General features: G+C 40.1%; 1 protein-coding gene across 1 annotated transcript; it reads right to left on the reverse strand.

Moving 5' to 3' along the window:
• Window positions 1-11,631: 11,631 nt before the first annotated feature.
• On the reverse strand, window positions 11,632-54,198 carry MMP2 (matrix metallopeptidase 2). The gene is made up of 13 exons (XM_032773508.2): window positions 53,868-54,198; window positions 49,301-49,527; window positions 47,212-47,360; window positions 44,973-45,101; window positions 42,683-42,856; window positions 35,593-35,766; window positions 32,264-32,437; window positions 30,684-30,839; window positions 27,316-27,445; window positions 21,372-21,508; window positions 18,770-18,929; window positions 14,871-14,980; window positions 11,632-12,703 (listed from the first exon to the last, which is right to left on the reverse strand). Exons 1-13 carry the CDS (start codon window positions 54,018-54,020, stop codon window positions 12,600-12,602), a joined length of 1,977 nt encoding a protein of 658 aa, XP_032629399.1. The 5' UTR covers window positions 54,021-54,198; the 3' UTR covers window positions 11,632-12,599.
• Between the last annotated feature and the right edge of the window lie 17,891 nt (window positions 54,199-72,089).

A 72,089-nucleotide genomic window follows, 5' to 3' on the forward strand; every position in this document is an offset into this window, starting at 1 on the left:
CTGTAGTAAGAGCACACCTGAAGGCTGATCAAGAACAGGTATTAGATAGGGTGTCTGCACCTTGGGAGTGAGCCTGAGAGCCAGAACCAGTGCTTGGACACTGCTCAGATCCAGAGGGTAGAAACATATAGGATCCAGTGTTTGGATCTGAACTCATCAGCCTGGTGAGTCCAGCAGAGGGAGCTTTATCTGGTCAATGACGGTTACCCGTCTAGAAGTAAGTTAGGAAGGGAAGATGACTTCTGGCTTCTCAATCAATCAAACGCTTCAATGGGACAGAAGGGAGAAAAAATAATATTTAACTGAGAACAGAATAAATACCATACAAGTATGCTGAGGGTGAGGACTTGATGCTTTTGCCTGCTCTATGGTGGGGTGCTGTTGAGGGAACAGAAGGCTGCCTCCTTCTAATGTTGTCACCTTGATGTGAAACAGGCACCAGTAACATCATCATGTTCTCTGGCTGATCCTCTTCTCAGCATATTGTTTAGGCTGTTGAATAGAAGTAACACAAACCCCTTGCATTTGGCACATGGACTTCCCAAGTTGCTGAAAGGCAAGTCACATGGCAGGGTGTGTGTGTGTGAAACACCCATATTCCTACCAAGTAGCAAGATGTCCTCCCTTTTCATTTCTGGCACTGCCAAACAAGAGTGTTGACAGAGGCCTCAGAAAAGGGTACATGTATTATTGGGGAAAGAATGGACCAAAATCCTAGGAGGGGAATATGTAATGAACCTTCTTTCCAACTCTGTAGAGAAGATGGACTGAGGCGCAGCAGCTGGTGCACTGACTATTGAAAGAAAAATTCTCTGACTTTTTCCTGTCACATGCAAGACTTGCATTTAAATAAACTGCCTCTACTTGGTTTACTTATTACAACAGTCATTCACCCTGTTTAGGCATTATACTCCAGTGCACCAATGTTCAGCATGAATGGGAGTAAAGGAGTTGAAAAGGAGGACAATGAAGAGAAAGGCAATAGTCAGCATGATCTTTCATGGGGGCAACCACAGAGTATTTAATAATGTCTCCAACGCTTAATTGGCTGGCTGATGTAGCACTGGGTGGGAGGCCTGTGCTTAGATTTAACCTTGAGTGTCTTCATTCTTAGGCTGGTGGAGATTTGAAGTCTTGCACAAGGGATGGTGTAGGATTTTCATCTTTGTATAGCACCTGACTGTAGATAGCTTAACTGCTTTACAGATTCAGAAAACGCCAGCCCTCTTGGCATCAGGACTACAGCTGTGATGGCATATGGAAGGCAGGATATGTCTGTGAAGCTCCACAGCAGTCCAAGATCAAAGGAGTGGATGAAAACCTAAAGACAAACTCACTCCCATAATATTCTGAATTTCTGTAATGTAGAGAAGGAAACCATCTCTGAATAACCCTTGGGATCAGTTTGACAAACTTCAGGCTAATTCAAATTTAAACTATCATCCTTTTAATACTGAATTTATTTTGGCAACACTGACAAACTCTTCATCGCAAAGCGAGTTCGAGTCACTTGGGAGTGGCTCTGTTCCTTTCCTTCAGAAGTGCCAAATGGTAGCACTGGGCAGTTACAGGTAGTTTTAGGTTCCAAAGGTTTCTGTTCTGCCACCCTCCATTTCCATGGAATCTTTAGGAAAATACAAGCTGTGGTGTCTTCAGTACTGTATGTGGAAGACACACAGCTTTATATTCCAATCTTTATTGACCTTGCAAGTGCAAGTGAGCAGCTTGTCCATCATCTAATAGAGACTGGGTCTGGGTGCAGCCTACCTGAAGTAGAAGGTAATGCTTTAAGAGTTGAGGAAGCAACCAGAAAAACTGGTCATAGATTAAATCAGCACCCTCAGTAGATGCAGAAGGCTCACCCTTTGGTAGGCAGCCAAGCAAGTTGCAAAGGTGGTGTCTATTGATGAGTGCTTTTCATATCTAGGCACTGCAAGAATGTGGAAGCCTGTATTCTGGGGGAGGACCTCTCCATGGGCATCATGAGTGATTCCCAAAAGCTGCCTCTGCACTGAGGTTGTTCTGAAATTCTCCCACCATTGCTGCGCTACTGCTAACAACCATTGGGAAAACGTGAGTGTAGACTTGTTGCTGGTTTTTGTCACTGTGCTGTTTATCCCTACTGAGAACATGGCCCATCTGTTTTTGAGGCAGAGGGTGTTGTGAGGTTTTGGAGCTGATGTCTGGATGTTAATATTAAACTTGGTTAGTTAGCAATGAGCTATTTGTATGTGTTATTGACATAATCACTGGTTTAAAATGTTGTATGTGTACTTAATAAACACCTACACTATTTAAAAAAATAAATTTGTTTAATTTCTGAACAATTATTTTTAGAATATATTGTTATGCAAAACTGTCTTATACATTAAAATATAAAGGTTTTTTTCAGAATTTTTATACAAAAAAGCTTAGATTTGCATACACTCAATATATGTGCAAAATGTGTGCATAGCCATTACAGATGCACATTTAACTGCACTGATTATGTATGTAAAAGGCCAAGTATATATTACCTGGCTGGTTGTGCATGAAATCATAGTAATTGTGTGTGCAATTGTAAATATCAGAGCCACACAGTTTAATCTTCCTAGGATGTCATTTTTGCTGTTCTTTTTGCTTTCCCTTCCTTTTTGGATTGCAATTCCAGAAGGTAATATGTTTCAAATAGCAGCATGCAGCTCTTTGACAGACTCTGGTATGTAGGAAGCTAAGCTGACAGCTTTGGAGATACCTCCAGGTCTGTCTTTCTGACTGCATTATTCTTCTCTTGCGGGTTTCTGGGTCCATCCCTCGCTCCCCTCTCCCCCTCCAGTTCTCAATAGATATCCCTACCTTTAAATTTATAAGAGTTTCACTGCTATTTCTTATGAGCTTGCTGTGTAGCCAATAATGAGCAGAATGTTTCCGCTTTGTATATGTAGGCAGTTAGATGTAAATGTACATATTTGGCTTCAGAGATCCCATAGAGCCTAATGCATGATCATTTCATAGAGTGAATCTCTTCCTAAAGCAGAGGAAAGCTTAGGCTCCATTTTTTACCGTTAAAAGCAAGAGCATGTGGAGAAGTCATTTGCCTAAGACGGGCTCAGAGGACTTATTTGCTATTGATGTAAAGAACAGTCTAGTTAATGATAATTGCTTAAATTCACAGGAAACTGTTACTTTGTCAAATCACAACAAAATGGCAAGAAGAAAATTAATAACAAATGTTCATTAACCAGTTACTAGTCAGTATAGTTTCTATTTTAGCCTGCTGTGTTTACTGCTTATGTAAACCGTATGCGTTGCTGTAGTAGCAGTGTCCGTTCCAGGAGGTTAGAGAGACAAGGTGGATGAGATAATATCTTTTACTGGACCTTCTGTTGGTGAGAGAGACCACCTTTCAAAGAACACAGAGCTCTTCAGGCCTGGGAAATGTGTTCAGAATCTCGCAGCTAAATACAAGGTGGAACAGATCGTTTAGCATAAGATGATTAATGCATATTTCAAGCGGCCATTGAGGGTGAAGTGGACTGTTAACACCTCTCCAGTCATATGGGGGAAAGAAAGGGGAGGAGAAGGCCGCTGGGGGTGGGGTGGGGGTTTAGTGGGTTTGACATTGTTGTAATGAGCCATAAATCCAGTATCTCCGTTCAGTCCATGATTTTCAGTGTGTAGCAAAATTATGAATTTAAGCACTTGGGCTCATCTTTTGAAGGTGTTGTACATATTTCCTTTGAGGATGAGGATTGATAGGTCAGATATAGAGTTCATGTTTTATGAAAAGTATTCACCCAGAGGTGATAGGATATTTTTGTCTTTTATCATTTTCCTGTGGGAGTTCATTCGAGAGTGTAGTGAGTGTCTGGTTTCATCCACTTAGTAGTTGTTGGGGCATTTAGTGCACTGGATGAGGTACAGCACGTGTAGTGATAGGTATGTGTAGGAGCCACGGATCTTGAAAGGTACTTTTCTCTTCCACCTTGTATTTAACTGTGATGCTTTGAATACATTTCCCAAACCTGAAGAAGAACATTGTGTGAGCTCGAAAGCTTATCTAGCTTGTCAACAGAAGTTGGTCCAGTAAAATATGTTTCCTCATTCACCTTGTCTATGTGAACTGTCGCATTGTACGATAACCGCTGCTATGTTCTATGTTTATGTATTGTAATAGACTGGCTAGTGAATGTACACCGCTGCCCTTGGCTGGATAGAAGTGGAACTGCCCCACTGTGTGTCAAAGACCCTGTACTGCTAACAACTAGTGGAAATTCTCCTTCAGATCAAGGGTTAAGCTTTGGAAAAGGAGTACCTAGTTCGACCTCCACGGTTGCGGAGATCCCTGTAGTTTGGTTTATAGCACAATGACCTAAGTGGACTTGAATTTATCCCAACGTTATAAAAGAAGGGAGAGAATGTGGTGAAGCAGTTAAGACACCTGCCTGGGAGAGCTGGAGGTCTCCTCCTGGCTCTGCCATTTCCTCACTCTGTGGTCTTGAAGATGTCACTTAAATTCACGGGCTTTATGTTCCTTGTGTGAAAGGGTGACAATAATGGTTACTTATTTTTGTAGAGGGTCTTAAGACCTGTGCAGGAAAAGCACTATATGGTCTTGTCTATATTCACCATTTCCCCCTAATATTTCCCACCATTGATACTGCTGGTGCTGCTCCAGCAGTGGTAGCTAAGAAGAATGTTAATGGAGATAAGGCACTGGCATTGAACCTAGACTTGCTCTGAGCAGTGTTAGACAACAGGGATTGAGACTCCAGTGGCTGCCTAGTGCTCTCTCTATGCTAGGCCAGTCATTGTTGCTGCAACATGTAGATTGCCACTGGCTGGAGTAACAGCGGGAAAGGGGTAGTTCAGACTCAGCTTCTCAGGGGAGGAGTGCTTTTGAGTGACAGCCCAGTCCCAAACTCTTAACAAAAGGTTTAGGGTTTGTCTTTACTGTGGAGTTAACTCGAGTGTTGCTCCTCACTTGAGTCCTGTCAACATAGAGAAATTCTTAACTCAAGCATGGCGATGCTTTTGACTTGAGTTGCCTGACCCAAGAGGGGGTACATGCTAACGCTCGAGTGAGCACAACTCACTGGCTGCTAATTCAACTATTCTGGGAGTGGGGACACAGACTAGTTCCACTTGAGTGCCATTGGTCCTCCACTGCCTTCCTTGAGCCCAGAAAAGGCAGACAAGTTTAGGCAGACAAGTTTTCTCACACTTCACTGGGAAAGAATTTATAGAGAAGCTCATCTTACTGCAGCACAAAGAACCATGGGATGCACTCTCAACCCCAAGTCTTAAGTGTCTCACATGAGTGAGAACAGTGCACCAGTGTGGACACAGGAGATCTAGTGTTATTTCACAGTAGGACTGCACTAACCTTAGTTAGCGTAATGAGAGGGTAATAACCTGGGTGTAGATGTTGCACAGTTAACACGTACTGAAGACATACCCTTAATGTGCTTGTGGAGTTATTTAAACCCACAGGACCTTATCTAGCTTTTACACTGCTGTAAATCAGGAGTAACTCCATTTAAGTCAATGGAGTTGCATTGGTGTGAAACCCCAGTGAGAGGAGAATAAATCTCACTGGGTCTGAGAGCACAACACTGTAGGTGAGAGTTTGAAAATAGAAGTTCTGGGGAGTTCTGGAAAAGGCCTGCTATATGTGTGACTGATAGAAGATGCCCTTTGCTTTTCACGTGTAACAATTCTGTTAAAATATATATATCTACTGTTGGTAAATTAGACTAGGATCCTTTGTCTGAGTCAACAAATTTCTGTCCCATAAGAAAACAAGATACTATGGAGTTCAGACCTTGATTGCGTCGGTGCTGTGACAGTATGACTGATTCCACTTCCAAATTGGTCACAGTTAGAGTCCGTTAGAGATCTGTTAGCTATTTCAGAAATACAAGATCAAAAATGCTTTGCATGAAATGTCAATACCAGGTATCCGTATAATTAAATATAAATCATTCAACAAAAATGTGAAGAGTGGCTTTTTCTGGTCTAAAAAGAGGTTTTATTGGAAACCCACAAAATCAAGTAACGTCATGTAGGATGCCACAAAGTGAACCTCAGGAGTCCACAACTTTTTTAGCTGACATCACTCTAAATACCACTTTCACCATAATTTTAAGGTTAATAACCATCACCTTGATCATCAGTATAGCCGAAAGTTTATTTGCCTGTTTGCATATTCAGAACATTTAAAAACTTCTTTCTAGTCCTTATGCAAGAACATAGACCATCAAGATACTGTGCTCCTAGCCATACTAGATGAATTTTAAGTTGGTATTTATGGTGTGCTGGACAATCAACAGTGAAGTGATTAACAATGATGGTATTTAAGTGACCACAGTTGGACTTTATGGTTAATTGAGATATTCTATTTTGAAGAGGTTTATACCATGCTCATCACTGTGGTATCTGAAAGAAATAATTTCTTTTACTACAATTGTTTTATTCTGTCTCTTAAGGAGACACAACTAGTCAACATTGTCTTTGAAATCAGAAAGTGTTTTTTTTTAATTTTATAATGAAAGCTTAGCTTTTGGAGAACTCACAGGAAGACCCGAATTCCTCCTCAGGATTTATAAGATTTTCTGTATGTGGAGATTTCTTCTAGATACTCTGGTTAAGTAGGTAATAGGGATGAAAATAATAATGGTGCATCCTCAAGTTACAGCTTGTCACTGAAGTTGATATCCTGGAAAGTTATAATAAGAGAGAATCAATGGAGCATGGAAACTTTTAACTTTATTTCATTTTTCACTGTGGACCCAGTATTGAAATGGGCACCTGTACACGCTGGTCAAATTCTGTAGCTGAGCATTTAAAATGGGCATTCACAAGACATGTGATTTGACTGGCCAAAGTCAGGGTAGTTTAGGCATCCATGCTTGAAAACCTTCTCCCTCATTTGCTCACTATTCAGCTTCCTGTCCCTTTCAGTTACTTAGGTACAGGAAATGTCAGCAGAGTTTAAAAGCTGGAGGATAGAGATTTGCAATATAAACTTTCTTTTGAGTTGTGTTTCAGAAATCTCTCAACCATTGCATTTTACAGCTTTGTGCATATGGAGTGCGTGCTAGCAAAGAGTTTAGCAATGTAACAAAGTATTCCATATCCTACTGCTGCACTAATTCAATTTTAATGCTCTATTTAACTTTGGATTATACAAATCAGATGTTTAGTTTGGACTAAATTTAGATCCAGTTGAATGCCTAGATCTATTCACGGGTGATTATCTGAACCAAACCACACCAATCTTCCATGTCTTTTGTGGCTTGCCCACCAGCGCTTGTAACCAAGTCGGTACTGTGCTGTATATATGTGAATTTCAGTCTGCATCTCCATTTTAATTCTTCAAAATGTTTTAGCAGGTTTTTCAGTAGAACAGGCTTTATTCTGATGGCTCAAACTAACATTCATTTATGGCAGCCTGTCATTGAGTATCTCTTTGAATATATTCTTTGCCACTCCATCTGCAATATAGCCTGATATATTCTTTGCCACTCCATCTGCTCTAATTTCATCTGCAACATAACCTTGCTTTCACTTTGTTTTATTCGCTGTAAGCCATTCTCAATAAAATCTCTCATATATTCATTGTGCATATGGCTTATTTAGAAAATATGGAGTCCTCAGACATGGAACAATGTATGCAAAATTAGTCTAGATTGCTCCTTGAACTGTGTTAATTATCCAACATGTTGACTTTATCAGCCCATATTAACAGGTCACAAAGATTCAAAATGGTATTTGAGAGAATTGCAGGGCAAGAAATGGTGATCCAAGGTGGACCTGTTTTGTTTTGATTTGTTTTGTTTTAATAGGAAGAGCCTAATTAATAGATGACTTCTACACAGGAAGTGAGAGGCTAATCTGGGAAGCTGCATGCACTCATGACACTGAAATAAACAAACAAGACATCTGATTTTCAAACCATTCTCACATGAATAGATCAGTATTTCTAAAAGCAGAAAATTATACAGGCAGATATCAATTCCCTGGAGATTTGTTCTTATAATTAGAAATTGTTTTTTAATTGTGATTTTTTTTAAAAGTCGAGATACAGGTATACTAATAGGAACAATACTACAATTGGTCTAAAGCATCTCTATTAAGAAAGACTTTTTGTTCATCCCTCTTAAACAAAAACACTGTACAATGCCATTCGTTTCTTTGGCTATTCTCGTCAACAAATGCCCTTTAATCACAACCCTAATTTTATTGCAACAAGTACCAGAGTCTATGAGAGCAGAGGTTCTCAACCTTTTCCTTTCTGACCCCCCCTCCCCACAACTTGCTATAAAAATTCCATGGTCCGTCTGTGTGACAACTGTTTTTCTGCATATAAAAGCCAGGGCTAGTGTTAGGGGGTAGGAAACAGGGCAACTGTCCGGGGCCCCATGCCAGAGTCAACCCTGCGAAGCTAAGTTGCTCAGACTTTGGCTTCAGCCCCATGCGGTGGGGTTTCAGCTCTCTGTCCTGGGACCCAGCAAGTGTAATGCTAGCCCAACTTGGCGGACCCCCTGAAACCTGCTCGTGGCACTCCCAGTGGGCCCTGGACCCCTGGTTGAGAACCATTGTATTAGAGCAGACTGGTATTGTCAAATACTAGCTGTCAACAATTTGACGATTGTCCAGATTTATATGCTTATTTCTTATATTTCTTACTCTATTTCTAAGTCAGATCCTTCTGTTTTTCAGTTTAAACATACTTAAATGGATTGACTGTGACCAAATTAGACATTCTTTAGGCTAAGCAACATTTCGGTTTCATATGGTTTTTAAAAATCCCAGCTCTTGGAGTTCTACCTATACTAAGAGTTAATTAGATAAATGATTGCTCCCATCTTAACTGAAGAAAGAAAATATTGTAGTCCATAGTGTGCTACCAGATTTCTTATTCTTGTTAAATAATCATACCATTTATATTTTTTCCTCTATGGGTGCAGAAAAAAAGCATTGACACCAACTTTCATAGATTTTAAGGCCAGAAGGTACCATTATGATAATTTCTTCTGACCACCTGCATCACACAAGCCATAAACTCTAATTGAGCTAGATCATTTCTTAATTAAAGTCATTCCATTTTGTTTAAAGACTTCAAGAGATGGACAATCCACTACATTCCTAGGTTTGTTTTTTCCAGTGGTTCATTACCCTTCAGTTAAAAATTTGCACCTTATTTCTAATCTTAATTTGTCTAGTTTCATCTGCAAGCCATTAGATCTTGTTATGTCTTTGCTAGATTACAGGTCCCTCTGCTATCCAAAATCTTCCCATGTAAATACTTACAGACTGTGATCAAGTCATTTCTTTGCTTTTTGACTGTAAGACTTGTGTCCCAGATTTCAGGTCATTTTTGTAGTCGTTTTCTGAACGCTTGTTAATTTTTCAACATTCTTTTTCAAGTGTGGACACAAGAACAGGACACAGTATTCCAGTAAAGGTTCCACTAATGCTCTATGCAATTACTATACAATTCAATATTCTCTTGTTTATAATCCAAAAATCACAATCTCTTAGTCGCTACATTGTGTTGGGGATTTATGTTCAGCTGGTTATCCGCCATGACCCCCTAAAGTTCCTTTTGGAATCATTACTTTGCAATACAAAATGGTTGCACCCAATTTTTTAAAAACCTGCAAAACACTACAAGAAAACCTCCTGGAACCTCAAATCTATCAGATTAAAATCTTCTGCCTAACTCTGTGTATAATCACTTCCTTCTGGATACAATGTCAGACCTCAAGTGACTGGCCTACAGAGGATATACTGCAGCTAGCAGAGATTTTACCTTTACTCAAATTGTAGAGGCCTGTGGCTTTGGATGAATGCCTGTTTTTGAGCCCCAATGCCAAAGGGGCGAGAGTTAGCTTGGTAGTTTGTGTCCTGTTTGTGACCATGGATTTATACACTAGATGCGTGCACATACCATAAGAGCTCTGTTCTGGGCCCTCCAAAAAGTCTGAGAAGTTGCTAAACCACTTTCTGCACATTAGCCAGTATTTGTTCCCCAACAGGCAGTGCTAATTCTATTTTCAGTTCAATTTTACATCCCCAAATTATTGGGAAAAGATGTGTTTTTGCATGTTGTTTCCTGTTGTGAGATTTTTTAAAATCACATTATATCAATCAACAGTAGATAATTAGATGTGTGTGATAAATTTGGGATAAAGACGACCGCATGTTAACAACTGGTCTCTGTGCTTTTTTGTATATTCTCAGTGTTCTCTTTTAACAGTACGTGGGGTTTGTCCATTTGAATTAAAATCACCTTAAATCACTAAACACTACTCATTCTTGGTGGCCAACTAGCATTGCTTTTCAGATTTGGGACTTTGCATCGCTATTCAATTGTGTCTTTCTATATCTGTGAAGAAGGCCTGGAATCGAGACTCAGGAGTGAATGGAGAACTCTTTGGGATCAGCCAGGCCATCTATTGTAGTAGCGATGTGTTTTGTCTCTTGTTCAGGTGCCATACCCAATCTTATTCAATCGTTTCCTGACAGACACCAGAATTACATCATCAGCCATTGGCTGCTTACATTTTTAACCAGAGAAGTAGGTTGTAGACCAATGGCAATAAGAGACAAGGTGATAGGAGGCTATTGAAGGAAGAAAGACATGGCTGATGGACAAATGACACTGTCTGGAAAGGCTAGTTCAGTGGAAAAAACATGGAAGCTAAATGTAGAAGTACAGTGCTCTCTTCTGCAGTTGTGGGCCAAATGTAAGGTGCTACACTTAGGGAAGAAAAACCAAATGCACAAATACAGAATGGGGAAAACTGACATGGCAACCTCAACATGAGTCAGCAATGAGATGCTGTTGCAAAAAAAAGCAAATGCAATTTTAGGTTGCATCACCAGAGGCATAGCATACAAGTCATAGGAGATGATAGAACCGCTCTGCTGGGTGCTGGTTAGGCCTCAGCTGGAGTACTGTGTCCAGTTCTGCTCACCAATGTATAGAAAGGATGTAGAGAAATTGAAAAGGATCCAGAGACAAGAGACAAAGATGATTAAGGGGATGGAATTCAAACATATGAGCAACGGCTTAAAGAACTGGATATATTTAGTTTGGAAAAGAGAAGATTAAGGGGGATATGAGAGAGGTCTTCAGATACCTGAAAGGCTGCCATAAAAAAGGATGGAAATAAATTGTTCTCTTTTGCCACAGAGGGCAGGACAAGAGGCAATGGGTTCAAACCACAGCATAGCAGATTTAGATCAAATCTCAGGAAAAACTTCCTAACTGTAAAAACAGTAGGAAAATGGAACAGACTGCCTAGGGAGGTTGTAGAAGCTTCTTCACTGGAGGTTATTAAAAAGAGGCTGAATAGCCATCTATCTTGGATAGTTTAGACACGACAAATCCTGCTTCTCGGCAGCGGGTTAGACTAGATGACTTGCAGTCCTTTCTGACCCTATGATTCTATGAAATATTCCGATTGGTGTAAATTGGTGCAGCTCTACTGAAGTCAACAACTGAGAATTTGAACCTGAGTTCCTAAACACTTCCAATATGCATTTCTGTTGTGGGTTAATATGGTCTTTCCTTTGACAAACACTCAATTTAACATGCTACCAAAATGCTTTGTAAATTCAAACAATTCAATGAAGCATGTCTATGAGAATCACTGACAGCATCATTTGGTTTTATTTGCATCATTGGCATTTCGTGTGTGAGATTTTCTTTTTTCTTTTTTTTTTTTAATGAATAAAAACATTCCATCAGGTAGTAAATTGAAAATTTTCCATCTCCCAATGTATAAGTAAGCAGGTAAACAAATAAACAAACATGCCCCCCAATGTTATAGAGAACAAAAAAACCCAAAACAAAATAAAACAAGTTAAACATTAGTACTTGGCTTTTTATGTATAATGCATTGACCTCAAAAATCTGAGTCATTCTGTCCATATAAACAAGTGATAGTAGTAACAAAGTGCATGAAACAAATTGCTAAATTTTAACTAAGATATTAAAATAAAAAGTACTTTAAAACAATACTTTTAATACAGTTTCTTGCCATGATTCCATCATGCATCAACACAAATCAAATCCTGAGGCAACCTGTGCCTTTGACAATCTTTCTGTATGACTATGTAAATAAATGGAAACGATGACCAAAACCTGCAAGAAGGTGACAAGCGTTGAGGCAAGTCCATCTATATTCAGAGTTGTATTAAAAAAAATAATCAAAGTGCACTGCTGGTACATCTCATTTGGGCCTTTTTGGGACTGGTACCCCACAGGGGACATAACCAAAGTCCAAAGAAGTCAGTTTCTATTGACTTCACTGGATTTTGATTCAGGCACCAGGGGAATAAAAGGTGTTGGATATTCTGCTACTAGCATCACTATGACTATCATGAAAACTGGAAAGTTGTACCAAATTTTTGGGATAAACATTTTTTGTATATTTAGGAAGTGCACACTCTTAAATTATCTGATGAAAGAAAGTGTACAGTACTGGTACTTAGTGTTTTGGTACCAGTACCAGACTGGTCCATTAATTAGCATTCAGATCTATCTCTAATTACAGAAAAGGCATATAACAAAGAGTAAGTATTTGGTTATTAATATTTTATACAGTTCAGCAACCCAGCCAATCGGATTTTACATTGCCAACTTTAACGATCTTCAAGCTAGTGGCTTCCAGTTTTAGATAATACCAGTCCTTGAAAAAATAGCTGTACCCTGTGAAGAATAAAAAAAAAGATAAATATTATGGAAAACATAATTCTTGATTATAGTTTTTGTTTGTTTCTTTATTATTTTAGCTAAACCTATAGGAATAGAAGAATTTTTTCTAATGATATTTAGAAGAAACTGTGTTTTATTTTTAACAGGGTTTTTAAAATGACATTTGTATTAATAACTTTATACATATATATATGAAATCCAAGGGATATCAAGGGAGGACTGATTTTGAATGAAGCCCATTTTGTGAGCCTAAGTTTTATGCGCACAAATATTTGCTGGCACAATTAATGTCATTTAAAAATTTAGCTCCGTGGTATGAAGGTGCAATCAGGTAGGCACCTCCATGACATCCCACAAACACTTGTGCCTGGAAAGTTGTCAGTGCAAAAATGGCAGGCCACTTCTGAAAACCATGGACTAGGTCCTTAGCTGCAGCTGAGCTACATTCAGAGATGAAAGAAGCAAAGATGACTCCAAGCTACCAGTATATATCCCCCCAGTCCTGAAGCTTACCATGGTCTGATTCAGATCCTGGGAGAATTAGAACAGTGCTGGAACATGCTCTAACTGGCCACCCATGATTCCAAAAAGCCATGTGGGGAAATCTCCTGGTCACGCCCTTTCCTCTTGGACCAGTTCTTATGTCAGAGGCCATGAGGCAGGATCTTATGCTAACCCTATCCAGTACTAGAAGATGCCACCACAGGAAGGCAGCCATCTGGTTTTCAGGCTTCACACCACCAGAATGGTGCAAATCAGAGGGATTTGACCCAGACATCCACTCCAAACCTTAAGGACTGTGTCATACACATTTATATTCCATGTGTGACTGATCCTTCTCTTATATTCCTCCACATATAGAACAGGTTTGTAACCTCCTAAAGCAGTGTTTCCCAAACTTGGGACGCTGCTTGTGTAAAGAGAGCCGCAGCGGGCCAGGTCAGTTTGTTTATGTGCCACGTCCGCAGGTCCAGCCAATCGCAGCTGCCACTGGCCTCGGTTCACTGCTCCAAGCCAATGGGAGCCGCTGGAAGTGATGGCCAGTACATCCCTCGGCCCGTGCCACTTCCAGCAGCTCCCATTGGCCTGGAGCAGTGAACCACAGCCAGTGGGAGCCATAATTGGCTGGACCTGTGGACGAGGCAGGTAAACAAACCAGCTCTGCCCTCCAGGGGCTTTCCCTACACAAGCAGCATCCCAAATTTGGGAAACACTGTCCTAGAGGATAGTGACAGAAAAAACTATGGCCTTCAAGCTACCCATGCACAAGACCTGGCATATAAAACATAAAGACAGAATGATGACCCAGTATACAAATTATATCGACAATGAGGTAAGTGTTGGGTAAGTGTTCAACAATTCAGAATTGTTATTCAATTCAAAATTTCAGGTGTTTAGACAAAATCTAACATTGCCTCGACTTTCTCATGAGAAGTCTCTTTCCCCATGAGCATTTTGGCATTCTGATTCTGGTCAAGTATTCTGGAAGAAGACCCTTTCCTGAGGTATATTATTACTTCCACTTCTGATCCATGATGGAAACAAAGTGGAGAAAACTCCTCCAAAGTAGAGATGTTCCAGTTGGCAAAACTTGGCTTCTGACTCCCTTCAGGATTCCATATTTCACAATATGGCTCAAACCCATCTCTACTCCAACCAGTTCTCTAATGGGCTGTTTTAAACAGGGTTTTGGAATGGGGAGGAACTGTGTTATCTAATTTGGTTTGCTCATTTCTAAAAAGGGAAAATGAGAACTAAATCAAAGGATTCCTTTGCTACTAAATCTGTTTCTGAGACTTCCTTTCCAAAGGACTGGTGTCAGGAGAGCTTAAATACTTTCAATATCAATGGTAGCAGATTTTTTAAATACAAGTACTGCATGAAAGTGGTACTGATTTGAAAGGATGGTTGTTTTTTACAGGAACCAGAAACGTTCAGGAACCGTAATAATTCCTAAATATTTTTCTTTAAGAGTAAATTGAGGGCAATGGGATATTTAACTGAAAAATTTATTTCAGCTGGCAGCATTCCAAGCAGAATGATTGATTGGCTGCATGTTCATTAACCACTAGAAATGAATGTCTCCAGGAGGTCCAGAAGTAGACAAGGGCAATACACACTTGAAAGGAAGTGCTATAATAACTTATGCCAGACTGCTCACCACTTCCGCTGAGATCCAGCACAGCATCTAGGTTATCTGGAACTCCATTCCAAGCATCAGCAATTAATTTAGGGAACCCAGGGTCCATTTTCTTCTTTACTTCATTGTACCTGCAGAAGATAACACCCCATAATCACGTCTTTATTTAATTGTAACATTTGCTGCTACCTTTCAGGAAGTCACCAGTAACTTTGGCTGTACAAAACATTTACATGTGAAATTCAATAATCGTGTTTTCACACTGTTTCATTTTCATTAAACTGATCCAATTTTGTGAAAATCCTGTGAATTTTTGCAGCTTTTCCGTTTGAAAATGCAATCAGTTCTGAACTGAAAATGGACCTCACTTTCACCCAGATAGTCTTTTCTGAGTAATGCCATCAATTTCCCAAAATTCATATTTAAAACTTCAAAACATAATTCCAGTGAAGATCAACTTTTGCTCTGCAACCAACTTTTCAAAATGGCACATTTTGCTGTATAACAGCCGGTTTGTGAAGATTCCATTCAAAGCTATAGAAATTACCCAGAATGAAATTACAAATAGTTTTGCATGAAATTTAACCACAAATCTCCACCATTTTCACACAGCCCTACCAGTAATGATAAAAATAATGGTTACAAGAGCTAATCTGGTGTTACTACCAGTAATACCTTAGCTTGGAAAACCCAAGAATTTAAACCAATCCAATTACTTTCATTTGTTATACTTTTCGGGCCAAATCCTCAACTAGTATAAATCAGTTTAGCTCCACTGAATTTATATCTACTTTCCAACATCCTTTTGAGGTGACTGGAGCTTTGCCGATTTCTACCAGTTGAGGATCTGATGCTTTGTTCACTTTGGGCACTTCACTCTAGATTAGCCTGTGCACAGGGAGAGGAAAGATATAAGAAGCCTTTCCCCTGTTTTCATAGTCCACATACAGTTAATTCACAAGTGATGTCCCTATGCACATAGGAGCATAGGGACTAATCCCATTCTGTGACGCTCGGGATGCAGGATATTCCCAAGGGGGCAGGGGGTCTATGGCCTGGCTCTCTACCTCACGTGGACCTAGGGACTGCGACTGATTCCCGGAAGGAGGGGAGAGGAGAGTCTGCAGAATTTACCAAGGGATGGTAGCAATTGATGTGCCTATGCCCCTAGTACAGGACTGCGTCAGTGAGCCTCAGTTTAACCTGTGGTAGTGGACTGATCTCTTTATGATCATCTTCACTTCCTACACACAAATACCGTACAGAAGTGTTTATATTCTTGCTCTATACAGAGCCTGATTCTCCTCTCCCTTACTAGTTTTACACACATAAAACTCTCTTGATTTCGACTGAATTACTCCTGATTTATACTGACATAATTTAGATCAAAATTAAGCCCATACATTCAAAAAGAGATTTAAAATCATGACTTTTTTTCCTATTACTAGTTAAGCAAAACCTACTTTGGGGGCTAAACCATCCTGCAGTGAAGTTTTAAAAGTTTAGCTGTGGAATTTATAAACCAACTGCCTTCACCACCAGCCCAATAAATCTCCCTGGCTCTCCAATCCTGTTACGAAGATACTGAAAGGGAGGCAGTAGGCTTCATTCTTATACCTCTGTTTAAAGCTTGTGATAATGACATGAAAACAACTTTGCAAAGTAGTTATTTTGATTCTGTCTGGCAGAGTACTTGTATAAAATAAAACAGCTGCATATTAAATAGTTATAATGTCTATGTTAAACACAGTTGCCTTTTCCCAAATGTTTTTTGATTGCTTGCTATCTTCTTTATGCAGATATAAATCAGTTAAGCTGTTAAGTTGCTTAACAATAAATTATACATTCTACAGTGAATGCAACTGATAAGGGGCTTTGATAGAAATAGTGTCTGAGATCAGAGTGATAAATTTCTTGGAGACCCAAAGGTACAGTTAATCAAAACAGTGAGTGTTAAGGAGGAAACTAGCAGCTTTGCTAACTTCTGGACTGTAATTTCCAGTATTACAAATGGCTATATTATAAATACTTGAAAACGTTAAACATGATCAGCTGCATAGTTAATATTTTCAAAGTGAGTGATAAGCAATCTTGCTTTTTAAGATCAATGCCTGTATTTTCAGATAATGGGGAAAAGAAGAGTGCTGTTCTCAAAGGTAATTAATCATACTTGTCTTTCAAATGGTAACCTTTGTGAAAGGATATTTTATGTACTTATAGGAATTCATAGCCACTAGGATATAAAAAAGACACTCCATCTACTCTGTTCACAACATGAAATTATTGTTCATATAAAACGGATTCATGCATTCTAGATGTATCTTTGATATGCGACATAGCTTACATTTCACTGAAAGAATACTTGAAACCTTGGGAACATATTACATCTGTAGTAGGAGCTTCTTGGTTTTTCCTTGTTTCTATATTGTCAATTAATGAATGGCTCTTATTTCTACCTGGAATTTAAAGTGTATGTTCTTAAAACCAAACCCTGCCCTAATTCTATGTGCGAAGAAGGTCTGTCTGGTGATTAAAGCAGGAGCAAGGATGTCAGGATTCCGCTCCCAGTTCTACTACTTTCTTCATGTGTATTCCTTAGGTAAGTCACCGCAGTTCAGCGAAGCACTCAGACAGGTGACTAATTTTAAGAACCTATTTTTGTGCCAAAACCTGCTGACAGTTATACTCATGCAACTCCATGAAATAAAATAAAATGAGTACATTTTTCTTCAGATACAACTTAAGATATTTGATACTAACCTTTCAATCACACTCATAGACCTGTGGTTAAAGACATTTCCTTCTAGCACAGGACTCAGTTAGACTTTCTAGACAAGGATGGATGTGAAGGAGCTGTCCTTTCCTTCTAGCACAAAGTTAGCCAAAACTTCCTGCTGTCCAACTCTTCGAGTATTACTTTGATTATTTGGGAAGGAAGAATAATTTTCAGGAAACTGGTTTCAGTCCCCAGATCTGCCACAGACTTCCTATATGACTTTAGTCAAGTCTTTCAATCTCTGTGCTTCAATTCCCTTTCTGTAAAATGGGGATAATCCTTATTTTCGCCCAGTCTTTGTCTGTCTTGTCTATTTAAAGTATAAGCTCTTTGGTGCAGGAACTGTCATTTACTATATGTAACTACTATGCCTGGCACAACAGGATCCCATCTTCGTTAGAACCTCTGAGCCCTATCATAATACGTGACAAATAATAAAAATAAGAATATGACATTTGAATTCTGCCTTTGGTTACTTATGTTGCATAATATTATTTTAACTCTCTGACAGACATTTCCAGCATGACTCTTAGGGCACATTAATATACACGCTAGTATTTCTGGGTTATCTGTGGACATCCTTACAAAGACGGCTTGCCTTGCTGCACATGGAAAACATATGAAAAGGATTGCAGATGCGGTCAAAATAAATTTCAAATTAAGGTTTGGCAAAAGATTAACAGATATATTTCAGCAGGAATTGCCCAGCTCCCCTCAACACCAACTAGATAAGTAGAGCAAATATGTTAGCCCTTTGTTATTTCTGTTGCTACAAGAAGAGCAGTTATCCCAAAGTTTGCTAGCCCTATATTGTCGTCCCCCCACCCCCACATATTTCTGGCCAATGGCCTTCAGGAATAGCGGTTTAAGGGGAGATTTTTCAAAGGCACAGATGGCAGTTAGATGCTTACTGCCAGTGACTTTCATCTAGCTGCGATTTGTGCCTTTGAAAATCTCAGAGATTTATTCCAGGCCTTGTCACCTGACCACCTTGTTTCTGTGCTGCCAAGGGATATGATTTGTTTAGGCTCTTGTCTGGCAAAACATTTTGCAGCAAACACCTGAGCCTAAATGAGAACAAGGATCCACCACAAGAGCTGTGAGTTTAGTTAATTCTCACCACCTTAACTGTAATGTGTCTCACCTCCAAAACTTGTCTCCTGCAAAAATGTATGTCTTCTTGTTTTTACTCCAGTTAAAAGCTGCATTGACGTGTTGTACCTCAGGAGGTAACCCCAGACTGGTGAGTTTCTTTGGATATCCTCTCTCCAAAGTACTGGCTGAATAAACCCAGTACTCATTTCCTAAGTGGGAAAAACACTTAGTTACATGGTAGTTAACTCTGTTACAAAGTGGATTAACCAAAAAAGCTATTTCTGTTTTGTGACACTTTATAGGATCTTTTATCATCCTGCTTATATTACTAGTAAGCAGTGTGTTCCAGTAGGCAGAGCACTGGACTGAGGCTCAGGAATTATGGTTCTGTTGCTGGTTCTGGCATTGACCTGATGCTTGGCTTTGGACATATAGCATCCCCTCTCTTTGCCTGTTTCCCTTCCCACTTGTCATCTGGCTTGTCTATTGAGATTGTAAGCTTTCTGGGACAGCGGGTGCCTCTGACTATGAGCATACATAGGCCTTGCTGTCAGTTGGGTTTATTGTAGTACAAATAATTAACAATGATAATCTGGCTGGATGATGAAGTCTTAAAGCAGGGTAGTCTGAAGGCCAAACACAGCCTATATCCTACCCACACCCACCCTCTCCATGTATCTGTGGTTTGTTTATTTCAGAAATTTCTGTTCATCCATCAAGTTAGATACAAGAATATCACATATTAAGTAGTCCTCTATATCTCTATTTTAAAAGGCCCTGATTCTGTGGTCCTTGATTTCTAATATGATCCAAAATACATACAAATCAAAGGGTCAAATTCTGCAATCTTTACATTGTTTGGTATCTTATTCAGTGAATATTTCCATTGACTCCAGTGAAATTACCCACCGGTGACCATGGAAACTTTCGCCATGAGAGAATATTTCTATTGGCCCTAATTATATTACAATAATTATGAATGTCAGAAAGCTTTCCAATGACTTCACTGGGAGTTGGTGCCAGAACTAAGTTATCTAACACAAGAAAGGTGTAAGGTGCAACATTGAACTTCCTGGCAAACTCATAGATTCGCAGATTCCAGGGCCACAAGGGATCACTGTGACATCTAGTCTATAACACAGGCCACAGAACTAACTCAGAATAATTCATAGAGCAGAGCTTTTAGAACAACATCCAATCTTGATTTAAAAATGGTCAGTGATGGAGAATCCACCATGCCCAGATTAGATTGTTCCAATACTTAATTACTCTCACCATGGAAAATTTACTCCTTATTTTCAGTCTGAATGTGTCTTGCTTGAACTTGGATCGGGTTATACGTTTCTTTTCTAGACTAGAGCCTATTATTAAATATTTGTTCCTCATGTAGATACTCATAGACTCTGCTCTACTTCAGATTCCCCTGTTTATGCATCTCAGAATTGCAGTAGCTATCTTGTCCACTGAGTATACTAGGAGCTCATGTTCAGTTGATTATCCACCACAACCCCCAAATCTTTTCATAGTCACTGCTTCCCAGGATAATCTTCTCCATCCTGTAAGTTACCAGCATGGCCTTTCAGAAGCAAAATGTGGATGCTCCTGTACAAAGCATTTTAGGGTATTTGGGCTAGAGGCAGTTTCCTACTGATCTTTTAGCGTTTGCTAGTCTTTCCTGTTTAGAATTTTTCTATAGCAATTGTATTTCCCTGCAAAAAACAAAACAAAAAACTACACCAAACCAAACAAAATAAAATCTCCAAAGTCCACCACAACTAACAATAATATTTACTGGAGATGGCATATCAAAGCATTTTGACTGTGCTGAGTTTTTTTTTTACCATGTTTCTTAATTCCAATAGCCAATCAAACATGGGGAATAAATTAACAATACTTTTTCCCCCTGAGCAGAAAATGTACAACAGCATTAGCCATGTGTTTTTTATATGGCTGTAGATGTTTAGTCATGTTGCAATGGATTCTGAAGGATAGTTTTTGCTGGCTCAGTTTTCCAAACATTGAAAATAACCTCCCAGCTATATTAGTTTGGCTAGGCTCGCTGGAGCATATATATGACTGACTTAAAATGGACAGTATACTGATTTGTATCTATTATTATCCTCGCCCGTCAAGCTAGCCAGCATGCCCACATGCGTCCTCTCTTCCTGATGAGTAATCCGAGTTAGACTCCTGGAATGCAGAGCAGGAATTTGTCTTTGACAGACAGTAGAGGTGCAGCAGCAGAACATGGAAAGGAATGGAATTAAGTCTAAGATTCTCAAAGAGAAGTGATCTGTACTGATACTGTAGCTGACAATGAGGGTGACCTGGACAAAGGGAAGGGTGACATTCAGTGTGAGTGAAATGTCAGCATTCTCATACAATGAATCAGCTTTGCATATTGCCAAGTTTTTCTTTCAAGTTGCTAACAGCCTTTCAGCTCCCAGTGGGTTAATGGCAGTGGAAGGTGCTCAGTACCTTGCAGATTCTGGACCTTTAGTCCCAGGAAAGGAATAGCTGAAATCCGACATTCATAATAGATCTGATATGGCTGCCCTCAGAGGTACATTTCCCTCATCCTCATCTCATTTAGAAGACTGAATCTGAATGCAGCGCTTATGCAAGCTATGTTTACAACTTCAAACCAATACCTGAAAAAAACACGGTCTTCTCTTCCTGAGGGGCCTCATAGACAGCATCGATTTTTTCTGGCACCTCTGGCCAGAATGTAGCAACAAGCAAGGGACCTGTGGGTTTATTTCGGGGGTTTACAGTCCTCCACATGAATCTGAGCAGAACAGAAAATGGCACAGGCTTTACAATGAACTGATTCATCAGCACATCTGTTTCTCATCATATCTGGCAAAGGCGTATGTGCCTGAACACGCACATGCTCTCACGTGGTCTAGCAACAGCAGCACAAACTTATAACTGCTTGGCTATACATTCAAAACTGTGCCTGGGAGGTTAAATGAATCCTCCTGCAGCAGGCTAATGAAATGGTTGCATAATCTACTGCCCGCGGGAACCCCAATGAAGTGAAGTAGATTGATGGCTGAAGGGTTCATGTTGCTTCTTGTGCCAGAGCAAAATGTATTCTGTGGTTCAATTATACAAATAAAACCATTTACAAGGCAGTTACATGATTACAGTTGTCCTGCTGTTGTGTATGGAGCAGATGGACAAGCATTTGACAAATGCAGACATTTGCATCCCATGAATTGCTCTTGCAATTATTATTGTAGGGACTAAAAATTCAATTGAATAACTATATATCAAGCAGCTGGAAAGTGAGCTTGGCTGTAAGAGAAACCTTAAACATTAAACATGTTCATTAGAGAAATGCTTATTTTATGTACAAGCAGTATCCTGATTTGATTTAAGATTTTAAAAACTGTAATTATCTTTCAGTGGCAGTGCATTGTGTAGAAGGCACTTGATATTAACAAAGGCACTACTGTTTTTCTCCCCTGTTGAAGGAACAGCTTCTCCCCACCCCCAGCCCCAACAGAACAAAGCTTATAGTAATTTGCCAATTTTTTAAGATGAAAAATCAACAAGCTAGCTGAAGCCCTGTTTCAACATACTTTAGCTGGTAGCTAGTAAACTAATTATCAGGTCAAATCCAGCTTTAATCATTCTGAAAAGTAGAAGCTGAAAAAAATGTGCCAGTTTTTCTCACCCCTATGTGGAATCCTTTTCTCATGAAACTCCCAAAGACTGAAATTGGATTTCAGTGTTGCCTAAAAATTGCAGGATCAGGCCGTAAATTGCCTTTATAGATTGCTGTACCACTCGTCAGTTGAAATCTGACTATGAATAAAAGGAGCTTGCAAGGACACAAATTTAGAGCATTTTAATATGTATTTGTAAGTACGATAGTTTTTTGTCTCATTTCTAAAATTAAACAATTATGATAATAGGGTCTAGTAGCTGATATGAGGAAGACAGCAAATGACTAAACGTATGTTACTTTTCCTCTTTTTTTACAAAAGTTTTGTTAGATATAATTTGATCTTAATAACTGGGATAATGATGTCTTAATGTGTTCTATTTTTTACTGATATAAACATCAATTTCATATTTATTTTTAATGAAGAATAATCAGAGTAGCTATAGCAGGCCACACACACACACACAGAATCAAATTTACTGATACACTACATGAAAAGGGTCCTTTTCCTATTGCCTATTATATGTTTCTTTTCTTTCACAGAAAAGCTGATCACGTGATATAAGGAACTCCATGTAACACATATCTGCTACTACATATATAGCTTTTGATAAATGATTATCCTTAGAGAAGGGCCTAAGCTGCAGAATTCTGATCCATATTAGTGGCTCTGCTCCCCTTTGCAAAGTTTGGTTTAAATTTAGGCTCTAATCAGAGAAAAGGACCCGTGATCCAAATCCACATTAGGATTCTAAACCTCCCAGAGCCCAGAAGGGTTCGAAAGCAGAGATGTGGTTCAAGCCCATATCTACTGAATGGAGCCCATCAAAATATTTTTGACACAACAGTTTTCTGTTGGAAAATGCAGTTTAGTCAAAAGTGATATGTTTTGTGGTTATGTGTTGATTCCAGCAAAAAATTCAATGGCAAAAGAGGAGAAATGAACTTTCTTGTTTCATTTCAATAATGCTGAAACATTTTGTTTAGACTTTTACATTAAATATTAATTTAACATTGTATATTACATATATATAAAATGCACACAATATATTCTGTTTTTACATTCGTGAAACAAAATGATTCAGTGGATTTGAATTTACATTTTCTGGACATTTCATTTTGCAGGAAATTTCTAATTTTGTTTTTGTTCCAACTGAATGAAAACAAATTTCTAAATGCTGGAATTTCCCACTGAACATAAATTCCAATTTCCTCCCAGCTCAACTAATTAATAAGATTGCTTCCTACATCCTCATTGGAAAGGCTAGCAGGCCTTTTAATACAGGACCTCTTGCTTATGTAGAGTAGCACATATGCTCAGTATTTCCCTTCCCTCATTTCTTGATTCTACATACATCTGAATGGAGAGGAAAAAGAAAAACAAAACCCTTTGCTTTGAAGAGTTCATTTAGTCTTTCTCCTTAGTCCTCTCTCAGTCTTACATCTATGTGATATAAAAATTGGATTCTTTGGACATTTTTATTATTAAGATGGGTGAGTCATAAAAGTCACAGGCCCCATGACTCAGGGTTATTTCTAAATTCCAGAAATGGACCACAAGGTTGTTTTCTGCCTTCTTCCCTAATATTGGGAAATACAGGATACAAATATAGGCGAATGAATTCCAAAGTAAACCAAATAAATAGTCACACTCTCTCTTTGCTGAATGTTAGATAAAGTATGAGTCAGTTCGAACAATTTGTTTTAATCTTTATATTGTTCTTGGAACAATTAAATTATTCCAACTGCGTGTTGAATTTCATATTTCCCTATGATTTTGTATATTATAAAATGTTGACCTGACATGGCTGATGCCTTGTATATACACATTCATAATACTTGCATGTGAGTTTCAAGAGTAAGAGATCTATGTGAATAATATAGTTGATTAAAACAAGGCAATTGCTGATTACACTAATGCTATGACTTGCACTACCACTAGCAGCTGCCAAACAAAGAAAGGAGGGGAGACAGGTGGAGAGGAACTGCAAGAGGCTGTTGCTGGGCTCAGCAGAGGTGCCCTACATAAGGAAACTGAAGTATGGTGTATTTATACCTGACAACCTTCTCTCTCTTTCCCAGGACATTGAATGGAAATTTCTTCAGGAATCTTGGACTTTAAAGGCTGGGAAACTGTTTTTAGTAGGATCTGTTTTCAGCGATGATCTCTATTTGTGCCAGAAAATAATTATGGCAAAAATGGAAGCTGGCTTGGGGCCTGGCTGAAAATTAGGCCCTAAAAATGATATATATGGCATTGGAGTATCAATTTTTATACCACAATTCAGAAGTGGTATGAGCTAGCCCCCAGTCAGGCAGGTTTTGCAAACATATCAAGTTACTTTTGTGCAATGCTACAAATTTGACTCCACAGATTTTTTCCCCTGCATTTAAACTTTGTTGTTGTTGTTTTGTTTAAAGGTGATTGACATTATTGAAATGCCATGTGTTTAGCTAAAAGGAAGCTTGAGCTAGGGGTTGCCCTCAAACATCGAGGGTAGCAGAAGTGTGTGCCCTGTGTGTGGTAAACAGAAAGTGGTTCAGGTCCTGGGGTCCACCCCTTTGTAGCTCAGGCATGAAACGGTCCAAAGGTGGCTTTCTGCAATATTTGCCCTCCATGCACTGCTTGTGGAACTGCTTACAGCCCACAAGGGACCTTTCTGGCAGCTGCACATCACCAGATTGTAGGGAAGCCCTGGTCACACCTACTTTTTGGGGGATTGAAAGGAATAGCACAGGAGCTTCTAAGTGCCCCAATGCCAGCAGAGATTCCTTCCCAAGGGAAATCTCCTGAGGCCCCTTATACCCATAACACCACAAAGCAGCTTCAGCGGGAGTTTTCTTCATAGTCTCTCTACTGTGTTCCTCTCTCCTTCATCTGTTACCAACTCTCTGTTACTTGACCAGAAAACCAGTAACAGAGCAAAAGTTAACCTCCCAAACCTTGGCTCTTGATTCTGATCTCACATGCATGTAAATTGGGAGTAAATCCACTGTGGAGTTACATAGTGGTGAAGCAGGCCCCAAGAGCTTGCCTCTCCCTTCTGTTCTTTTTCTCTGAAAGGATGATCAAAGAACATGGCTTAGGCAATATTATTTCGCAGAAAATCATAAGTGTTCCAGCTGAAAATTAAACGTGGAGGAGATTTCTGGGCATACAACACCAGCTGGCACAAATGATTATTAAATGGCCTGAGACTGGAAGCTCCACACCAGATACTTTGTGAGCATGCCCAATTTGGTTATTTAGTTCTGTTCAGTGCATCCAAGTCTCTTTTGTTTCAGCAGAGCACATAGCTGTTGTGGTTTCCAGTACTGCTGGAAAAATGGCCTTTGTGCCTGTTCATCTAGGACAATAATATAACCATCAACATTCGGATTCATGCCAATTTCATATTTTACAGCACTGCATGAGCAGTTTCAAACAAGGAAGTCTGCTTCTTTTAAACAAGTGAGATTCGTTTTTACGTTTTTAGCTATTATTAAAAAGCATAATTTCTAAAATGAATTTGCTCACGCACAAATGAGTGTGAATGTGCACACATATATATTCCCTCACACATACTGTATCATGTAAATAAACACATAGGCTGAGTTCATAGATTTTATGGCCAGAAAGAGCCATTATGATTATTTAGTCTACTCTTCTGTATAATACAGTTCTCTGTTTTTGTGGCAATAATAAAACATTGGATTATTGGAGCAATGAGTGTACTTTTCTTTTATTCTGTGTTACTTTTTGCAACTCACAGACACTGAAATTGGATGGGTCAGCTCCATTTGATAGTTTGGCCAGGTTCACTTTCTGGTCCTAAATTTGAGCTGTTGTGTTTGAGTCTCTCTCTCACACACACACACACACACACGCGCGCGCGCACGCACACACACACACACACACATACACCTTAGCTATAGCCAGAGAATGCTTGGTGTAACCGAGCAATGGAGAGGCAGGGGGGAGCACAAGAGTGTTGTTTATGCTCCCCCAACTGAAGCTGGTTGGGAGTTTTCTGGCTAAATGTTTTTTCATTACTGAGTCATCAAAACGGAACTATTTCCCAGAAATATATTTGTTTCAATGATCTTCTGGCAAAACATAAGTGGGTTCCAATGGAGCCCTGCCTGGTTTCCTGTCACCTTGCCTAGCGTGCTGCTGAGAAGTCCAGGCTCTCAATGCCAGTGGCTCTAGGAGCATCCCTGCTATGCAGACTGTCTTTTGAGTTGGGGACCCCAGAGCTTCCAGGCTCCCTGTGGCAGAGCCCAAGCTACTGCAGAGATGGGAGTCTGGAAGCCCTTGGTAGCTTCAGCTCTAGACAAACCTCCCAAACCTGCAGAAGAGAGCCTGGGAAAATCTGAGGATCCTGAGACTTGTAGATTCCTGGCTTCCTGTCATTTAAACAAACAAACAAGATTATTTCTAAATCCTGCCCCTCCCTCCTGCTCCCGCCCCCTGCGATTTCCCTTCCATGAGAAATTTCATCATTTCCACTTTGTTCTGAAACAGAACATTTGGTTTGTTCAGAATTTTGGATTTTCCCTTGGATGGAAATTCCAGTTTTCAACCAGAATTTTACAGAATTGCTTTGACAGTATACCACAAACTCTCTTTCTGCTTCAAGTAATCACAGAATCATAGGGTAAGACGGGACCACAAGGGTCATCTAGTCTAACCCTCTGCCAAGATCCACAGATGGCTCCAGCCTCCTTTTGAAAACCTCCAGTGAAGGAGCTTCCACAATCTCTCTAGGCATCTGTTCCGTTGTCCTCCTGTTCTCACATTGTTTCCTGAGATTTAATCTAAATCTGCTATATTGTAGTTTGAACCCATTGTCTCTTGTCCTGCTCTCTGTGGCAAGAGAAAACAACTTTTCTCCGTTTTTTTTATGGCAGCCTCTTATCACTAACCAATGTGTCTCACTTACCTGTCTTTGAAGAAAAACGTTTCTCCTCTAATTTGGGAGATACCATCAAATATGACGTCTTGTTTGCATAACGTTGGGGTGACTGGTCCAAGTGTTGGAACTGGATCTGGCCCAAAATCAGTGGATCCTCCTACAACGAAGAACAGATTTATACTCTAATGTTTGCGTGTATTGTTGTTCTAATAATGTGAAGACCCCAAACTGCTATAAATCATTTCAGGGAAACAATCACTTCAGTTGTTTTGGAGGTTATATTTGATGGAAATTAGAAAATGTTTCAGAGGCTGTGTAGTTCAGTGGACAGGGCCCTAGGTTAGGACTCAGAAAGTCTTGGGGTGAGAGTAGTCTATTCCCAGCATTGCCACTAGACTGCTGTGTGAGCTTTGTCAAGATATGTCATTTCTACGTGCCTGTATTTTCTCTCCTACCCATAGTTGATCTAGTCTATTTAGTCAGGAAGATTTTCAGGACAGATAATTTTTGTTAGCAATTTGCAGCTATTAACTTTGAGAATTTTTTTGCCCAGTGATGGGATAGTTTAAGATATAACAAACTAAAGTTTCTTAAAACAGCATATGCCATGGTATCTGAACTGATGTGCAGATAATTCTGAATACTATACATGCCAGCTTTTTGTACTGCAGTTTTTCCAGTCTGCTAATAGTGTGCAAGTCATAAATACTCATTTTGAGCCATTTGTTGCCTTTCTTCCCTCATTAAGAATCAAAATGTTCTCTTCAAAACATGCACTTTGCCATCTGTTGGATTTTATTTTGTTTTGTTATTTGGCCGTGGCTGCGTTGCCTAGTGTAGCATCTGGCTGCTCCTTAGCAATCAGGTGATTTTACATCATTAAACAAAATGTGACTCCAGCTGATTTGATGTAGCTCTGACTAATGCTAGAAAATGTGTAATGAACAATAATTCCAAAAGCAAAAGACAAGTTTGTTTACAAAAATGAAAAGTTCTTTGAGTTAAAGTATTACTTCAATTAGTTAAAGAGGCAGGAAGGATGGTCTTCTGGTTAAGCCTTAGGGCTGTGACTTAAGAGACTTAGGTTACATTCTGAGCTCTTCCAGAATCTTTTAATTACGAACTTGTGAATATCACTTAATCTTACTGTGTCTCCCTTCCCAATCTTTTGGTAGTATGCTGCATCCTTTTCTGCTTCCATCCCTTTGTCTTGTCTATTTAGATTGTAAAATATTCCAAGCAGGGATACTTTTTACATGTTATGTGCGGCACCTCACACAGTGAGGTCCAGTCTTGGTTGGGCTCTCCAGACTTTACACAAATGATTAAATAATTTCAATTAAAGAGCCCAGGAATTGGAAAAAATGAATATCCAAGTCAGTTTTTTGAATAAAGAACATATATCTGGTAATTATTTGGTGTTATTATTAGCATTCCTAAGGTGTCCAGAACTACAGAATCATGGCACCAGTAATAAGAAGTGATGCAGTTAGAAAACCGAGAAATGATATGATCCTTTCAGACTGCTCAGCAGTCTAATTTTCAGTGATATTTTCATCCGTACATGGTAGTTTAGGAAGTCTATAGACTGAATGGATTTTAACTGATCAAAGTTATAAAATCACTACCATGCAATATATGCTAAAATGATCTCTAGAGAAAAATAAATAAATATTAAAGATGAACACAGAATACAAATATCTGATATCCTCTTCTTCCCCACAGAAACATCTGGTATATACAGATATCACCTTCCACACATTATCTGCAAATGTTGTTTCTCCTGTTGTACAGCCTAAATCGTGGGCTGATTGATAGGACGGTGATAGAGGTAACACACTACACATTATACTCGTAAATTCTGGTCCATCATCAATAAATCAATCAGGTAAGGAGGCTTATTATTCACATATCATTCTGAAACTTATCAGGAAATAACAAGAAACATCTATCATGTGGAGAATAATCACTACATTGAGCAGAGTGGAGACAAGAAACTCATGAAAAGCAACTTGTCCCTCCAGCACAATTTATTTTCATTTTAACCACCGCCAGCAATCACCAGCTTCTAAATCTAGGGAGTGTCTCCTTAATGAACATGGTAGAATTGCTCACCTGAAGCATCCCTATTTGAAAACAATAATACGAGGCTGAAGAGGGCATGTGTGTCTCCATCTGTGAAACAGCTTTACCCTCTTTGCATTGCTTTTAGACAAAAAAGGCCTTTGGAGTATAGACTTAAATGTCCTTTACAGGCTAAAAGAGTGAGCTCCCTAGCTGGTGTCAGAAGAAGAAAATTGTATACCCAGCCATTATCCTCTATCACCCCATTGCTTCCAGAAGACTAAATGAAGAGCTTAATATCTGGCATGAAGTTTTCTCTGGTTGATGATAGATAGTACACTGTCCTTGGGAAAAGTCTCTACCCCCATGTTAGGCCCAGGTTCTGCCCAGAACTATGCATGCACATCTCCCATAGCGACATGGGTGTGCGCAGGAATTTAAATGTTACTGCTTTGTGTGTGTGTGGGGCACATTATACACATTAAACTGTATCAACCCATGCACATGCATCATATGCAAAGAAATAAACAGCCACGTGTTCACCATGTAAATGAACTGTACCTTTAATCCATTTTGAGTATGGGCTCCTTAACCTTATGGGGAAACATGTGCAAACCAAGTAGGTGCATGTGCATCCATAATCTCAAGTTACGGGGATATGTGTATGACCTCACTGAAATTGCGCACTGCATGTTAGGAGGAAATATCTTAATAGAAAAAAAAGCGGGTGGGGGAAGAGAGCAGAGAGCTCCTCCCACCCTGGGGCTGCAGTGGAGAGCTTCTCCTGAACTGGGGGGCGGGGCTTGGTGGGGGACACAGAACTCCTCCTGCCCTGCGGCTGCGGCAGGGAGAATGAGAGAGCTCCTCTCCCCCAGGGTTGCAGTGCTTAGAGTGGGGAGGGTCCATACCAGGACCCTTGTACTGCCCTCTGTCATTTAGTCAGGATAGCAATATGTAGGGCAAGGTGATTATGGTCCCCTGACATCTGATCATGACCCTCGAGTTAAGGACTCCATGTTACAGAGCGGGTATCCCACAATTCCCAGCATGGCGTTTCACAGCCAAAGAGAGAGAGAGCCTTTGAAAGTTCCACCTAAAGATACGGGATTAACCTTTGCTGCTCTGGGGCTTTCACAGCTCAGAAGCGTAAGTGGCTGCTTGTTACTGAATTGAGCCATTAATAGGAAGTAGGAACACTAACAATATCTTGAGTGAGGCAGGCAAGGAAATGGAAATTTGCATCTCTAATTACTCAGATGTGCACATTATTTATAATAGCATCTGGAAATACTAGGTCGGCCTGTACTTTTGATAAACGATGAATACTTTACCATAAAGTTCCTGGATTCCTTTAATGTCATCCTGGGACAGTCTGAAGTTCTTGGTAAAGGTGTAGATTGGAGCCATAAGAGCTCCTGGGTCCTCAGAGTGCTCTAGTCCCATGGCATGGCCAAATTCATGAGCAGCAACCAAGAAAAGACTGTAACCTGAACACCACAATGAGTCAACACAGGTTGCTTGTATCTGAACAAAGATATACTGCACCTATTATCCCAGGCCCATAAAATTGCCACTCCTCCTCTCTCCACCAAAAAATTCCCATAATAGATATTGCTTGATGTGGAATTTCATATAATAATAAACATGCCATGTATATTGCCAAGTCTAAGGAAATGTCATTAGACAAAGGTTTCTTTTCAATCCTATTGTACAGTTGACTCGTTCATATATTTTCACTGTCTCCCATGTAAACTGCCCTTGAATATTGACTTAGTACTTCTGAGAAGGAAGGAAGCAGTTCAAGTGACATGTTTGATTTATTTAGCATGGAAGAATTAAACCACAATCTGGACCTTGAATCTTGCGTTCAATCATTACAAACCATCCAGGGGATATATGGCTCTATTGAGGGTTTTTTTATTTTATTTTTACAAAATTGCTGTTTTCATTATTTGTCTTGCTTGAGTTGCAGATAAGATGAGGCAGGAGGAGGCCTAGGATTAGTGCAGTAGCCTTTCACCTCTGAATTTCTGAGTTTAAAACCGACCTTAGGTCACTAGTACTTTTGTACTGCCATCTTAGACTCTAGTATATATTTGTCAACACCCAATCGTCACCTCCATAATCCTTATTAGTACAGGAGGTCATTAATTCAATATGGTTAAAGTACTACTGATAGGGGGAAAATCATCCGTATTACGAAAGGGCAGCATTTTATCAACAGTTACCAAATCAGTGTCTGAATATAGCAGTTATTTCCTGTTCTAAAAAAATGAAAAATGCTTCTGTATATCAGATACCTGAATTTAGCAATTGTTGGTAAATGTTGCAAGTACTGCATTTAAAAAACATCTCTAATTTATTTACAAATAACACCAAAGATAATTAAAATCAGAAAATAATTTATTAAAAAAAATATTTCCCCCACTTTTTCAAGAATTGTGGGGTTTTGTGGGGGGCTTTTTTTTTTTTTTTTCCTGCTAACCCTTTCTGAGAATGGTGGGCAACCTGCAGCCCATGGGCCACAAGTTGCCCGCCACTGCTTTAGGGGAACATTTATGATTAAAAACCTGTTTCCTTTGCTGTCTTTTAAAAATATCATGCAAACATTTTAATGTATTTATTTTGACAAGCTTTTTCCAAAACCTAACTTTGAGCACCAAATGTACTCTGAGAGTATTCTTTTATTTTCAAAAGTAAAATATGCATTCCCAAATTTTTAGGGAAAGTAATGCAAGTGTACATGAATTATAAATATGGGTCCAAACTTATCCTGGCTGTAATGCCAATTACATCAATTACTCACAGCATTTTGGTCAATGTTCTTCTATCATTGGTTAGCCCGAAACAGAGGCGGGAGTAATGCACATTGTTAAAGGTTTTCAAGTTATTGTTTGAAAAACTGTGTTACCTTGATCTGGACAAAAGCCCCATTTGCGGTCATCATCATAGTTACTAGTGGAAGCACACCACATCTTGCCATCACTACGTCCAGCGCTTGTGCAGGATTCATACTTATTGCCAAGGAAGGTGAAAGGAAATACGCAAGGAGCTCCTTCTGAATTTCCACCAACCGTTGACATTGCTATGGGGAAAACAATATTTAAATACAATACATAGAGAATTAACCAGCTTTTGTGACATAAAACTGACATCACCTTCTCTTAAATCATACCTAAGCCCAGAAAGCAACTGGAAAATCTGAACTGTTGTAACAAACACGGAAACTGTCATTGAAAATGACAGTTTGAAAAGGAAATTGCCTGCAACTGAGGAAAAGCAAGGGAAAGTCTAATTGTTCCTGCTGAAGCCACAGAAGCTAAAGACAAAAACTGCAACTGGCAACTACCTGAAAGAAGCAGTTACTCTACTGCAGCTCAATGGCATTTAGAATTGGAGGGGGAACTGATTAACAAAGTGGTATAAACAACTGGTATTAGCCTAATTAATAAGATCGTTTCTGGTAATGCTTTCAGTTGTCTTCCATGAGTAGATTTATTGATAGAAACTTATAATTTTGTTATATATCAGCAGATTGTGAAGTATCACACTGAAGTTTACTTAGCTTCTGAGGACAAAAAAGATCTTAGAGGAGTCAAAAAGTCAGATCTTGCACACTGAGACGGTCAAGGCGTACTGATAGAAAGGATCAATTTAAAATCAGTGATTTTTAAATTAATCTAATGAGAAGGATATAAACTATATGTGATACATGCTATGGAGTAAAATTTCTACCTTTGGTACTCATGGAGATCGCTTTTTGTCTTTCTATTCTACTATATCCACCCACACTTCAAAATATGGCCAGTGGGTCAGAACCATCATGGAAAGGATGCTGAAGAACTGTACCCCCTATTTGTGGCTCAAGGTTGGAATGAAGGATATTGAGTAGCCACAGTGCAGGAGCGTGGCTTAGCCAGAACGCATGTAGATAGCACGGGATCCATGCAGGATGTACTGACTTTCACACTGTGAAAATAGGAGTGTTAAATATGGGAGGGTTTGGGGTTTGCTTTGTGGAGTTGCAGAATCTACACCAATGCCATATGGTCATTCCACTTCCACACACACTGTACCGAGGCATCACTGGGCTTAAATGGCATAGGGGGATTTATGCCATAATTTGGAAAGAGCTCCTATATTTGCTGTAAATCCATAGAAAGTTGGAATCAAGACTAACCAGACCAGTTAGAAGATTGGCATTTTGCATAAACCAGATGTAAACAATAAACAAATGCAAAGCACAACAGGCTGATTGTGTAGTAACTTCTTCATCTGCTCAAAAGTTAGTCATTATTGTATTACCAGAGCACGCTGGAGCCCCAGTCTTGGAGTAGGACCCCACTGTGCTAGGTACTGTCCAAAAAAACAAACAGAGGGTCCTTACAGGTAAGTGTATGAACTACTTCTAGTTATTGTTAAGATTTTGTGTAAGAATTTCAGTATATTAGTCCCAATGTTCTCCTGCTCATTTATCCTTCTCCTAGAGTTTTCTGTGTCCCCATTACCAGTTATGCTAAGTTTGATCCTTTTTTGCTGTTAAGAGTAATGATGGCTCAGAAAGTCAGAAATAATTAGCAACCAATCAAAATACTCCAAGTACTATTTTAAACAGAGATGGCATTTTAAAAAGCTTGGAAATGGATTTAATCTGTTTGTTCATCCAGAGCCAGCCATTGCTCCAGAGTTAGGCTTACATTTAGTTTTGGTTTCATTACATTTGGTGGCTTCACCTTGGCTCTATTAAGTGCCAAGAGTGCTGAACCATCATAGGCAGCTTAAATGAGTAACCGTGCTTCTCATCTGTATCTCAGAAAAATGATTCCTGCCAAGTTATACAATCCTCTAAACTAATTTTGTTCCTGTGACACGCTGTGTAGTAATGACTGATGTTAACAAGCATTTAAAATTGTCAAGAAAGCAGAAAGATCATTCTTCTGGAGAGAAGAGATAATTTTCAATTTGTTTCCTAGTATGTTGTAAATTCGTAAAGGCATATTTCTTAAGCTAAATTTGACTGTGCTAAACACTCTTTTAAAAAAATAAAAAAAATAAATGTTAATCATTAGTCATTGGCTGTTTAAGTTTCACATTTCCTTTGTACTGCTTTTTTCATTTGTGACTCATATTTCAGGGATATTAAAAAGTAATACTCTACCCACATTTACCATGTAGTGGTAGACATTTATACCTACAATTTAAAGTCATACATGTGTGCTTATGCTCATTTTTGATTTAGCTGTGCAAATTCCTCATGTCCATGGGCAAACTATCTAGGATTGTGTGCATTCATCCAAGATTTTTTCATCTGAACTGGGTATATGTAAAATTGTATGCAACCTTAGATGCATATGTTTTTACATATTTAGGTCATACTTTGGTTGGCCTATACAGTATACCTCAAATATATGACTGTTGTTGTAGGTAATTCCATTTTCATCTGGAAGTTGAAAGAGCCAGGGAATCTGGGAAAGTTGCTATTTGTGACTTGCTTACGTTAGAAAAGCACAAGCAAACTCTTTCAAACCTCAGGAAAGCTTCAGCTCTGAGCTTTGGTCCAATGTTCCAAGTGTGGTTCTGATTACATCTGAATGGATATATTCACTGCGAGTCAGGTGACTAGTGTGGTGAAGCAAAAAGCCATACCATGGCCTCAGTTCATTTTTGGGTGTAATTCAAGGGGTTAGTTCTGATTGGTACTACACAGCTCTCCCTAGTGATTTTCCAGCACTTGGGCTGATAAATCCAGAGATTTATTTATCTGGGGACTGCTAGAAGAGCATACTCTGTAAAGGGAATGGAATTCTGGAATCCACTTCCCCTTTGGTCTGACAGAGCACTGCTCCCTACAGGTCAGGCATATTGAATAGCTATTTTATTTTCTCTGACTTTTCCTGAGATGCAGAAAGGACTTGAGGATTTTTGTTTTTTCTGGGGGTTGGAGGGTTGGATGGGAATTCAGTAGTTCTTTATTCTTGTTACCTGATGTTGCCTTGGTTTAATATTATATTGCATATACACACACATAGGTTTGTGTAAGGGCTTATCTACAGGTTATATTGTGCATGTGCCTAGAAGCCACAATCAACACATTTTCAATAAAGTGGAAATATCAACACATCCAGAGGCACGTATACCCCAACTCAACTACTTTTAACTATTCAATTAAAGGATGGAAAATTGCATGTGCAACACAGAGATCAATGACAAACCAGACCAGCATATCAAATGTCTATTTACCAGTCTCTGGGCAGAAGCCGTATTTCTTATCTCTGTCATAGTCTTCTGTAGTTCCACACCACCGGTACCCATCTGTCCTCCCCTCTGTTGTGCAGCTGTCATAGGATGTGCCTTGAAATTTGAAGGGGAACTTGCATGGCTGCCCTTCACTATTTCCACCCATCGTGAAAAGAGCTGCAGTGAAAGTGAAACAGAAAAAAAATAGAATATTTTTAATGAGTAATTATATAAATTATAACTAGATATTGGTAAGAAAAAATGTAATTGGTTAATTATCTGTAGTATGGCAGCATGTAGAGGCCCCAAATAACATGAAGGGCCCATTGTGCTCGGTGCTGTACGTACACATGGTAAGAGACCAGAGGGTTCATGAGCTAAACAGACAATGGTGGGAGAAAGGAAGTAATATCCCCATTTCACAGATGGGGGACCTGAGGCACAGAGAGAGACAATAATTATTAACATGGCTCAAGTGAAGTCCATGGAGTTGCTCAAGTTTTTCGCAATATATCCTTTATACCCTGCCTCATAATATACTACTGCCTATTTATAGCTAATATTTCTGCTTCAAACAAGGCTTTGAGGGAGTGTTCCAGGAAGCCATCTATTTTCCTTAGTGTTTTGCTAATTAATTTACACTGTGCTACAGAGGTGACTAAAATAGCATCTTAAACATGTAGACAGGTTTGTTCCCACTTTAGATGACAATTTTCCTAATGAGCATGTTATGTGACATTCCTCTGTTTGTTTAGTCAGCAGACTACAATAGAAGATACAAATAGGGGAGACCATATCCTGGCATTTTTTCTATCCCACTTTTCTTTCCTTTAGCTTCTCAATAGCTCGGCTTTACTTTTCTGAGTGTCCACACAACAGTCACTTGATGCTGCAGTGATTGATACTCTATAAATATCCAAGCTAGCTAGACTGAACTTCACTCCTCTGACCAAGAGGGAGAGATGGGCATGGCTCCTGCGTTCCCTCCTAGTTAATAGTTTAAGGCATGAGATGCTCCTCTTTAAAAAGTTCAGGTTTGCATCCTCCCTCTCACCCACCCACACATAAACAAGCTCCGTGACTCATGAACATTCCCAAGCTTTCTATAGTCCCTGAGAATCATCTACCACATAAATGGGGAAGTAAGGTCTTGTAGTTCAGGCACAGAACTAACGCTTTGGCTGGAGATCCAGATAACAGACATCCTGTTTGGCCCAGGGAAGGGCAATTAAATGGTCTTGGCCTGATTTTGAAAAACAGATGTGAAAATGAGTAATGCATGTGTGTGCTAACGACCTGGTATCCATCTAAAGGGAGCATCAAAATCTAGAGGGTGAGAGAGTTGCACCTAGGACATAGTATCTTTCCTTTATGGTGTATGTTACTTTTAGCTCTATATTTCAGCCAGTTCTGACTACTAAAAAATTATCACAGACACTTTGTATTTGTGGGATTAGATTTTCCCTGGGCTTAATCTGTTATGTAAGCAGCAAGATGGCCATATTTACATATCCATTGTTTCTTGGCTTGATTTGCTTTTTTAGGCGGGATGGAAACCCTTCTAGCTTTATAGACTAACTGAGCTGAGTGGCATCACTGCTGAATAGGAAAATATTGTGCTACAGATGACTCCCTTTCCAAGTTAAAGCATGGGCTGACTAGGGCATTAAGGATCTGATCTTTCCAGTTAGCATGCTTTGGTTCCATTGAAGGGAGGATGCTCTGTACCTTCCAGGCCTGGGTCAGAAGTTATAAAAGAACAAGTTATTGCTTAAATGTAGCAAGCATGGTCTTCTGGTCTGGCCAAGCTATGCTCTACACAGGATCCAGGAGAGGGGGGCTTAATGCCATATTTATGCTTCCCTGATCCTGCAATCAGCCACATTAGGAACCTATCTCTAGGGGGGCACTTCCAACTACAGGGACCTCTTGATTTCAAGACTCTCTGGCAGTGCCCTAACATGTCCCCTATGGCCCCTATGCTGGGGGAGCTGGGAAAAGTGACAGAGCTGGAACCAAGTGTCTGACTCAGTATTTATGTCTCAGATTCTGGTGGTGAGTTAGGCAGGGCACATACATTAAACAGTGCAGTCTTTATTTTGATTGGTGAAAGATTTTTAAGAGAAATGACACTTGGAAAGCAAAACGAAATTGAGTTGTTTGGATGACTCATTTGCCACACATTCCGCTTCCCGCTGCAGATCTGGCAGCTTTGGTCTATGAGTAGAATTTTTGATTGGTTTGAACAGGGATAAGTTGCAAAATCATATGGAAAGTCAGTATAATATTAAGACACAGTCAAAATAAGGTTCTTCAATTTGCTCCTGGGTAATGATATGTGATGCTAAAAGTCCCTCATTCCAACAAAGTTCTTACAGGTTTTTTTAAACTTAAACCTCTTTGAGTTTTATTGTAAATGAAAAAAATAAAGACAGTGTATCACTTGCTCAGAGAACTGAAATAAAGGTGCAGTTACTTATCATCAGTGCATCATCCAGGGCCAGATTCTGATGTTAAAACGGGGTAAATCAGGAGTAATGTCAATGCAAAGTTACACTAATGTCAGAGTAGAATCAGGTCCAGTATTTCCAGCCCTCAATTAAGTGTCGAACTTGTGAAGGGTGCAACACCCTCAACTCTTGGAGGAAAGTCATTCAACCCTGAATATCTCTGAGCTGACTGCTGTGTGGGGGGACTGAGGCATGACTTTCACACAGTTCCCTCCACTCCCCAGAGCACCAGGTGTGTGCTGCAGTTCGGCCTTCACATGGGCCCCACAAAATGAGATACAAGTTCTCTACTCCTACCCTGCCCACGGCACAAAACAAACCCTGTGAGTTTGATTCTCATTTATACAAAGAGCCTTTTACAGCACTTAGGCAGTGTAAAGGGGTCTTCAGGTGGGTTATACCCTAGGCCCTTTTACACTACCAGAATGTTGTCGAAGGACTTCAGTATAAATGAGAACCAAGGCCGTATATTCTCAGCAGAATCACTGCCTATATATGTTAGTTGATAGCTGGGCTGGTGTTCTGAAAGGTGCACCTACAGTGTTTAAAATGCCTATACTTTTTCTGGGTAGAATAGCATTTTAAAAGCCTTCAGTGCAGATTCAGGTTTTAAACCATTTCACATGTATTCTCTGGTTATATAATGTTATAGGAAAACTAAAGACACTGACTTTAGAAATAAAAGATCAACCTACTGCCAAATATAAATCTTTCCTGACCCAACAGACTCCATGATGTAAATCCCTAATCCTGCCCTATTTGAATTTATTCCTCCTAGGTTTTAGAAAATGGTGTCCTGGAATAAGAAGTGAACAATACCACAATGTGTTTAACAAGAACCATCTGTGCATAGCAGTTCAAGGATCTTGCAAAACAATTACATCACAAACAAACAGCTCAAAACCACCAATTCAATTTCAAAACATTGACACCAGCATTTTGGCCGTGCAGAATCATAACTGCCCTTGACACTGGAAGAGACTGTTTAAATTCTCTAACCCATGTAATTTTAGGCACAGAAATAGCCCAAGGTGCATGAATGTCTATCTGTCCACCTACCTACCTAACATCATCCCTGTGGTATCAAAGCATCTCTAGTATTTCAAAGAAGTATCAACAGCAATTCCTCTCTCTGCATCCTTTCTCGAAGGAAAAGCAAGGTGAGGAAGTCAGCGGAAAGACTGAGGGCTTGTCTACAGGGTGAAGCAAAGTGCCCCAGAGGGGCTGATTTGTAGAATGCTTTAATGTGCTGAGCTCTAATTGCCCAATGTAAGTGCTGACATATTCTAAGAGGTACCTAGTGCGCACTGAGATGATGGGAACTCACGACCTCTCAGAGTGCACCAGCAGGGTTTACTTGGGGCAATTAGAAGGCAGCACATCAGAGTGCTTTACAATATTGACATGCCCTCAGAAATGAAGGACCCGCTTCTGTCACCTCAGGGCTGGAATACTGAAGTATGTGGCACTATACCTGAAAACTACCGATAACTCTGAAAAACTCTGGCTCATTTTGCTAATGTTGAAAACCTCCTGTTCTGAAAAGTGAGCCCAAGAAACACCTAGGATGATAATATCTGCCTCTGATCACTCTTAGGATAAGAAGCCGAGCAGGAAAGCATTGAAAAGGAGGGTATGAAAACGCCTTTTTTCTACACAACAGCTATTATGGTCTCTCCAAAAATTAAGGCTGCTGGACTGACAACTATATACATAGAAATACCCATCTGGGCAGTTATTTTATGTGAGCCACTGCTGATCTCTGTAGTACATCACATGGTAGTTAGAGTTTGTTAGACTGGCCTAGCATAGGTTTGAACCTGCAAGATCTTGAGCACATCTGGTTTTATTAGCTTTGCTTTTAAGCACTGGATAAGATGTTTATTAACCCGCATTCTCTTTTCCAATACAATCTAGAGATAATCCAGCCGTAACCTTGCAAATAAGTGCACTGCAAATGTTCCAAGGAGGAACAGGATCATTCCAAAAACTTTGGTTTCAAACAAAACCTCCAGTATTATTTCATTCAATCGTTCCTTTCTGACTCATTATTATTATTAACTAGTGTGTTACAGGAGAACCTGGAGGCTTCAAATAAGATTGTGAGCCCATTGTGCTTGGCACCGTATAAGACACAGCAGGGACACCCTAGAATTTTTTCACATGGGATGCACAGTTGAACCAGCCTCACTTTAACTTAAAAGATCATGACAGAGGGGCTGACGGGGCATATTTCAGTGTGCGGTGCACACGACCTGGAGCTTGGGGTCTCAGCACAACTTGTTATCCCAGTGGACCCTCTGTCAAGGGGCTGTCGGGTGAAATCTGAGTGATGCCATGAGCCTGTGTGCCAGATTACAATGCCACTTAGTTTGGAGGCCCTCCCCTCCTGTTCTGGGCAGCCCTGTCCCCCAATTGGCGCCCCTGCCAATAGTACACAACATGCGTACAGCTGTGAGCAACACTGAAACACCTCAGTTCCTGACTCCAAGAGCTTACAATCTAAGTAGACAAAGAATGGAAGGGAGTATGTGGAGATGAAGTGACCCCCAAGGTCACATAGTAGATCCGTTGCAGAGTTGGAAATAGAACCCAGTTATCTTGCGCTGTAGGCCCCAGCCCAACCCACAGGACTACACTTCCTCTCCAGGATATTTCCTGCAGTTTGACATCCATTACATCAAATTAAAGTTCACATAAGAGTTTTCTATAATTTTCTACTCTGCAGACTCACCCTCAATATTTTAAACAATGCACTTATTACAAATGTGCAAAGAGAAAAATGTTTACCATATTAGTGTTACTTTGAAAACAATCACCACATTACATATATGTACAAAAATTGCTGAGTTAATGAAATTGTTATACAAATTATTTCATCTATATATGAACTTTCCTAAAAAAAAAGTTCCAAATTATGAGACAAATTATCTGTGAGCCCTAGCACTCTATTCACAATTCAAAAAACTTAATAAAAAACCCTACACGTGATCTCAGCTTTTCAAAATCCACTAGAATTTTTCCATTAATATGGTTTCTAAAATACTCAGTGCTATTCCGCTGTCTGCACTGGGCAATTGAAAGTACTTTTTTAAGTAAAAGAGTCATTCGGTATTTGTTAACAATAAAAACCTAATTCTAAAAGCATGCCCACTTACCTGACTAACATTTTGCAATTATACCATTAACTATATAACTTCATAATAACATTTATTTCCCATTATCAGAATTCTGTAAAGGAGTCAGAGCATTTCAGTGTAATGTGATGTGACGGAACAATGTATTCCATTGCAGAGAAAGGGGCCTGGATTCTAACAGAAGACATGGGCTTGATCTTCAGCTATGTGAGTTGACAGAGCTTCAGTGACATTAGTGGAGGTACAGAGGTTCTGGCCCACTGACTCTTTCTGCCTTCACCTTGTGAGGTTCACAAACAATGGTCTCAGTTGTTGCTTTTTGGGGGCTACAATTCCTGCTGAAGCAGCATGGTGTTCAGGGGGAAAAGATTTGCTGCCCCAATGCGTAGATAAGTGCAGCATGCTCCCCTCTCTGACTCTGGCCCCATCTTGCTAGGAGAAGCTGACCCTATGATTCAGGGAGCATGGGGAGTGTGATTGTACTTTGCTGCTAGGTGTCAAGGAACATGCACAGGAGGCTTCTTGTGCTATCTCCTGCTGCTGAGCAGCAGGTTCAAGCTGGTCCTATACTGGTGATATTTAATATCAAGCAAGTCAAAATCTAGGCATGGTGAATCAAAATGAAAACATCTTTCTTTTATCTGTTTTATTCTCTTTGCAATCACACTACCCCCTTAATGGGACTGTTATCCAGTGGAAAAGCCTGTGACTTCCTCAGCTGACCTCCATGTGCCATAAGACTTTTGGAAACTCAAGATCTGTATAAATCAAGATTAGTTCCTTGCAAGGCTCACCTGTGCTGTGTGGGGAAAATGCTAATCTACTTGTGAAAATGTGAGCGCTAGCCCTTGCAATGGCCGCATGCCCGGTTTGGGCCAAATCCTGGTCCCACTGAAGTCAAAAACCAAATGCTAGTCCTTTCCACTGCTCCCCTGTTATGTGGACCTCTCTGGAGAGGGCCAACTGGCAGGACTGAAAAAAGAGGAGGATTTCTTACTAAATAGGCAGATCATTTACTTTATTCAATTCACCTGACCTGAGCACAAATTTCCTCTCTGATGCCAAGAAGGAGACGTTGGGAAGTTGTTTAGCTAGTGTTTTCTGTTGATGTCCTCCTCATATTTCCCCCTTTTTATTTTTTTCATATAGTTAATAAGGACCGACTGTGGTCCCACTGAAGTCAATGTTATAATTAGATTCCAGGAGCTGAAGATAGTGGCCTAGATTCTCTTCTGGGTGCACTGAAAGGGGGAAAGGAAGGGACACAAAAGAGCTGACACTGCTACTTGATCCTGGGACTGACGTTTCTATATCAGTTTCAACATACTTCAGAGCGTTTAAAGTGGAAAGGTACAATGGTAGCCTGACATGCAGAATAACTACAGTTGACTCCTCTTGGCTAAAATCAGCCACGAGACAAGCCTCCAACCCAAGTGTTCAACTTACATTCATGGGGACAGAATCCGTATTTGCCATCAGAATCAAAGTTGTATGTGGTTGAGCACCAAAGGAATCCATCATTGCGCCCTGCATCAGTACAGCTGTTATATTCCTTATCATTGAACAGGAAGGGAAATTTACAGTATTCGCCATCTGCATTGCCGTACTTCACCTTAACAACTGTAAAGGGAGAAAACACAACAGTGCATCCTGTCACCAATTGTTTTCATCCATTATGGTTTCTGCGTACAGGTTTGTTTCTTTTCTGGAGTGAAACTTTTGTGATAAGGGACACTAGTGTAGAAATTTCAGGTGCATTTATACTTTGAACAAATATATTCTGTTGGTTTCCCAGTTGGCATGATGACTGTAGTTGAAACTGTAATAAGTAATTTTGGGGGAAAAGCATGGCTATTACTTACGTTGAAGTGCCCAGAAAGATAATTATAGTAGTTGCTATAGCAATGCAAACTTATACCCAAGCTGTTAATTTGTTTAGTAATTTAGATCCTTTAATAGCATAATCTAAATTGTGCACTATAATTCCAAAGGTTCCAGGGAGTCGTTTCAGAGCAATCTTAACACGCCTCTTAATCCATTTTGGCATTTTCAGTCAGAATTGAATCTGATCTACTGCTGTGCTAGCGGATACGTTAATGCATACATCCCCAAACCTGGTTTTTATTTCAGGAAATTGTAATATATAGAAACTTTCCTTAAGAATACAACACATGCATGGTAACTTATTTTAGAGTGCACTCAACCTAGTTTCCCTTAGCGATTTCTCAATATGAGGAACTAATTAAGAATATAAGAATGGCCCTACTGGGTCAAACAAGTGTCCATCTAGCCCAGTATCCTGTCTTCCGACAGTGGCCAATGCCAGGTGCCCCAGAGGGAATGAACAGAACAGGTAATTATCAAGTGATCCATCCCCTGTCGCTCATTCCCAGCTTCTGGCAAACAGAGGCTAAGGACACCATTCCTGCCCATCCTGGCTAATAGCCATTGATGGACTTATCCTCCATGAATTTATCTATTTCTTTTTTGAACCCTGTTATGGTCTTGGCCTTCACAACATCCTCTGGCAAGGAGTTCCACAGGGGACCAGTCATGATTTTATAGACCTAAATCACAAATCGACCATTTGTAGAATAAATCCAAATACACAAAAGAGTTTTCTGTTCATTGTTACTTTTAGGGAAGCATTCAATCCAATAATGACAGCTACAAATCTATTGCTTCTGCTAAAGTTTGAAGAAAGCCAAAAGAGATGGAACTTGACTACCAGGATATAAGGGTTCAATTATTTTTCCAACGAACAAATGACTTCAGACATTTTGAATTTGAAGTGAAATAAAGAAACGAGTATGCATTTTAAATACTGCTTTTGTGAGGTTCCATTCCTGGTAAATTTCTGGCACAAAGAATAATAATCAGTAGACTATTATTTTTGTCAAATTAAAGAGAAAAAATTACAATAAACATCAATATTATTTACTTCTAAAAGGTGAAATAATGGCGAAATCATGCTGGCCTGCCTCAGGTGAGTATTTTATTGAGATCAGAATTTGGTTCATAAGGTACAAGGCAAACAATATTTGGTTAACAATTTGCAAACATCCTCTGATTCTCCAAAAGACAAACTTGCAGACATCTCTAAGTCCCGTTTTTTCTCAGTCCTGATATAGATCTATACTTCAATTCAAGTCACAAACCTGCGGAGCTCAGAACCCAGAAGCTTTTGACAGATGACATGAACCAGCAAATCCTTACTCATCTCAATGGTCCTATTGAAGCTAATGGGGCAACATTTTCAAAAGTGATCACTAGTTTGGGGTATCCAGCTTAGACAGGTCCAGTTTTCAGGAATCACTGAGCCTTCTCCTTCTACAAAGGAAGCCCCTTTAAGGGTATCTCAGTGGTTGGGACCGAAAACTGGTAGCACTCAAAATCCCTAGTCACTCTTGAAAATCATGGCCTGGCACTTCTGCCATGAGGGGTCTTTACTCACTTCTCTCTGCTCACATGAGTAAAGGTTTGCAGGATCAAGTCCATAATTAATTCTAATTTCTGGGGAGAAATATGCAACTTTTTCTAAAAAATTATATAGAAGTTTGATAAAAGCAGAATTTCAAATTATTAAAATGCGTAACCATCAGCTTTCAGAGTCATAGTTCTGTTCCAGCATTTACTACTTAAGCCATTTCAGTATCAGAAGTGCAATCTCTGGCCACCATTTCAGACACAGCAGTCTATAATTCAAATGCTTTGAAACATTAAAATGTTTGGGTACCTTGTCCCTCTCCCAGAGTCCACTGTTCATCATCATCAAAATGGGAGTCACCTCCAACACCTGGCCCAGGTGCAAAAGCATGAGCCAGGAGGCCATCCTTGCCATCAAATGGATATCCATCACCATGCTCTGGACAAGAAAGAACACAGAAGAGGAGCATTTACAAGTTATAATGGGCCCAGCCCTGCAAACACAATCATGAGTAAAGATAGTCACATGGATATTCCCAAAAGAACACATCACTGGGAATACATCACATGTGGAAGGTTTTCAGGATCGGACCCTAGGAGAGGAAACCATTTCATATAAAAGACGAAAGCACACAAGATTAGTGTGTGTATTACTGCATGTTTCTTTGTATGTACTAAGGATATTTGGAAGGGATTCTGATGTTAGTGAAGCTCTGTGAGATACCCACATATTACACTGTGCTATACACATCCATATGTTCTCGATTTTGACTGGTGGGAACAGTAAAATATACATTGTAGTTAAGTGATAGTTTCAGAGGAATATAACTGTCCATATCGGTCTTTGCAGGCTCCTTTAGTCAGTTACACAGCAAGCTATTCATTTACAATGTACTCTGTTATCTTTTCCTGTATGTCCCCTTCTCTTTGCCCAGGCTACCAGTGCTGCTCGCAGGAAAGCAAATTAGCTTCATTTTTCTCAGTACTGAATCCCTGAAAAGCTGAGTTCTATTCAGTATCCTGATGTCTGTGGTTCAGCCCATCCTACTTCCACATCAACCATGCTTAGTCTCAGCCCGCTTGCTGGGCAACTGCCTTTTCAGTAGTTCTCCTGTTACTTCACTGAAGGCTTTTCTTGGAAGCTCACCACACTTGGGTAACACAAGCTGGCAAGGGCATAACCCTGTTATTCACAGCTCGCTCACCACACTGACCTGACCACCAAAGCTGCCACTGTCTCCAATTACATTACTAAAAGCCTTTTGGTCTGATGTGTTGCCATTTGACAGAAGCCCTAAATACACAGGCCGGAGTCGCTATTCCATTGCACCTATTTTGTGCTGGCCTCACTCCATTGACATGAATGAAGTTTCTTCTCTCCAATATTCCCATGTATCAGGCATTAGTCTTCCTTCATCGGTAAAGACTCAGTTTGAGAAAACTTGTGAACAAAAAAAAATGCTGTATAGGGCCCCTACCAGTTTGACTCTGACACACAGGGGTGTGAACAGTGATTGCAAAGAACTGAAATGTCTCTCTAGTGTATAATTAAGCATAAAATACTATAGGGGAAGCAATTCTTGTGCTATTTCTGGGCTGTGGTAATCAAGTGGTACTAAAATCAGCATGAACACTCTGGATTTTGTGAGACTTCAGTTTTGTGGACCAAACAGACCTAGTAAGAATCTGAAATTTTGGGTGGGTGCTCGTCCATACTGCACAGAATCTCTGAGCCTTCTGAGGTTGACCCATCACTAACTTAAGCAAAGAAAACGAGCTTGAAAGAGAGACCTCCTCGGAGAACTCAGCTATTCTATGAACTGTTCCCTTTGGTTCCAAATGCCATCTCCCAAAAGACTGAACATGTGAATATATTTATTAAAATTATATAGCCCTCTACAGCTTGTTGGTTAAAATGTCAAAGGTTCCTTATGAAACCCAGGCTCTTTTTGTGTGAAGTAAAATTAACAAATCAAACTGAATCAAGTCTAATAACATTGGCTGTTCAGATATAGAGTTTGGAACTCCCAAAAGCTAAGGGTGTTTGGATTAAGGGCCTCAGTTTAGCCCATAAAAGTAAATAGAGGCTAAGTGTGAAGTTCAGATGGCATGTCCCAATTCATCTGTAAGTATCTAGGAGTATTAGAATAGTCTACCCTCTGCAAATAACCTTTGAAGACATTTGAAAACCTAGCAGAGATTTATAAATTAACAATATAATATCATTCCATTCACTTCAATGGACCTGTGCCAATTCACAGCCGCGAAGGATCTGGCCTAATATTTTCCAGTTTATTACTGATAATTTAAATTCAGAAACAATGTTTTGTCCCCTAGTAATTCTCTTGTAACAGATAAATCAAGAGTGTATGTATATGCACACACACACCTTTGTGAAATCTGACATAGTCTGTACAAACCAAGTGAAAACTAGGGCATCGTTTGCCAGAAAGGCTCATTGACGTGTTTGCTTGAGGGCAGGTCATTCCAACGCTGAGGATTAATGGAAGGAAGAAAACCAAAAGCATATATAAAAATAGAAAATATACCCCATCGTCCAAAATTAATCATAATGTCCGCTTCTCCATCCTTAATCCGGGAAAATGTCAGTGGTGTGACATCACTCCAGACTTTAAAGGCTCGGGCAAAGGCATCGTCTACTGTTTCAGAGTCCAAATCCGGTGTATACCCTAAAATCCTTAACAGTAAAAAGGGGGAAAAAAATCAGTTTCAAAAGTTAACCATCTAAATGTGCTGATCTTTACAGCTTGCTGTTTGAAGTGTTGAAAGTACCAGTGAAATTAACTGCTTTGGCAAAGGGAGGTGCCAACTGTGCTAAAAAGATCAGGACATTCCCAAGGCTCAGGGATATTGAGACTTTGTTGGGACCATTCTCTAATTTAAATGTAATTATCTGCCAGAGAGTTACTGATATTTCCTTTAAGAATGAGGACACTGCAGGAAGCAGCATGGTACGTAAGCGGTAATTTGACCAGAGTCTGTATTACTTACAATTTTAATACACTCTGAACTAAGTACAGTATATGTATTTTATGTCAGAGCTGGCATACAGGAAGAACCATATCTAACAATATTTTGCTTCACTGAAATTAAAGATCCTTCCAGTCATATCATCCTATTAGACGTATGTTTACACAAGCACCCACTGAGTCATCAGAATTTTGGGAGCCTCCTAACTACCAGAAACAATTTGGAGCTCCAAACATGGAGCATTGCCCCTTAAGCTTAAAAATCACCTTTTTTTTTCTTAGTCATGTTTTGGTTTTGTGTCAAATAAATGATAGTTAATTCCTTGCCAGTATGCCCAGCAACCCTGCCATCAGGGATGTGGTACAGACTGAGAAGGGGAGACATAAGCACATAAAATAGAGGGACAGCTCACAAGAGCACCTCTTTCTTCATCTTGATTTATGCTGACCGGGACTTATTCATGGATCTCATTTCAGACAATGATCTTCCTGCTAAAGAAAAGCTTCCAACACTGTGTGGCTTCTTGTGGTTACTGCATCGGCTTTGTGTCTGGGATTACTGCAGTGGGATGATATCATCTGGTGCACATCAGCAAAAGAAGGCCTGCAAATCTACCACAGTGTTCTCCAGAATTCTCTGGTCTACTCAGACTATGAAGGATGCTCTGACCCCCTGACCAAAGAAGGATGAACACAAATAGAAAAGCAGCTAGGAAGAATCCACGAGGATTTCTGATCCCCTCACTGGTCATTAAGAGCATCATCTTGTACAACTGAAGTCAGTGGGAGTTTGGCCATTGATTTAAACAGGAGCAGAATTGGACCTTCATTCTTTGGCACATTTTCCTATGTTGCTAAAACCACAATCTATGAAATACATTTGCTGCTTCTTAGACAGACTGCCTCACAGACATAAATAAAGCTTGTCAAATTGTTTGTGAGGAATATTAATCCTTTCTCCCTCTTTCCCCCATTTTTGCAAGTTATTCATGAACCAGTCTGGATATGTAAGGGCATGTTGTCATCCATAAGTATTCACACTTGGGTGAAAAATGTTCATCCTACAGATTGTTTGAAAACTGTTCACTTCCACTATTGGCTACTCATTATTCCTTAGTCCTTCCTTAGTCTGTTTTAATACTCATTAATCCCTGACTGGATGAAAAATCTTAAAATTTGACACTAAAGAATAGCAAATAGTGAATAATTTTAGTAGTTTCTATGGTCTTCATTGCCATAGTTTCTGAACACTGTTGGGTTTATCCCCATAATTATCTGGTGCAGTCAGGAATACTATTACCCATATTGTACAGACAGAGGTGACATTAAATCATTTGCTCAAAATTACAGAGGAAGTTTGCAGCAGAACAAAATAAAACTCAGATCTCCTGCACTTTAACAACAATTCTCTCCTTGAATTTATGGCACAAATTTTGGATGAATGTTCATTACATTTTAAATTTTGGGGATTCACAGACATTTTCCAATGGTTGTCCAAACACAAAGGGATTATAATCTGGGGATCCCTGGTTCAAAGTCTGGAGATCAGGCCACTAGAAAATCCCTTCATTTCTAAATGCCACATTGAAGCACTTCAATTCTCAAGGGAGCCCATGTTTGTGAAAAAACAATATTGCTAAGGCATTACCTGTACGTTATCTGATTTTTTTCCCATTTTGGCTTTCTTGGAAAGAAGTTATAATTGGCCACATCTGGATTACCACAGCGCGGCTTCTTCATTGTCTCAATAGTGTTTTGATCCAGATCTCCTGTTTCAGGCAGCCCAAAGAATTTCTGCATTTTCTTCAAAGTATCTTTCAGCACGAATAAATTGCAGTTGTCTTTTGGGCACCCATAGTATGTATTCAGGTATTGCTTTAAAAAAGGAAAACAAACAAACAAACAAAAACGCACAGAGAACAGAGGTTTCTAAACTCTGAAACAGGAGAGACATCCCTACAATTATTGACACTGCACATTAACTTTTACTTGTCTATACTTGTCTATACTTCGTAAGGTTTTTTAAAATGACTATGTTAACAACCAACATTCAGATAATCTTCTTAGTTGACACAGACCTCCAGGGACACAAAATGCTGCTAACTTAAGCAATTGTGCCAGTTATTAAAAATATTTCAGACTACATTGTTGTCTTTATTTCATGAATTGCTTTATAAAAAGCAGGGCACACAACATTAAAAATGAACTACAAAGGAAATAATGGGTCCATCTTGTATTGGTTTCTGCTTGTTTTATATTTTAGAGTTTCAGGTTGTGTCTATCCCTTTTTTTTCCTGAAAGAGTCTGTGGATGATTGAAGAACTTTAAGGTAATGGTATCAAAGGAAACCAATGGAACCATATTAATTAAGAGGGAAAGTGCTTTTTATTCAGATGGTTAGAAATGACTGGGGTTTTAGGGTTTTTTTTTTGTTAATCTGTTTAACTTGAGAAACAGTTGGAGGAAAAGATGTCTCTGCTAAAGCTTCACTTACTGTTCCTCCCATACAATTAAATATGAGGCATGCACTATCTACATCTCTGAAACCTCCTCTGAATCCTCTAACAGAACAAGGAAAGACTTAACCTTCCTGATAAGTCCATGGAAACAAACAGGCCACAAAGTCATCTTTCTTTACGAAACAACATTCAGGCTTCATGATAAATTGTAAAGAAACACAAAGAGCGGCACTAACCCATTTTTCCTCCACACTGTGTTCATCTACATTGTTCTATAGAAACAACTCTATTTTTTTACACTTGATGCATTCATCAATCCTAGTACAGTTAAAAAACATGAAGAGAACAAAAGGGCATGTGAGGTACTGGTTTCCTCCTTTTAACAATTGGAAATAGTTTTCAGACACTAGGTGTTCCATTTCAAATGGATGAGGTATGTCTTTTGTGGTCTGTTGTGTCTACTCACTGATGTGCATTACACTCAGTCTGTTTCCTAGCAGTCATCCCAATTAAGAAGTCCTACCATTCATCTGTATGCTGATTAACTGGATACCTCTGTTTAACATAAGCATTAGGCATACAATTGTTGTTATGATTATCCTTTTAAGGGGTGTGTGTTCCTCCCCAAAATGTGCATATGCAGAGAATTAACCAACCAACCAACCAAAAAAACCCAAATCCCTATTTTATTCTTCCCTTACCCTAGCCCACAATTTAATTATCTCACTGTGAGCTTCTTGGGGCAGAGACTATCCCTGTTTGAATGTCTGGAAAGTACCTAGCATGTTGTGGAAGCTGCCATAAAGTAATAATAAAACATAGAACATTGTGTAGCAGTCCTGAGTTTCAATACTTGATCTTTCATTTTCCCATTCAAAGTACTCTCCTTTCCCCCCCTCTGAAGCTTTTAGAAGACTTTAAACTATTTCTAAAACATCCAGTGCATGCTATTATAGGATGCAAAGCAAACAGAAGTGGGTACACGAAAGGCTGTTAATTTAAATTATAATTAGAGGCCTTAGCTTCAAAATTTGGATCCAGAGATGGATTTCAAAAGCCCTACCTAATCTTCATAGCTCAGGGTGTTCAGATCTGAGGGACTGGTTTGGCTTATAACAGAGACTGGACCAGCTGTGGGATTTGGATTAGGTACTGGGTTCCAATTTGGGAATGGATATTTCTACCAAAGTTTGATGGTGTTCAGATACATATTGAGGATATTAGTTTGGGTACATCTGTAATAATAATGACTAATTGATATTTAGACCATAACTTTCATCCAAAGATCCCAAATGCCTTGACAAACCAGCTACAAACTAATGGCCCTGTTCTCACAAGGTGATCCTTGGGGAACCTTCACTTTTGTGCAGAGACAGACTCATTGACTCCAGTGGAACTCCATGTTGAAGTCTGATGTCTGCAGATCCCTTTGTTGGTTCTGAGTGTGTGTATGAAAGGATTATTTCAGCCATCCCTGACACACATTGTAGAATGGAAGGCAGGGTATGTGCTGTATTCAAAAAGTGAAGAACATCCTTAACCAACAGAAAACATGGCATCTAGAATACAGTTATTCTAGTTGAGTTTAGAAAAGATACCAGGACAAACATCCCCACAACAGTAAAAAGTAGCAAGGGATTTTTAATGACTAAAAGTGGTTAGGGCCTGGACGTCATCTGACAGCTGGCACCCCATATCACCGTGCCAAGGAAATAATTCACTGCTGACTCAGAAGAAAGGTTGCGATATACTAACTTTGTGCAACCACCTGGGTTCCTCTGAAGGTGCTTTATTGAAGTACTGACCAGGCTTGACCCTGCTTACCGATAAGATTTGATGAGACCCCAGTCTGAGGTGGCATTTTTGCTCTGGAGACCATTGCATCAGCATATAAATTAACAAACAAATCTTATGCAAATGCCACCATGAGGTTCCTTCTTCCAGAGCATAGTTAATGGGGCCTATTAGCTTCATGTGAAATGGTTCAACACCACATTCTACCCATATCAGCACTTGGGATAGATTATCCTGATTTTCATATTGACAATCTAAATATCCTGATCATGCTTCTGTCCTTAACTCTCAGCAATGTGCTATGGTCTCAAAACTAGAGTGTATGGAGCAAAAGTTTATGGGGAGTCTGAAGGGGCAGCATGCTTCTATTCCCATATACTGTAATTTGAGAGGTAGCTGAGCAATAAGAACAGAGGCGCAATAAAGGTATTTACTAGCTAAAATATAAATCAAGATAACCCATATCAATGGAGTTAGGGTTGAAGAGAAATGAACATAGCCACCTTCTCTATGAGAACAGGCTTTTGAAAGGGGATTTAGTAAATTATATCTTGGCCTGAGCTGCAAAATTCACCTCTCTCAAAGTCAGGAGGGAAGTGTGGTACTCTGGGGGTTTTGATTCAGGCCATCATGGAAACAGAGTCCAGCTGCAAAATTTTGATCTAGGTTCTGATTCTGAGCCACAAGTTTACTCAGATCCAGGGCTCAAGGAAAACCTAGTCATGTAGTATTATTTAGGAATACTACAAGAGAAACCAAGAAGAACTCACACATTAAAGCACCCTGTGATTTTCCTTGGAATATACACAATAAATCAGTTTGCTGAATGAAATGCAGATGAGATGATTACCATTATTCAGTAAAAGCCTGATTGTGTCTAACAAAATGGAGAGAGTATTTAAGAACAGTTGATGTACCGTTAGAAATATATGACCCATTGTCATGCTGTCAAGGTCAGTAAAACCTTTGGTGATTTGTCCTGTGAGAGCCAAGACTGGAAATTGCTATTTTGGGTCAGTTTGCTTGCTTTTGCTAACATCTCCACCCCCTTTTGGAAATTCTCCACCCCTTGTCCCCACATTTCCCTTCTGCCTGGCAAGTTTCTCTGAGATGCACATCAACTCCTAAAAAAAGAGGGACCAACTTTCTATCATTGACATACTAAAATAAGGATAATCTATTTCAATCTTCCTTAAAATGGATTTACTGTTGAAGAAGAGAAATGTCTATAATTTATATGCTAAAATAAGGATAATCTATCTCAATCTCCCCTAAAATGGATTTCCCTATTATATCATTTTAAGAAAAGTCCACAGGGTTACAATAAGGTTAAGATAAAATTCTACATATCCATAACTTGCTAATGTCACATTCAGAAATCCCAAACTCTTTCCTTTGTTCCAGATTGAATTTGGCTTAGGAAAAGTATATTGCAAAATTAGAACTAGTCATTATCTTCTTTGAAGCTCAAACCAGCTTTAAGCTATAATTGTCCCTTAAAGTTGTGCTTATGCAATGCATAGTAAACATCAGGGAAAACAACCTTTTGAAAAGCTGTGTGAACTGCTAACAATAAGTTCAGGTTTATGTAAGTGTTTTCCTATATTTTCTATTCCATTTTATTTACTCTGAATTTAAGTTTATCTTTATTCTCCCCACCCTCCCTTTTCCACTTTAGTGAAAGTCACAGAAATTCAATGAAAGTATTCTCCTACGTATTCAGACTTCAGAGTGGGGGAAGAAAAAGACTCTCGGTGCTGGCTTTAAAAATTTTAAGAGAGGCAACATTATTTGGCTCTAGCTTTTACATCTGAAAGCTGATATCCTTGTTAGCCAGCTCTCCCTTCCAGAGACTCTGGAGAGAAAAGGCTACAGTCATTTCCTAGTCTCAGCTGAAACAAGAAAGAAACATCTGCTATGGAGAACAACAATATAATTCCGAAGCAAAAACCCAGAACTTACCACTGCTAGTTCTTTGTCTGTTTTGGGAGAGTTGTCTCCAGGAAACTTAATGATTGGTGACGGTGCAGCTAAAGTTTGGTGAAAAAAATATAGCTGGAGCAAGAGTACTTTAAAAATGAAGGCAAAAAGGCTAAAAACAATGTGTGTCTTCATTTTGCCTGAACTCAAGTTACCCTCTTTGCAAAGAGATTTCTCCTAATGCACTGTCGGTCACTTTAGTTGCACAGTCCACCCACCAGTTGCTTATCGGAACATCTTAACTCTCTGCACCGTTTTCCCTTTTGCTTGCTCTAGCAATTCCTTTGTATGTTTAAAACATCCAGATGCGCAGTCTCGAGCTACCACAAGAGGAAGTCTGAAAACCAGTGGAAACATGAGAAAAAGGGCAGTTACCACATGTGATTTGCTGTGATTTTAAGGTAGCCACAGGCAGATATTGTGATTTAGGCTGAAAGAGACAAAAGGCCAAATTCTGCCCTCATGTAATTACATTCAAGCACTAGGTTTGCTCAAGTGCAACTGGGAGCAAAATCGGACCCAAGATTAATTGCTGATGAGGTATGGGATACATGGTTAGTAAATTTTAAAAATAAAAGCCTAAAGATTTTTTTTTTTAAGGTTTGGTATTTGCATCATTTTGTTCAGACTATTTTCTTGCTCCAAACATGTTTTAGCCCTATGTGTCTCAGTACATTATGGCGCATTTGGGGTGACATTTGGAGTTAGACTGTGAACCAACACAGTAGAGCGATGTCTTGTTACACTCAGGCTACATGCACCATAGAGCTATGCATATAGGACTCATTGAGACTTCTTCCCTGGCATGTACAGAACACATGCTATGTGATATAAATTTTTTATCAACACTTATTTGGGATAATCTGTATAACCTATATGTGGGTTTACCCCCTGTATGTAATGTACAGTCTCTCCTTCTCTCAGTACAGTTAGCCAGGCTGATTTTTGCAGATACAAGTTGGCAATCTCATGTGGATGTCATGAGATCCAGACCTTATCTATGCTAGGGATTTTATCCATCGGTGTAACTGTACCAGTGCAACCTCACTTGGCCACATTTATGGGTACTTTTCATTTTTATCTCATGCACAGTGTGGCCAGCTTTCATGGTTGTATCACAAGTCTCATGATATTCAATGATTTTCTTAAAGACCTAGCTCCTGGAGTGATGGGCTTAGGGTGAATCTCAGCTTTTGTTTAAAATAAAAATAAATGTCTAGGCCTTATGTTTGCAGAGAAAAACTTGAAAATGTGACTCAAGTACACCTTAAAGGCTCAAAATAAAAAAAAAACCTAAAAGAACCCATAACTTGGTTTAAAAATCATGAGGGTTTTTTTTAATCTCATGACTTCTGGGGCCTGACTCATGATGCTGAATGCCTGGGTTTGGTAATACTGCATGCATACCATGTGCACTCTAATCAGCATGAAACCACAAAATATGTTCTGTTAAATGTGAAAGAGCCCTCAAAGTGTTCACCAGTGTTCTTGCGATCCAATGGGCACCACAAAGATTGCATTGGCACCATACTAATTACAACTGAATGCAATATTGCAGGATGTCCTGGAACTTGTGCTTTTGCCAAGTGCAGCTGTTTGAAAAACAGGAATTTGTTCACAAAAAGTTTTTATATTGGACATTTTGTATCTGTTGTACTGCCAAGCCATTGTGCTAACTGCATGCCAACGGAAAGAATAAGGGGCTTTTACCATGTCTATGAACTCAACCTTCTTATAACGGGGTCACAGTTTCAGGGCAACTGCACCTATATTTGCCCTCTGTGGTCCACCAATGGCACCCACTCTCAGGCTTCCTATGGCCAGCTGCCACCTCTCTTGGGCCAAAACTTGCATCTCTCTCCTTGCTATACAGGGATTTTCCAGGCTGCATAGTTCCTTGCTTTACTTTGTGGTATTCCAAGCTGTGCACTTTGTTTTCTCTCCAGAGTTATACCCAGTGTATTGCCTGCAGATACAGGTCGCCACAGAGCTCTTCCTAAGCAAGCACATTTATTCTTAAGGTGAAAGCATTGTAGAGAGGACATATTAAAACCATAAAAGAATCTGCACACACAATAATAACCTTACCAGAGGTCATCCCAATCCAACGTCAGGCTCTGGAAGATGCCAATCCTCCAAAACCCACATGGTTTTCCTGTAGTTACAAGTTCATAACAGCCTTAGATTCAGAGCTAGAACAATGGCTGGACAAAGCAGTTGTTTCTTTATACAGCTCAGACCTTTGATCTTGGCCATTGGTAACAGGTGATCAGCAGACAATGACCCACTCTTCAGTGTGTAGCTTCAAAAGGTGAGTTTTTGTAGAACCAGGAGTGGGGAATTTGCATTAATCTCTCCCTGGGTATTCCCCAGGTAAGCCACTTCACACTTATTGTCTCAAAAAGCCATTCTGCTCTGGCATATTTTCATTATAGTCCTTTGAATTCATAGGCCTCACATCACATCTCCCCCTAGAAATGTTATGTGCAATCCTGGCCCACAGTAACACATAACTTGTGCATTTAATACACTGGACCCCAAAAATACTTAATCTTAATTCAGTAAGGGCTCCCAAGGGTAGGAAATTGCCATGTGTGTCACACTGTGGTTATGGGGTTCTATGTGAAATCAGTAGAAGCAGCTTCTGGGTCAGTGAGTGCTACTGTCATGAAATGAGAAGCTTAGTTTCCTCAAGATGAAACAAACTTCAGGAGCTGAGCCACCATTTGAAGAATAGAAGCATAGGAAGAGGTGCTGAACCACCACCGGGGGAAGGGAAGTCCAGGAGTTGTTGCCATGAGATCTTTGTGGAGCAGGGCTGAGGAAAGGAGATCCCTGAATAGCCTGCTTATTTCTGAGAGAGCGTACTGGCGTTCCCCTTTCTATACAGAGATCTTCTGAATCTTGATTTGCCCTAATTCCCCTTTGGACAGGTCTTCTCTGACTGTTCAGCAATTGACCCAATTCAGGAGATGTCCCCCAGCCATGCTGAGAGGCCCACTTTCCTCTCCACACCAGTGACTCTCAAATTTTTTTTACTGGTGACCCCTTTCACATAGCAAGCCTCTTAGTGTGACTTCCCCCCTTATACATTAAAAACTCTTATATATTTAACACCATTATAAATGCTGAAGGCAAAACGGGATTTGGGGTGGAGGTTGACAGCTCTCGGCTCCTGCATATAATAACCTTGAGACTGCCTGAGGGGTCCCAAACCCCAGTTTGAGAACCCCTGCTCCGCACCCTCTTCATTTCATTTCCATGTGCCTTGCAGTTGGCCTGCCACACAGGAGTTACAATGAACAGTTCCCTCCCCTGGTCCAGTTTGGAACTACACCTCCCAGTTTAACTTTTCCTTGACCGAAATGCCCACATTCTCCAAGGACATGTCACTAAACTCTGCACAAACATCAATACAAAATATATGGACCTATTTTTTCCACAGCCCTGTGCTAAATTGAGGAGAGCACTTTTGTCTTCTGTTTGTAATGGCAGGTCCTATTTATATCTGGCCTCATGCAGTTATAAAAGAACAACTAAGAAATCCCAAGATACATTTGCTAATTTGTCCCTAATTAAGTAGGTAGAAATTTTAAGCTCTGTGATTCAGGATTCTGAGATCTTCCATCTACTGGTACATTTTGCAATAGGTCGGGCATTACGGTAGACTTATTGCACAAGGATTTTCCGACTTTCATGCAACCCTTAATAGTAATTTAATATAGTTTAGTGTATTTCATTTTCTAAGGGTTTTGTAATGCCAGCCATTTAAAACAGAATATTTCCTGGTATCTTTTAGTTGCCCTCATTGAAGCACAGTGAGTGCTCAGGCATTCTCATTGCATTTAGATTAATATAGCATCAGAAAGGAATGAAGAAACTCATGAGTGCAATGCGAGATCCCTGTAGTGTGAAAAATCCCTTTTGTTTCCCATCCGCACTGACAACAGGTGTTGCTGAAGGTTCCCACTGAAATGAATTCCCCTATATAATCCCTCTTTGAATTAACATGGCAACAGAGATGTCACAGACTTTGTTCTGAAATGTTGCTTCTGACCTTTGACATTAGTTGAACAGATACATTCCACCACTTCAGCTGGTGAGCTGTTCAGCAACTTATGTTAAATTAGGAACCTTAATAAACAGAAGAATACTGGGTACTGTATTTGGAAATGATGCTAATGTTTCAGTGAATGACATTCTTCCTTCTAAGTCAGTATGAAATCAGTAGTGATCCAGAACGATGTGAAAGGGCACTCGCTATGTGTAAGAAGTGCCATAAGACAAAATCCACTTTTGTTGTTAAAAATCTTATGGCAATCATTTTCAACAGGGCAAGTGTTTGCCATGTTCTGGCCAAATTCCAACTTGTTTGTTTATTTCTGACCTCCTTAAATTCCTATCTAATGTCCTTAGCAAGTGGTCAGACTCGATGATCACAATTGTCCCTTCTGGCCTTGGAACCTATGAATATGTTGTGATATTTAAAAGTTTGTGTTCTATGGGCCCACATAATTCAAAAATCAGAACATTAAAAAGGTTGCATTTATAGTAAAACATTATTTATGGCATCATTCTTCTGTAGAGAGGGCCAAATCTATCCCTTTCTTAAAACCATTGGAATCAGTGGGGTAACACTAGAGATGAACTTGCTGGAACCTCAGTATTGCCTGAATTGAATATGGTGAAACGTTGAGAAGAACAAGGAAACACGATGTTTTGGTGGATGCTGTAGTCTCAGCTCATCCCATTGTGCCTCATTATAAATCACAAGTAGGGTTCCCCTCAACCCCCTTCTGTGGTTCCTATCCTCTCACCATATTTTTAAAGTATGAGAGGCTCCTGGGAAGCAAAGTAATAAAACACTAGTAGTAATATCCTTTTATGTAAATAATATATTTAGGGTAGTGGGTAGCGTAAATCCTGTATTTCCCTTTCCCTCCTCTCCCCACACACCAAGTGGCTCCACTTCTCAGATCCAGGGCCCTGAGGCAGATCCTATTCCTCCCAGAAGAAATAGCTCCGAGTGGGGCAAAATTCAAGCCACAGTGAGGCAGGCAATGCTGGGAACTGGGTAGATATGTGTCCTGGAAGCTTCTGATACAGTGGCAGGCCTTCTTCTTTTAGGGACTGGACTAGGAAAGCTGCCTAGATTGGATTGGGGCTAGGAGGAGATGCTGTAGGGAGAGGAGGAACATTTGAGACTTTATTTGTAATTGTTACATTGTGTTTAGCTGAGAGACGCTCATTTATAACAGAGATGAGGGCTGTTTATGTTCCCAGGCAGAGAGTGGGCCAGGCATTAGGGGAAGGAGAAGGAAATGTCCTGGAACACAGGGTAAGCTGGTTAGTAGGACAGAGGCCCTCACACAGCTAGGGAAACAATAGCAGGAAGACTAGAAAAGCAGCACTAGCAATTCTTTGGCAGCAGAGGAACCTCTAGTGCCCTATCCAGCTACACAAGTGAACTGTCTCCTGCCCTGCTAGCTAGCTCCTGGCATGCTTGCATCACTCAACTGTGTTCTCTAATGCGCTGCTCCTGGACTCTTGCCCTGTTCCCTGGGGCTGCTACATGGCTCCTTCTACTGCATGTTGATCATGTTCTATAACTTCTTCTGGTCCTGCTCCCCAGTTCTTTCTCCTTCCCCTGATAAGGGAGAAGGAGCTCAGAAGGACCAGGGAAGTCAAGGAGCCAGAGGAAAAGGCCAGGCATGGATGCTAACTGAGGCAGAAAAGAGACGCTCACACTCTGTACACCACTTCTTTTTCCACTGCCTAGCACATCAATGAAAGGGCAGCCAGAATCTAGCACAGACAGGGCCACTAGAGAATTGCCAGCCCCTGTCCAAGCTGCAAACAATCCATCTACCTACCCACTGCTGCTTTCTCTCTGATGTCTAATATATGTCTGAAGTCAGCTTTATCCTGAGTGTAACAGGAACAACGTGAGTTCATTGTGGCTGACAAGTGCTGACACAGGAATATTCAACAGAGGAAAATTTAATACTAACAGTTTTTCTGTTCGGGGAAAGCTGTCTCCAGGAGACAATGATTAGCAACAGCAACTCTAATGTGAGTTTAAAAAAAAATGACTGGAGCAAAACCAGTATATACTGAAGCCAAGTGAGCTCATCTAAATACAGCATGTGTATTGCTTGCTGTGTGATAGATAAGGAGTTGATCCTTTCCAATACATAATAAGCCTTAACTTCTCAATCCCTTCATTTTCCCTCTTATTTGCAACTCTTTTATCCCTGCATGGTTACTGGCTCAAGCCATTGCTTTTGTACCAAATATGCCAATAACCAAATGTACAGCTTCTGACTACCACACCAGGTAGTCTTTTTTAAACTATTGGAAACCAGAGGGAAAACACAATAGTTGTCACCTGATGTGGCTTACAGCATTTAAGGTAGCAAAAGCAGTTGTTGTTTTTTTTCCTTTTCCTTTGCTTTCCAAAGGACAAGAAGTTACGTTGACACATAGAATCTGTTTGTCAGCTTGTCATTGAATTAGAAATGAATTTTTGGCAATTCAATTAATCAAAGGTTAAGGCCTTTTCTATTCTGGCTGAAATCCTGGCCCCATCAAAGTCAATGAGAGTTTTGCTCTTGACTTCAGCAATGACAAGGTGTCACCCTATGATTTGATTTATTATCCATTTGCATTCTGTCTAGATTGTTCACAAGATGTTACAGCAATGAACACACAAGAAATCACTAAACAGATAGACTAAAGCTTGGGTGGCCAGAAAGCTGAAAAGGGGGGCCCAGCCAAGGAGGGGCAAAAAATTTATTGTTTGGGTTTGGAGGTGAGCCCAGGAGGGGAGAATGACCGTGTGTGTGTGAAACCAAGCCCAGGAGGGGCAAAGGACAGTTTGGTTTAGGAACAAACCCCAGAACGGGGCTTAACTATGTCTGACTTGGCCAGAGGCCTGAGCCTCAGTAGATCAAGCAAGGGAGTCCAGAGAAGGGATTGACTAGGTCTTAGCCTTGAGACTGGGTAAGTGGCTACCAGAGTGGGTGCCCCAGGAAATACATTTACACGTGGTATCAGAAATGTTGTCTGAATGGCTTCTGGAATAAGGGGAAAGAAGGGACGGACCCTAAAGGAAGAAAAGAGAGAGAGAATCAGAATACAAGGAGGACTTTTTTGGTGAGGCTGCCCTTCTTCCTTAGTGTAGAGAGGGACAAATATGGGCAATGAATTTCATACACCCATTTCTGGGTAGGACTATGTCTGTAAAGCAGCTTCAGCAGCTCAGTGAGGCTCACAGATTCTCTGAGAAAGAGTCAGCAATGGCTACCATACTGAGTAGACAGGAGGGACCCAAAAGAGTGGAGGCTCAGCCAAGGAGATGTTATGGAATGGACAGATGGGACATCTAAGAAGAGCTTCCCTTGGGTGAACTAGGGGGAAAATACTGAGTTTCTGGGGTGAATCAGGCAAAGAGCCGCAGAAACTCTGCCAGTGGCTGAGAGATAGATAAGGCTTAATTGCTATTGTTGTGGAGAGGTAGGCCCCATAAATTTGTTTTGCCCTTTGAAGAGGTGGACATGCTGAAAGAAGAAATGTGGGGGAAGCAGCTTGCATGACAGCTATTACTGGAGACGATGAATGTTTCAAGTGCTTAGCAAATCCACCTGGGCAAGGGTAAAGGAGAGTGGAATAAAATAATTGTGGTCACTGATGCAAATCTCCCTGAGGTGTCAGTGCCCATGGAAATGCCCCGGGGCGCCTAGAGCTGACAGTGAAGAGCCTACAAGGGGAACAAAGTGATGTGAGGCAGATTCTGTTGGCAAACCTAAGTGAACAGCAGTTTGTGGTGGAGGCCTTTTGTGAAACTTGGGAGGAGAACAAAGCTGTGGGTGGGGTGCAAATGCAGCCTTGAGAGGAGAGGACATAGAAGCCTCTTCTCCTTCCCCACACAGGAGTTGTGAAGAGAACTTGATGCTATGCAGGAGACCAAATGGAGAGCCTAGGAGGAAAAGGAGCAGTTGCTTGTGGAAGTGGACCAGATGAAGGAGGAGCTTGTGAGAATGCAGAATGGTCTGAAATATGGATGGTAATGTGGCCCAGTAAGGTTTAGAAGAAGGGGAGGTATGTGACAGGACTTAATCCCCATCACCTGCAGGCCAGAGAGAATCTACTTAGGGATGTTCCACACTGGGAGGTGATTAACTGATTGCCTCCTGGCCTAAGGAGTTATAAGTACCTGAAAGAGCTCAGTTTGGCAGGAGAGAGTTGTCTGTCACTGGGAAAGGGTTTGGAGGAAGGTCTGACTGTGGCATGAGGTAGAGCTATAGAAACAGGATTAATCCCAGATGGAAAGGAGTCTTGAGCTAGGGTTTGTAAAATCCAAGGAAGGAGGTAGAAATCCATAATGGGTAGAAAATCAGGTCAAAACCCCAATTATGTGGTATAGGGCATACCTCCTCCATGGGGATTTTTTTGATGGGTGGAGTTATCTTTAAGTCTCTGTTTCACAGGATGTGTGGTTTCTGTGCCATCATATGGACAAATGTGATAAAGCAATGGGGAGCTCAAAAGGTGGATGGAGCTTTTGTTGATAATTTAGATGTTATGCACAGTAGGTTAGTTATTTATTAACAGAAGCAACAGTAATCATGTCTCTACGATGATGTGTACTTGGCATAAGCTGACAGGCCCTACTTACAAATGGCCCAGAAGTCCAGTAAATGCAAAAGCCTATTAAATTATGGGGTCTTTGAGGTGTAAAATTTTCCAAAACCCCAGTGAAGGGGACACAACCCCAGTGTGAGTCTATGAAAATTACCCAGAAGAATCATTTTTCTATAAGAACTAATTATAGAAAAAATAAATTGAACAGATATTGTGGAGCACTGTGAGAGTGATACATACATCATCATCATCATCATCATCTCAGAATCCAGCCAGGGTAATGACTGCATCCTTTTGACTGTACAGGTGCACCAGCATTTAAAGAAAATCAGCCTGACTTTGTTGCTAGATAAGCTGTTATGTGAAACAAAGGGTATGTTTACACTACAATGGAAAGTGTGGATGTAGTTCAGGTAGGTGAGTTTAAATCTAACATGCAGAGCTAAAAATAGCAGTGAAAGTAAAGACATGACAGCACAGGCTTCAACATGGGCTTTACAAGCCCACCCCGAACCCTGGGTATGTATTCTCATTGCTAGCTCGTACCTGGGTCCATACTGTCCTGTCTTCACTGTTTTTTTAGCTGTGCTAGGTAGCTTATAGGTATACCTACCTGAGCTGCAGTCATATCTCCATTTGCACTCCAGGCATACCTAAAAACTAAGGCAGGGGTAGCCAGCCTGAGAAGGAGCCAGAATTTACCAATGTACATTGCCAAAGAGCACAGTAATATGTCAGCAGTCCCACATCAGCTGCTCCCCTGACCCCCTCCCGATCAGCTGTTTTGTGGCATGCAGGTGGCTCTGGGGGCAGAGGGTGGAGTGAGGGCACTGCAGGCTCAGGGGAGGGGGTGGGAAGGGGTGGAATGGAGACAGGGCCTGTGGCAGAACCAGGGGTTGAGCAGTGAGCACCCCGCAGCACATTGGAAAGTTGGTGCCTGTAGTTCCAGCCCCGGAGTTGGTGCCTATACAAGGAAGCACATATTAACTTCTGAAGAGCCGCATGTGGCTCTGTAGCCACAGGTTGGCCACCCCTGAACTAAGGCAAAAATATGGAGCCAACTTTCACACAGCTACCCTGCACTCACAATATAACCCTCAGAGGGAAAATCAAAGTAGCATACACATGAAACATTGTTTGAACACACTTCCGTTCCTTGGAAGTGGTCAGGAATCCTCTCAGACTTCTCCCAGAAAAACTGACAGAATAAAGTATTTAATTCAGAGCACTCAATTAACATAGGATGAGGGCAAACCTTGTCTAGTAAACGGGACAAGCTTATTTTTTTATTCTTTTGTCTTTTGGATTTGCTTTGTTCCTGGATTACTGATTGAGCCCTGAACTGGTGTTGAATGGGAACCCAAATAAAAAGAACGTTTGAATAGATTTGTACCGTTTATATTCAGATAAGTTTGTGCTGGAAATTAGCACCTGCAATTTATACTACCATTTTCCTCTGTGATCTATCTCTGTTACTTTTAAAGACCTGATCAGACAATCCCTTACCACTGAGATTACTGCTGACTAGTGCACAAAGCCTCCTTCGCTTCAACATAAGAAAACAATATGTAGAAACCTGAAAGCCAGATTCTGTGTCCTTTACTCATGTTAAGAAACACTTTGTGAAGCAGTCCTGCTTCTTAATCTGGGCAAAGAAACTAACTACTGGCTGATTGCACCTGTCCTTAAAATCAAATTCTATGTTAAGACAAATTCAATTGCCTTGAAAAGAAATACAACACCTCATATGGCCTGACAGAAGAATGTAGTCCTGATGTTACTAGATTTCCCTAAGCCTGGATAACATAGTATGATCATAAATAGTACCAGGGGCAGATTCTACCATCTTTAATGATATTGAGTTGTGTCTTTTTCTGCAATTAATCCCCTTGATGTTAATGGGGCTACTTACAGAGTAAGGTACTACTCAACGGAGTAGGCTTGGAAATATTAGTTCGGTTGTTTTTTTATCAGTAAATGTTGATTTCACCATACGCACACAAACTAATGGAAAAAGTCCTGATGAAAGCTACAGATAGGCAATGTAAGAAAAATGTTGCTTGAGAACTTATTGGCATTTGATTTAAGGCTATTTACTTTGTGCATTTTGACATGGGATGTTACAATGTGTGTGTTAATGGTTATAAAGTTTAACTTTTTAAATCTCAACGTCTACCATCATGAAACAAGTATTGCCTGACCTCCCCACTGTTGGACCTCTTCCAAAATGTCCCACAACTGTGAAAATTTAAATAAAGAAAATTTAAAAATGCTTAAGACCCACAATTTTGCATTTAAATAGATAAAAATGCTTAGAAATAAACATTGCTATTGCCTGTTAAAATGATTAAAAATAAATCTAATTCTACCAAGCCTAAATGTGAGTAAGAGTGGAAGAATCTAGTCCTTAGCCAGCAAGCCACATTGCAATTGTACTTCTGTTAAGATGGCGGCTACTCACAGTAGTGAGCATTAGACTTAGCAATAAGTGCTTTGAGGATCAGATAAGCAATCACATAATGTGAACCTTGGTTACTTTGCTTTTTGGAATTTCTTAGGTTCACCCTGAGGAGCAGATCACTGAGTGACCTATTTATTTAGTCTGAAGATGTGCTTGGTACTTCCTGCCATGTGCCATTCTAGAGTGTCACTATTTCCCATTGTGGGTGTGTTTGTATTCTTGGGAGATGTCTTTTCGGTAACAATTGGAAAGCGCAGTCCTGAGCATGTCAGAATAATAGTTCTGCTTGCTTTGCTGTCTCTGCAGAGCCACTTGCTGATAGGCACTGTCCATCTCACTAGTCATTATAATGTTAGTATGCAGACACCAAGGGGCTTTAATTAATGACTGTGGAGATCTGGTCTTTTATAATTCATGACAGAATGTTAATTAAAATCAGTTGCATAGTGGTTGAAATAGCAAAGGATTTAAAGCGCACAGTCTTTGATGGGGAATGTGATTCCCTCTGACCACTAGCATATAGGCTGAATGCAAATGACTTTTAATTAGGCTAGATTCAGAGAAGAGAATGTGCTTTTCTTAAAGCAAAGAGGTCCCTGTTGTCATGCTCTTTGTGAAAGGGGAAAGACTGGGAGCCTGTAGTTATTAGATTCTGTTCTTTTCTTTACAGAGTTCACAAAAAGTCTGCTTGTTCTAAAAGACATTTGCACAGGTTTGCTTAGCGTTTATATATTAATATTTGGGTGCCAATACTATGAAAGCGCACTAAATAATCATCTCAAGAATCCTGTGCAAAATATCAGCAAAATAATCCTCCTTCTACAAATGGTGAAACTGAGGCATACAACAGCAAGGTCACTTGCTGAAGACAATGAAGCCAGGATTAATTAGAACTCCCATCCATAGCAAATTAAATCAGCAGGAGTCTTTGCCTCTCTCTCATGAGCACAAACTTACTTCACATACTGGATCCTTCACAGATTTTGACCACCACCACAAACAGTCATTCAGGAATGAATGTTAATAAAAGTTGTAAACAGGTCACACCTGCAACAGTTCAGCCCTTCTAAGGACAAATGACAATATGTGCCCTTGCTCTGGTTGAAACTCAAATGTTTGTAGTAATGTTCTGTTGAGTCAAAGCTGAGAATGCTTCAACTACCACCACTCTCATCCAGAAGATGGAATGGAAGTTGGTGAGTAACTTAAAGACTGGAACCTGACTTGCTAATCAATTGTATTTATTTATGGCTATGGTATAACCAAACTTAAGCAAATATTGTAATATTAAGGTTCCATTGCTCTATTTCAAACAGTTTGTGCTGGGGAAGGTGTTTATTTGAAGGCCATTTAATTTGTTCCCAATCATTTTCTTCTTTTGAATATAATTTAAGTCAAAATAAAACTCCCATTTAACCAGAAATTCTTAATTTAAGACACTTATCTAAGGGATTTATCCTACTGCTCAATTACTACAGCCTCTGAGCACCTTCCACATAAAATCAATAGCAATATTGAAGACTCAGTGGGTGGCATAGAGTCTCTGGCACTTCCTTTTGATGGGACAGAAACTCTGCTTGGGGTAGGCTTTGTGGTTTTGATTTTTAAAATCTCTGATTATTTTAAGGGTGTTTTGGTATGGGTGGTTTTTATTAATTGGCTGGTTGTCTTACTTGAGGTACAGTCATTTACTGTTGCTAAATTCTCCCTACTACACAGAGAAAGCTATTTCCATTATTTCTCCCTCAACAAACAAACATACTCAAACCCATAACCAGGGCTGGCTCCAGGCCCCAGCACACCAAGCGCGTGCTTGGGGCGTCATGCTGTAGGGGGCTTTCTGCTGGTTGCCGGGAGGGAGGCGGGTGGCTCCGGTGGACCTCCCACAGGCGTGCCTGCGGAGGGTCCGCTGGTCCCGTGGCTCTGGTGAAGCATCCTCAGGCACGCCTGCGGGAGGTCCACTGGAGCTGCGGGACCAGAGAGCGGCAGAGCACTCCCCGTGACGTGCCGCCGTGCTTGGGGCGGCGAAATGGCTAGAGCCGGCCCTGCCCCTAAGATTACAAAAGTTAGCAAGTTAAATGCTTCACAACTTAACTGAGCTAAGGAAAATTGGATAATAAGTCAAAATAAGGCAGAGGTGGTGTTTACCAGTGAAGGCCAGCTTTTACCAGTGATTGAATAGTGGGGAAAAATTACCAAATGTTGGCAAATTCAGGAATAGCTTATTTCCTAGCCACAGAAATGATTTAACAGTGGGAAAGTTTTATTTGCAAATCTCTTATTCAGTGGCTGATTGAAAGTGTATTTATTAAACTATTTTTGAACAACATTCAACCAACTGTATTTGCCATCTTTACCTCTATCCAGGAAGTAAATTCTAGCTTATTTCATATAAAAAATAATTTCCCTGGAAAAAAGAGATAGCAATAAATCTTGGAGATAGTTACAAAGTATTCCTGCTTTATATTACCAACTTTTCACATAGTAATTGAACCAACTGTTAAAACTAAAAATTGAGAATTGTCTTAACAGGGTTCCTGGCATGATCTTGGGGTGAGAGGCTTTTCTGGAGTTTTTCCACTTTTTTTTTTTTTTTTTTTTATTTGCTGGCTTATGTAAATTGTTACTTGCATTTGATTATTTAAGGCTGCTTGCCTGACAGACTTAATGTATTTGTATATTAGTATTAACACTCCCGGTTATGGCAAGGCAAGCTATTGTCAGGGCATTTAGAGTTCTGCATGGACTTATTTTTAAATTAAACTTAAAATAAATTTATATGGGGTCTTCCTGTCAGTTATTCTGAGTCCTTATATTTCAGGCAATGTGGGTTACTTTCAAAATTAGGCATGTGCAATTGCATGTCCAATTTGTGTGCAGAAGTACCAAGATTGTGCAAGCAACTGAAGTAACTGTATACACACAGCAGACTCCCGTTTGAACATATGTAGCCCTGCCTCAGTGCAGGGGACTGGACTAGTAGGACTAGAAGAGACTGGAATAGGTTGTCATTTCTATGTAATTACCCAATTTGTGAATGAAATTGAAAAATTGGTCTCTTGATTTAGTGAGTTTCTTTTCTGCATAATTAGCGGTAACATTCAGCATGTTTTCTTTTAACTCAACCAATAAGGCAGCATGAGCAAGACCTGTCTCATTATAGGTTTTAGTTCTATGAGGCAGAATTTGTGATAGAACTATGACCTTTGAAAGCCAGTAGAGGGGAGAGCTATAGAGAAGCAATGGGAATCCCAAAGGGGAGTAGCTGGTTAAAGCCTAACAGCCTTCAGTCTTATTGAGTTCAAAAGAAACCATCCATTACAAGGAAAATGTGAACTAGTGGCACTGCCTGCATTTCTTCATATGCCTTGTGTTAGTTAACAGGATCGGTTGAATTAAAGGCAGCATTTAAATGGCCAATGAGATTGTGTCTATAAAAAGATTAAATTCCAGTGTTCTGTCTTTCAACATTTTTATTGCCCTTCCTGTGCTTTTTATGAGCTGTTAATTTCTTTCATACTTGACTATTATTAATACAGGGCAAATAAATGGCTAACCTGCTTCCAAAGGGAACTTGATCACCCTTACAGTACTTACATGTTTTCCAGTTAGTGGGCCTGAGTCTAGCCTTGTTCTCCAGTTTTACATTGGCTTAACTCCACTGATCCAAACTGAATTGTTTTCTGATTTTAAGCCTGTGGGAGATCTGGATTACACCAATTTTTCTGCGCCAAAGAATAAAATGTCTAAGGGTTTTGCTAGAAATCTAAATGAAGATTTACTTTGCCTAGTTGTCTGTCTTTTGTCTTGCTCTTTCTTGATGCTAGAGAGAAATTGAATAGCTGGGCAAAAAGAGTTGGCTGGGCAAGTGTGATCATGACCAGATCAATCCATGTCTTCTGTTAAGAGTAAAACAAGTCATGAGTACTTTTCTCTGTGCGCTGCCCAATGACAGATAAAAAAGCAGTAGTGAAAATATCCAGCCTATTCCGTTGATATAGCAACATTGGTTTGTCTAAATCTAGTAAGCTTCCTTTTCTGTTTCTTAACTTTACCTACTATACTTTTTACATGGGGAGTAACTAATGTTCAATGTGTTGGTTGGTGTGCTATGCATTAAAAGTTGTCTTTGAAGAAACCAGTCTTGGCGCATTATAGTATTCATATGGGGAAGGGGTGACGATAAAAAATGTATTTGAAGGGCAGAAAAAGGAGAGAGCTGGATGTGTGAATTACTAACCCAATGTACAGACAAAAATAAGACAGTGCACTGCTAGGGTTATTCATCTCAAGGGCTCTACTTGAATGCCCACTGAAGTCAATGGCAAGCCTCCTATTGAATTCCCTGGGTGTCGGATCAAGCCCTAAATATAAGACAGACACCCATCTTGTCTTAAATACCCAGTGCCAAAAAGGGAGCTAATCAGCCATGATTTCAGCCAATAATAAAATAATCCCTGCTTCCCAATTTGAAAAATACCCTTTTTAAAAAAAATTACATTTGGATACAGGGAGTATATCCACTTACAGGTATATCCATGACAGGTATCTACAGGTAGGCAGCCACTGCCACTGGACACAGTAATTACTAGATAAGCTGTCCCCAGAGACACAGTGTACACCCAACCCGAGTGGTACAATTCAGGATCAGTTCCTTTATAACAGCACATCAAATATATTTATAGTGAGAACAATTTATTTATATAATACATTTATTAACAAAGGTTAAGATTTAAGAGAAACCTAGAATGGATAATGAGAGCTGGTTACGATATAAAACAAAATATAAACTACAATCCCAGGTCTGCATGTATTAATGGTTATCTTTCCTATTTTATAAAATAGTTTTTCTCCCAAGGATTCAGTCTTTGACGCAGCTGATGGGTTTTGGTCCAAGTTTTCATGAGTATCCCCACACCTTCCTCAGTAAATAGATACCAAAATGGCTTTCTGTTTTTCCTTGTTTCCCAAAACTCTTGGGTATGATGCCAGAGTGAGGATGGCCCCTTGTTTGTTCTCCACTGTGCTGGCTCCAAGTTGTCTTCACATCCTCCTGTTGTTTTGAAATGTAAACATAGCTCCCATTGTATTTGTCTTGCAGTACTAAATCTACATATGAACCTAGGCAAATGTGAGTATCCATCCCTTTGTCTGGCAAAACCAGTTCTTTGCCTCTGCTGGGGAGTAACCCCTTGATACAAACTATAAAGACATATTTTCATGATGTAGATTATATAGACATAACTTTTTAACTATAATCCGTACATACATTTACAATAATGATAATCCCATGATCCCGACTTTCATTGAAAATCTCACGTGACAGTCTTTATAGATAAATGCCAGACAGCAAAGTGTTAGGTGTAATGAGTTTGTCAGGCCTGAATGGAACTGCTGTTACAGAGCAGTGAACCCTTTGCCAGTTGGCATCAAAGGGGTCATAAGGTCACAATACTAACATAGCACCTTTCATCCCAGGAGCACAAAATTCTGTAAACATGTAAATTATTAACCCTTACAACACCCCTGTGAGTAAGTTACATATTATTTTCAGATGAGGAAACTGAAGCATGGAACTGTTAAGTGACTTATCTAAGTGACTCAGTGGTCTAGGAACTGAATGTTGACTTGACTGCCATGCAACTAGTGCTCACCCCAGCTGTTAAATCATTTACACAGCATATAATTTACAGGTTTTGTCATTCGATTGGGGTGGAGATTTTTAAAAAGCCATTTCCATGTAGTCATGGTTACACTTGTTTCCTTCTTTCAGAGCTTCTTTGTTTGTTTTTTATCTCTCTTGTGATACTGCCTCTAGATGTCATGTTTATTGCCTTCACTCTGCATTTCGCTTCCAATGTATGGTAAATCCAGGCTGCCCAAGTCAGCTTGTCCGATAGCAATACATTTCTGGAATAAAACTCTGAATTATGGCAAGACGTGGAAAGGGGAGAAAAGTAGTCCATGGGTGGTGTACCCAAGCCCACTTGTCCACTACACCCCAATCTGGGTCTATGCTGGTTATGTAATATGTATGTATCTCTTCATTCTTGCAGTCGATACCTGTAATCCCTCATAACTCAAACCTGACCCCAGATGTACAGTACCTTTCCTTTTAACTTGTGTATATTTAATTTTAAACATTAACCTTAATAAAATTTTTAAATCTTTCCTCATGACTCTCATCATGGGGTTCAACAGGAATTGTGAGGTAGGCTACAGGATCCTGCTCTTAGTTATGTGACACCATATTTTTAGACGAGACACAATACTCTGAAATAGCTGCAGTGGCTCCTTCCATACCACCTAGGCCTTGGCTACACTTGCAAGTTGCAGCGCTGGTGAGGGGGTTACAGCACTGCAACTTACTTGGTGTCCACACTTACAAAGCTCAGCCAGCGCTGCAACTCCCTGTCGCAGCTGCTGCTAGAACTCCTAGGTCTGCTACGTTGTGTAGCGAATCCACACTGGTGAGCAGGCGCTGTCATCAGAGTGTGGACAACTCACAGCGCTGTAATTGGCCCAGGGATTAGGAGGTATCCCAGGCATACACTTTTCAGCCTCTCTGGTCATACGTTCGCACTCACTCCCGGCTCAGACCCGCCTTTAAAGCCTCCAGGAATTTAAATAATCCCTCCTGTTTGCTCAGAGCGAGCGTGGAGTGCAATCAAACAATCAATCAGTACCATGCCCCACGCCAAAAACGAAAGCCCCAGCAGGGAGCACTGCCGAGCGCAGATTCTCATCATTGTGGTGGGAGAAGCTGTGCACAAGCTTGCTCTCAGCCAAGAAATTATGGATACCAAGCACCCCCGCTTCCCAGTGTGAGTGCTGTGCAAGATGCTCTGACGATACCTGCTGTGCAAGTGGGCGTAGGTTCAGTGCTATTCCCTGTAGCTGCTCTTTGCTTTCCCCAGTCACAGAAACCCCATTGATCCCAGAGTCAAGCAGCCCCTCCTCCCAGGTGAGATGCGAGTGGTGGAACTCACCATTTCTCTCTGCAGCTGCGCCTCTGTGCTAGCGCAATGGTACATATGATGCGCTAAATGTCTTAAAAACAATACCGGCTCTTGTAGTAAAAGTATCTCTCGGTTTTTTTA

This window comes from Chelonoidis abingdonii, chromosome 19, assembly GCF_003597395.2.
Source record: "Chelonoidis abingdonii isolate Lonesome George chromosome 19, CheloAbing_2.0, whole genome shotgun sequence".
Lineage (NCBI taxonomy): Eukaryota > Metazoa > Chordata > Testudines > Testudinidae > Chelonoidis > Chelonoidis abingdonii.

Bases quoted from the DNA above. Each gene is read 5' to 3' on its own strand.
- MMP2 (XM_032773508.2), bottom strand. From the start codon at position 54,020: ATGAAGACACACATTGTTTTTAGCCTTTTTGCCTTCATTTTTAAAGTA. The intron at 32,438-35,592 runs GTAAATAGACAT...TTTTCCCCATAG, and splicing joins CGGCTTCTGCCCAGAGACTG to CAATGTCAACGGTTGGTGGA. The intron at 14,981-18,769 runs GTGAGACACATT...TATCTTCTGCAG, and splicing joins GCAGGAGACAAGTTTTGGAG to GTACAATGAAGTAAAGAAGA.